At 41.5% G+C, this 60,948-nt stretch overlaps 5 protein-coding genes across 6 annotated transcripts; 4 read left to right on the top strand and 1 right to left on the bottom strand.

Annotated features, from left to right (window-relative positions):
* The first annotated feature begins 229 nt into the window (after window positions 1-229).
* Window positions 230-6,973, top strand: bloc1s4 (biogenesis of lysosomal organelles complex-1, subunit 4, cappuccino). Its single transcript, XM_080735739.1, has 5 exons — window positions 230-567; window positions 1,525-1,596; window positions 2,407-2,508; window positions 4,406-4,540; window positions 6,360-6,973. Exons 1-5 carry the CDS (start codon window positions 235-237, stop codon window positions 6,456-6,458), a joined length of 741 nt encoding a protein of 246 aa, XP_080591865.1. The 5' UTR covers window positions 230-234; the 3' UTR covers window positions 6,459-6,973.
* A 7,675-nt stretch (window positions 6,974-14,648) lies between these two features.
* On the bottom strand, window positions 14,649-16,133 carry LOC308293185 (tyrosine--tRNA ligase, cytoplasmic-like; the record flags this gene model as incomplete). Its single annotated transcript, XM_080735620.1, has 1 exon — window positions 14,649-16,133. The coding sequence occupies one exon, from the start codon at window positions 16,131-16,133 to the stop codon at window positions 14,649-14,651; it is 1,485 nt and encodes a 494-aa protein (XP_080591746.1).
* A 5,179-nt stretch (window positions 16,134-21,312) lies between these two features.
* Window positions 21,313-27,988, top strand: LOC308292256 (nuclear transport factor 2-like). Of its 2 annotated transcripts, none has more exons than XM_080734567.1 (5): window positions 21,313-21,381; window positions 22,258-22,370; window positions 24,148-24,219; window positions 24,638-24,736; window positions 27,209-27,988. In XM_080734567.1, the coding sequence occupies exons 2-5, from the start codon at window positions 22,266-22,268 to the stop codon at window positions 27,320-27,322; spliced, it is 390 nt and encodes a 129-aa protein (XP_080590693.1). In that variant the 5' UTR covers window positions 21,313-21,381; window positions 22,258-22,265; the 3' UTR covers window positions 27,323-27,988. The 2 variants fall into 2 exon arrangements, with proteins under 2 accessions (XP_080590693.1, XP_080590694.1); XM_080734568.1 differs by lacking the exon at window positions 21,313-21,381 and adding an exon at window positions 21,462-21,808.
* Window positions 27,989-29,012: 1,024 nt separating this feature from the next.
* rrm2b (ribonucleotide reductase M2 b) lies at window positions 29,013-36,577 on the top strand. Its single transcript, XM_080735139.1, has 9 exons — window positions 29,013-29,137; window positions 30,098-30,265; window positions 31,518-31,634; window positions 31,810-31,943; window positions 32,493-32,587; window positions 32,815-32,948; window positions 33,547-33,651; window positions 34,821-34,934; window positions 36,362-36,577. The coding sequence occupies exons 1-9, from the start codon at window positions 29,111-29,113 to the stop codon at window positions 36,512-36,514; spliced, it is 1,047 nt and encodes a 348-aa protein (XP_080591265.1). The 5' UTR covers window positions 29,013-29,110; the 3' UTR covers window positions 36,515-36,577.
* An 800-nt stretch (window positions 36,578-37,377) lies between these two features.
* Window positions 37,378-50,841, top strand: mtdha (metadherin a). Its single transcript, XM_080735741.1, has 12 exons — window positions 37,378-37,767; window positions 38,297-38,401; window positions 39,817-39,928; window positions 42,764-42,922; window positions 43,291-43,341; window positions 44,997-45,131; window positions 45,650-45,730; window positions 46,061-46,129; window positions 46,391-46,518; window positions 47,250-47,360; window positions 47,877-47,928; window positions 48,605-50,841. The coding sequence occupies exons 1-12, from the start codon at window positions 37,387-37,389 to the stop codon at window positions 48,670-48,672; spliced, it is 1,452 nt and encodes a 483-aa protein (XP_080591867.1). The 5' UTR covers window positions 37,378-37,386; the 3' UTR covers window positions 48,673-50,841.
* The last annotated feature ends 10,107 nt before the right edge of the window (window positions 50,842-60,948 follow it).

The following is a 60,948-nucleotide window of genomic DNA, read 5'->3' as shown; positions in this document are numbered from 1 at the left end:
TAAGTTAACTATAAATGAGCCAAATGAAATCATAATGTTCTGTGACTGTGTGTGCGTGTCGGTGTCTGCGCTTACGTCATCCAACAAGTATATCGCTTTTGACCCTCGCGCGCCACCATCCGCGGCACGGACCCACGTGATCGCTAGTCAGTTGACAAGCGAAATCATCAACACGGTAGTGTAAAGAAAAGAAGGACTCCCAGACCCGACAGACAGATCCATAAAGACCTAAAAATGGACCATCATCAACGGATGGACAGGGTGGGTTTCCTGTCCCCCTTGGAGGAGTCCAGTGCGGAGATCAGCAGAGACAGCGGCATCGTGTCGCAGAGTGCGAGCAGTCTGTCCATGGTGAGCGACATCCTCAGCAGCGGCGCCGTGTCGCAGAGTCCCAGCTTCGGCGGCGGGGCAGCGGGGGCGTCGGTCTCCCAGAGCCCCAGCTTCAGCGAAGCGGCGCCGGGGGGGACCGTGGACCACCAGGACCCCGCCGATCGAGACGACGACGAGGTCCTGAGACACACCGCCCTGGGTTATTCCTCTTACATAAGAGCGACTGCTGGAGAAGAGGTAGTTTAATGTCTACAGTACAAACGTTATGAACATAGAGCAGTGGTTCTCATACTTTCTAATTTATCATGTCAAGGACCCCCAAATTGACACTTATTAGCCTGCGGATCCCCATTTGAAAAGGTATGCCAAGGAGGACGCCCAAAAGAGAAGATTTTTACAGCTCTATAGCAGTGATTCTCAGCCATTTTAATTTCAAGGACCCCCAGTTAGACTACGGACCCGCATTTAATGTATTTCTTTCTCTGAGACCCCAATTTATATTGTAAAATCAATGTCAATTTAACTCAGAGTTTACAAATGTAACCAAATGGACCCATCAGGGTCAAACTATCATTTAGCTGGGGACCCCCTGGAACTCCCTCAATGACACCTAGGGGTCCCCGGACCCTATTTTAAGAACCAATGACATAGGGGACATAAGGGTGCAAAGGGCAAAAATGCCCTGTTTTAAGTCTACCAGTCCATACAAATTAGTTAAAATAACATTTTATTCATGAAATCAAGTTCCAGGTGGCCGCTTTTATTGTATTATGCTTGTTGTCACAAGTCTGTACACAATAGCTTGTTTACATTTTAATATATTATTTATATATATATTTTCTAAAAAAGTTCTGTATCGAAGCTTAAATTATACTTGTTTCAGAATTACTGCTGCTGCTAAAGCAGGTCTCTAGCTTGCTGCTTCTTGTTAACTGGGATATGCGTGGTAGCCAATTATAAGAGACTGAGCCAGCTGGCCTGCTCTGCCAGAATACAAAGGCTCCTTGTGTTTTGGTTCTGTATCCCTTATTGAAACACTTGAATGGCATCCCAATGCACTCCAGCAGAAGTGCGTGTGCGTGCGCCCTGCGTGCGTGTGCGACCTTGCAACACATCCTACTTAAACTGCAGCCAGTAAATCTACCGTAGTTATCACGTGTTTCATCACATTTTCTCAACTATTTCCTTCTCCAGATCCTTTGCCTGGAGAAGAGCTTGGAAGAAATGCTGACGAGAGTGGATGAGTTTGTCGGCATGCTTGATATGGTAGGTTTAAACTGGTCCAGAAGACTCCAGATGTGATCATATCTGTAAATGTTAGCTGCAAATTGCAACACTCGATTTTTTGGAAGATTGTATGGAAAGCTTGAAGGATCCTCTTTATATCTGCAAAGTGTTTGTTTCATAAAAACCCAGCGTAGACATGTTATGACTGAGTTATATCTGTCAATAAATCCGAGCAGTGTTGAACTTCAGAAGCGCTCATCTTCTATAACGCCATGTCCCGCTGCCTCCTGTATTAGGCTTTGTGACATTTAGATCTAGGTGGTACACAGGACCGTTGATTGACTTCCCACGAGCGCTTCCAAACTCCAGCACTTAGAAAGAAAAAATAATCACCTGAACTGAATTTCTTGATAGAAAGTAGCTCATAACATGCTCTATGCTGGGTTTTTAGGAAACAAACACTTTGCAGATAGAACGAGGATCCTTCAAGCTTTCCATAGAGCCCCAATATTGGTGAGTTTGATGTTGTTTAATACAATCAGATAGCAAAAGACTGTTTTGATGCATTGGCTGCCTATGGGAGGCATTGCATCCCTAGATTCAACCAATTCAAAAAAAATCTAGTGTTGCAATTTGCGGCTATGTAAATGTGTGCCTCATTGTGATACACAAACACACGTTATACTCTTTGGACACTTTCCATGCCAATGATGTGCAGCAGAGATTTGACTGTTCCACATGAAGATGTAACCCTTGTCTTATGCTTATTTATTACTGATAATAGCTGTTGCCATGTGCATGACATCCACTTGATGTCGTATGATGTATCAGTCTGTTCTCTCTTGTCAGATCCGTAATGATACCTCCCAGATAGTGAATGAGAGCCTACCTCAAATCCAGCGGAAATCTGATGAAATGAGACAAATATACAGAAGAATTGACAAGTTAGAAGTAAGTACCAATTGTGTCGTCTTAAAATACCAAATACTTTTCATTATTGGTAATAATGAATCCAATACACTATTGGTAATGGCATTACCAAAAATCAATACATTACCGTACTGTATTGATTTTTGCTTATTGTCTATTGCCTAGTTGTTGTTGTTTTCACAACACTGATGATAGTGCTGTCTCAAGGGCCATTTATAGTTACGTATGGTTGATTTTGTGTACGTTTTGGGTGAGGAACTACGTACGGTAATTACGTCGCCATGCATAGTAGACATGCACGTTATTTATGTGCCGAACCGCTCTCCGCTCCAATTCTGCTCCCGTTTGCATCCGCACGCCACATGGTGGTTCTCACACGTGTAAAAACCGAAGCATTTAGCCAAAATATGTAGAACCACAGATTTTTGACCCGCCGTGATGTTTGGTACAGTATAAATACGTGGTAACAGTCTGGACTGGATCTGCTGTCTGTCGGCAACATTATCGCGGTAAATGCAACTCTGCGAGGGTACAAATTTAACCACATGGATGCGGACCCGGAGTAGGCTAATTATAACAAAACACACGTACACACCCGCTCATATATTGAACATAATTCCCAAGTAATAAATGAGCCGCATCATCATCTCTTCTTGTGACTTGTGTGCCTCGCTGTCTGTGCTCAGCTGATGACTGTTGATGCGTGATGAGTGAGGAGTCGAGGCGTCCTCTTCAAGTGGTTGTGTAACAACCTTTTTTCCGTTTCTTGATCAAATATATTTATTATTGGGACACACAGTTTGAGAACCGCTGTTAGTGCAGATTAAACATCACTACTGCGCCTATGTTTTATAACGGTGGTCGTGGCTCGTGGGTACTTCTTGCTACGGATATACATCTTGTACGTTCAGTCCGTCCAGTTGGGTGCTGTCCGTAAGCGTCCGTATACGGATCTAAATCATCCGGAGTACGGAGGCTTGGGAGACAGACCAGATCAACCGGACGGAATTTGTCTCCCCCTCCGTTTCTTGTGTATTCCTGCGGTCTTTATGTACTACTATGCATGGTACTTAATTGTATGAAGCTATCTATGAAAAGGTTAATCTGCTTCATCTCTCTCAGCTAAGGGGTCTGTGGGTCAGGACCCCAATTGGGGTGCCCACATGAATTTTGAGGGGTCCCCGAGTCGACTCCCCAAATTACATTAAAGTCACTGCATCAAAAGTAATCAACAAACTTCGGAAAACAGCTGATCTACAAGCTCACAACGCCTTGCAAGGCATTTTGAGGTTGTAGATCGGCTATTTTCACAATATTGATCTGTGGGCTTTTTTTGGGCTTTTGGACAATAATGTATTTTGTTTCTGTTTTGTTAAGCGCCTTGGGTTTTTTGAAAGGCGCTATATAAATTCAAGTTATTATTATTATTATTATTAACAGAGTCAAACTAAATTCCAAGTGCTTGTCAGGGTAGCAGGTCCCCATTTCAAATATGATTATTTTGGGCGGTCACGGCCTGAAAAGGTTAAAGGAGAACTTTGTCTTTTTTACAACAAGGGTTCATATTTTAGATTGTAATTAGAGAAAAGAAAAGATGAGTGTTAAAATGTTTTCATTTACTGCTTTCTATCGTTTTAGCGATTTGAATGACTTTGATTTCAGTGGTTGGGGGCATGCATACAAGTGGCTAAATATGTCTTTTTAGACACAATAAGCCCATTCCCAAGATGATCCACAATCTTTCATGGGCAGATGTGACATAGGTGAATTGATCCCAGCGCAGCATGAAGGAGCATGATATCGCGATAAATTAAATCTCCACGATATGATTACCGTGAGTGTTTTTTATCGCGATAAACGATAATATCGCGTATCGTCCCTACTGACAGGTTGTCTTTGTTTGTGGTCTGACCTCTAGGCGCTGGTGAAGATAGTCGGTGCCAATGTGTGTGCCATGGAGGAGCAGGTCGCACAGGGAGAGAGTGAACTAGGAACGCTTCCAGGTGCTTTCAAGAAGATCCTGCGCACAATGACGGTCCCAAGTTTCCTAAATGTGAGGGCTCTCTTTAAATGCCTATAGATGAATAGCTTGCTTCCTCGATGGCTGTTACTGAGTTATATCCATCCATCCATCTTTACTTCGACCACTTATACGAAGTCGGGTCTTATAAATAGCAGATCTACATGCTCACAACGCCTCGCAATGCGAGGCGTTGTGAGCATGTAGATCTGCTATTTTCACAATAAAATTGTGTTATACAAAATTCCTCAACTCTTACTGCTGGTCAGGGTGCCGGGGTCCCCAGTTCAAATATGATTTCGGAGGTCACAGCCTGAAAAGGTTGAGAACCACTGGCATACACTACCTGTCTTTGGGCACTGCACATAGGAGTAAGTGACTCGTTATTGATCTGAATTATTGTTATATAGTCCTGGAAATTGGGTTAAATATTCTGGAAAAGTTTTGGAAAAGTTTTGGAAATAAATTGGTAAAAATGTGTGGGAACCCTGAATCCCGTCATCTGGTCCTTGGTCTGCCACGGGGTCTCCTCCCAGTGGGACGTGCAGCGAGTACCTCCCTGGGGTGACGCTCGGGAGGCATCCGTACTGGATGCCCGAACCACCTGGGCTCTACTCCGAGACTCTTGCGGGAGACCGAACTTCTCACACCATCTCTAAGGGAGATGCCGGCCACCTGTCTGAGAAAACTAATTTCAGCCGCTTATTACACAGTCAAATTGGGACTCCAATGCATCGATTGTCTTGAATGCGTTGCGTCTCTGATGTGTAAGCTTTTAGAGTGGCTGTTTTTGCCGCTCAACACTGTCATGACAGAGTATAAAATCAGGCTAAGACGAAACTCGTCATTGCAATACTATAAACAAAGATGGCTGCCAATATGCAAGGTGCTGCCTGCGTGCCCTGTGTGATGGACCTGTTATACAGAGAGCAGTGAAGTCTGACGTCATTTACCCATCCTACCTGGTTTACATTCTGAATTCCTATAGACTTTTTTCATGGGGACTTCCCACATCGTGTCATATAAGAACTTTGTTCCAAACATAAACAAATGATCTCAAACGGTTTGACTCATATGGATATGAAGAATCAACTGATGGTGAGAAAACGCTAATGTTACTGTTGCCGAATTAGTTAAATTTTCGCTAGAAACAGGCTTTATCAAATATGAGTGAATAACTATCATAAACCATACAGAGCCACCTCCCCGATAATATCGCGCAAACCGTTTGTTTATTTTTGGACCACAATGCTTATATGAGACTATTTTAAGATGACTCAATGTTATTCTCCATAGAGGATGAGCGAGTCACGTCATGACTTCACTGCTCTATTAGGAGTGGAGCTGAAGTCAACAACTCTGATATGGTGAAGAAGCTGTTTTAGTGGTCTAACATCATTGAATTTCTTTACAGGGTCTTTACATAGTTCGTATTTAACTACTATAAGATTTGTGAAGAGGACATTGTCATTCGCACGATTATTGTAAATGGAGGATGACATGTAATGAAAATCGAAAAAAGAAAATTCCTCAGTCCTAGCATCCCTATCTTATGTAATGAAAATAAAAATAAATTAATTCCTCAGACCTACTCTTGTCATACAACAGAACATTCTGCAAAAAACGCAGATGTACAAGTTCACAGTTGTGACAGGTTGTGAGTCTGTAGATGGCTATATTTGCTGCTTATACAATGAAGTATGTGAGCTGTTGCCCTTTTAAGTGGTTAAAGGACAAAACACTAAACCCAGCAAAGACTGAGCAGAATTATTATTCAAATGTGTATACATTTTAATTTCAAGCCTTGTTATTAAACCATTTAAAGTAATACTTTGTCCCTGTCCAATCCCAGAAACCGTCCAGCCCGAGAAGACCAGCTCCTCACCACCGCCAGGAGATTCCTGCTGTATTCCGAACGGACGACTATTTCCCATCGCAACCGGAACAATGACCTCGGTTCCCACAAAAAACACTTAACAAGGACAGGATTCTAACCTCAGAAGCCTGCTGGTTGGAACTGAAGAGACAGTTATACTGCCGTCCATCTACTGGTGCAACAGATCGACAAAGCAATATTAGCCTTTCTGAACAAGTCAGTGGAAATCAAAGTCAAGATTTCTCAGTGGCACTCACTGGGCAGCAATGACACGCACTGAACAGTAGCGAAATGATTTTTTTTTAAAAAGTGCCTAATAGGGTATTTTCTTTCTCTCGATTTCACAAATAGTGAAGGTAAAAATGCACAGAAAGCTGTACATTTTCTGTTAGTCAAAAGAACAATGTCATCCCTCTTGCCTGTAGGATACCTGACCAGGACTTGCACAATATAAATTATGGTGTATTTTGAAAGTCTTTAAGGATATATTACCTGAAGAATCAACCCAGCTTTTTTTATATGAATTCCTACTATTGAAGTTTGTATAGACCTGTATACTGTTATGAACTAAATTTCATTTCTTTATTGTATCATCGATTCACCTAACAAATCCTGGTCTCATCTAGCTCTTCGCTTAATACGGTATGTCTTCCATTAGGGTGTGTAAACTTGTTATGAAGAAAAAGCGCTGCCCAGCCCCAGAGTGCTTTTTTCTGCTGAAAATGAAAGGCGCAAAATCCTCCACGGTCAATAGCGGTACGGGACATCAAAACAGGGTTTCCACGGTCATGAAATTCCTGGAAATATTTTGAAATTAGAAAAATATTTTTCCAGTACTGGAAAGGTTTTGGAATTGAAGGGTCCTGGAAAAATAGCTATGCATTGTCTTTGGTTATTGATTTTGTTAATACCTCTGAAATGACAAATTCAACATTGGCCAAATTGTCAAATATTAGAGGCAGAAATAGTGAAAATAGCAGATCTACATGCTCACAACGCCTCGCAACGCGAGGCGTTGTGAGCATGTAGATCGGCTATTTTCACAATAAAACCGTGTTATACAAAGTTCCTCTACTCTTAGTGCTCGTCAGGGTGCCGGGGTCCCCAGTTCAAATATGATTATTTCGGGGGACACGGCCTGAAAAGGTTGAGAACCACTGGCATACACTACCTGTCTTTGGGCATTGCACATAGGAGTAAGCGACTCGTTATTGAGCTGAATTATTATTATATAGTCCTGGAAATTCATTGGGTTAAATATTCTGGGAAAAGTTTTGGAAATTAATTGGTAAAGATGTGTGGGAACCCTGTCAAAACCTTGTCCAGGAGTTCCCTCTGGATGAAGCTTGTTTTAAAGCTTACTCCGGGCTAAGCAAGGGGCTGAGGACCCGCTGAGGGTTGAACCAGCAGCCTGGAGACACATTTGTATCATGGTCAGCTCAGCTGCTGATGAAAAGCAGTCCCACATCATCAAAGTGTCCCTGAGCAAGACATCTTCCTTCCCCACTGCTCCTAATAGTTAGCATGGGTTAAATGTCCCTGAGCAAGACATCTTCCTTCCCCACTGCTCCTAATAGTTAGGATGGGTTAAATGCAGAGGACACGTTTCACAAATAGCCCTAAAACAATATGTGCATATTCTCAAAATAGTTGGAACTATTCTCAACATTCTTTTGGCCAAATTCAGATCTCTGCCAACACATTTTAAAAATCACACCCAATGTGAAGTGAGCGGTGGTCGTGCTTGCGTAACGTCTTCAGACTAGGATATAAGTCTAGGATGTACAGGCTACACACACACACACATTGCTATGGCAAAACGCTGAGGAGAAATGGCTACAGACACACGCACAGCCACTCTATGGAGCGGTTTACCACCGCTCAAAAATGGCACAGCTTTTGTGCTAAGCTAAGCGGTTGACCTTTTTGGTCTCTTATTTTATTTATTTTATTTAAGGACATTGTGAATATGCCTTTACATCATATTCACTGTTTTGCAGGCCTGGTGAACTTTCAAAGGTTAAATGTCAATTGACACCCACTGAAGTCGATCAATCATTTTCACATGCACATTTTTAAGCACGCTAGACTAGAGGATAGGAAGAGTATAACGCACTATAGCCTCACAAGCCAGACTATCTAACTGGGTCTTGATCCAAGGATCAAGTGGCTCTTTTCAACTAAAAAACTAAGTGAACAGTGCTGGATTTGTTCTGTACAAGCTGTTTCATAATGTTCTCACAACCTAATTTAGGCCCTTCTAAGGAGGATGTACTAAACCTGAGTTCTGCAAACCCATGGGAGAAGCACCAAGCAAGTTGCTCTGGATTGGTCAAGCTAATGTGACGAAACTGCAACCAAATGCTATAGCAACACTACACCGTCACCAGAAGAAATAACACCGATGCTCAATGCATCGCGTGCTTGATCTACATGTATATAAAACAGCCGATCTACACAATGAAAAGTCAATTTTAGCTATTTTTTAAATTGTTCTGAGATTGTGGTTATAATGGAATGAAAACAAAATAATTGTCACAGAACAATAGTCTCTGGAAAGTTTCATGTTATGGAATGTTCTGGGTTCCCCTGTTCATTCGAAAAGAGCAAGAGAGATGTAATTGAAGTGTTAAAATTACTTGGTAAGCAGGAACCTTGGATCTTATTTCATGCAAAAAACAATTTGTAAGATGTGCTATGGCCCCCTTACACCCCCTGAACAAAACTCATGACTCATTTACATGCCAAAATCCTCAATAAAGTTGTTATACTCAGAAGACAGAGGCACCTTATTGCCTGGTATGATGTTCATACAAGGAATCTGTTTGGTATTGTACAGACATGTTATTTGCATTATACTAATCATCCTTTTTAAGATTAGATACTTATTACTGTAACTCCAGGGGTCTATTTGGTACCCTCCTCTTTTCCGACTACACCAAATGTGTACACAATACATTTATCTGTATCGTATATATATAGACAAATCTATTCTAGATGGCTGACTCCTTCAGTGCCACACCGTAAAAAGCAAAAAACATGTCATCAATACAGTTCTGAGGCTGAGCCAGTCAAACTCCACTATTGTAAAACAAGAATGGGCCTAATGGCTTGCCTCCAAGGATCTTCGACATTGTGTTGATGTCAGTGATGTCAGTCATCTATGATGTACTGCAGTGCAGCTATGACATACCTATATGGTTCTAAATCTGGGGACGTTTCAGCCTGATCCAAGCCCCATTGACTTCCATTAAGATTACCTGTATTCAAGTCAAATATTACTTTATTTTTATTATTATTTTTACCCAGAGAGTAAACTTGTCTTTTGTGTCTTGACGTCCTGGAGCTCTTTCTCCATAATTTGTAGTTTCAAAGACAGCTCATCAACTTTATGTCCCATTCCAGGCCATGGCAGTATTTACTTGTCCATATCTGTGGACACCGTTGGCCCCATCTGGTGGACACAATAAGTAACTACACTGCCATGTTAATCCTGTAGCCCAGTTTCTCAAAGTGGATTCCAGGGACTCTGTGGGTTCCTTTGAGGGGTCTAAATTGTCCCATGCAAGTCTATAACTCTGACAGTGTATAAATGGAACGAAATGGACGGGTTCGTTTGGTTCCATTTGTACACTGTCAGAGTTAAGGAGAGACCTTGAATTGTAAAAGGTTTGAGAAACACTGTTGTTTACAAACATTGAGACTGAATGCACAGCTGACTGTATCATGTAATCAATTCCCAACAGATCCCCAAACCTGTTGTTTTGGGGAGCACTGGTTATTCAACCTCCTCTTGTGTGCTAGTGAGCCTGAGGTGCTCCCATGGGTGCGCCCTTATCGAGACATATAGGCCTATACTTCATTGCGCAACGGTGTTCCACGTCAAGAGTAGCTGATATACAAACTCACATCGCGTCACCAATGCAACCCTTCTGAGCTTGGAGGTCTGCGGCTCTGCGCGCGACACCGTCGCAGGACGGAGCATAATTAGGCTTCATGGACTGCAGCTGGGCGAGCATTAGACGCTCTGGTGATCCAGTGGATCGGGTGGGTGATCATGAGGAGCGCTCCCTCTGTTCTGATGACGGTGAATAGAGGTGGGGTTTGAAGGACAACTGTTTTGAATCGCTATTATTGTTTACAATCAACAGAAACTAAGGATTATATATTTCAAGAGTGAGAATTTACAGTAAAAATCCTACGCATTCTTCCTCCACACTGGGAGAAAAACGGCATCTGAAAGTTTGATGGAATGCATGTTGTGCCATCCATTGCATCCTATGAACGGTGGGGTTCATTTGGTGCCGACCGGCGTGCGCATACTGGTTTATATCAATGTGACGTGGACCATTAAGGCGGCATATCTGTGGACACCGTTGGCCCCATCTGGTGGACACAATAAGTAACTACACTGCCATGTTAATCCTGTAGCCCAGTTTCTCAAAGTGGATTCCAGGGACTCTGTGGGTTCCTTTGAGGGGTCTCTAAATTGTCCCATGCAAGTCTGTAACTCTGACAGTGTACAAATGGAACGAAATGGACGGGTTCATTTGGTTCCATTTGTACACTGTCAGAGTTAAAGGGATATTCCACTTTCAAAAAACTTTTTGTCATTGTATGGTCTTATCAGGCTTGTATGAACACCATGAACAGTTTTTAATTTTATTCATTCAGTATTTAGATATTTGATGTAAATGTTACCAGGCCCTCCAGGCCCAGGGCCTCTCCCCACACACACTCATTGTAACTTCAAACTCCATTTTAACCATGATAGATTCATTAAAAACACCCATTATTTTTTCTGGTGACTCATACTACACTCCTAATACGTGAGCAGGCCATGTTTTTTCCATAACAGTTTTCATTAATTTTTTATATATTTTTATTGTATTTAGTTTTTTCCATTTTCCCAAAGAATTATTAAAAATACATGAAAAACGTTATGGAAAAAACATGGCCTGCTCACGTATTAGGAGGGTATTATGAGACACCAGAAAAAATAATGGGTGTTTTTAATGAATCTATCATGGTTTAAATGGAGTTTGAAGTTACAATGAGTGTGTGTGGGGAGAGGGCCTGGGCGTGTCGGGCCTGGTAACATTTACATCAAATATCTAAATACTGAATGAAGCAAATTAAAAACTGTTCAGGGTGTTCATACAAGCCTGATTAGACCATACAATGACAAAAAGTTTTTTTGAAAGTGTAATATCCCTTTAAGGAGAGACCTTGAAATGTAAAAGGTTTGAGAAACACTGCTGTGGTCTATAATATGACAGTCAAGATCAGCTGTTGGCAAAGGGGTCAATCAATACTCAACCTATCCTAGCCAGATCGCCTATTAGATAGTCAGCTGTATCCCATGTTGTCATTAATCAGTCAGATATAAAGGCAGGTCAAATCCTGCTCTTATTTCTTTCTGTGCTGACCAACAGTTTGAAATTCAAAGTTCATAGGATAATCTTTGACAGCTGCTGAAGCTCAAGGGCTCACATTGACTTTCTAATTCTATACACTATACTAGACGCCTCAGGGCGACATGTCACGCCAATTCTTGGCCATCTGGCCAGTGATGTATATCGGACCAGTTAGGCTACCCATATATGGAGACCCCTGCATGATAGTCAACAATGTTATGTCAAAACATGCCCATATATGGGCATTCCAAGATATGTCCTATATCATAATTTTATTTAATTGTCCATACCGTTAACTTCATGTAATAACACTGCTTGTCTGCATTGTAGTTCGATTACCATTTTACGTCAGTAACGTCAAAGAGAGCACTGCCTGCGATCTTGACATTTTGTACTTTTATAGCCATAGTTTTTTTGGCTTGAAGCGAGCCCACAATTGTTTTGAAGGGACAATATTTTCTAGTTATATAATGATGATTCATTACTGTATATAATTAACATGGTTCTATACTAGTGTTTGAGCAGGTGAAGAGGGCTTGAAGGCCTCGGTGGTGGTTGAGCTGAACAAATTACTGGGCCCCACGGTGACAGTTAGTTCATCGCCATTCCCTTGTCACCACCTGTTCGCCTAACCTCTTTGTGTGTTACAGTAGTGTCATGGCAGTACAATGAAAATGGGTTGGAAATGAGCGATGCCTTAGCCTATACCATACCAGTCCAGTACACAGAATGACTTAAAACAGCGCCACTTGAAAGGTTTGACATCCAGCGGTATTGCAGCTTCTGAGGCCATACTGTTACGGACAGACAGAAATGCACACTCGCTCAAGTGTTGGAGCTGCTGGCACTGCTCAAGAACCTCATGTAGATTCAAGATTCAATAACTTTATTGCCATGTCGACATGGCATAATTGGGAAAACAAAATGTGTGTAATAACACATACAGCTCTTGCATAACATGTCGAACTTAAGCTTTCTGCCATTCAAACAAAACAAAAAATCCTTTCCAGTGGGAGTGAGCGGTGCCTTACTCAACAGTGCCACTTGAAGATAGGTCACCCAGCAGTACTGCAGCTTTTGAGGCTGTACTCATACATACAGAGACAGACAGACATACTCACTCACTCGGTCAAATGTTGAAGCGGTCGGCACCGCTCACATTTTCAGTTGTTTGTCTGTCATTCAATGTTATATGAGATACTTAAATGGTTTCCCGTGGAAATAAGCTTAGTCTTTTCATGGATCTCCTTTTAGTAGACCTTGTACCAGTGAACTGTACTGTCATGAAACTGTACCTTTTCCTATGCAAACTTCTAATAAAGTCTTCAATCAATCAATGTCCATTGAGGAATGCACTCCCTAGCCACAAAGAGACACCCCTCCCATCCTTTTAAACTGCCCTCAAAACCCACTTCTTCAGAATCGCTTTCACCTGCTTTGACTGTTTTGTATTTACTTCCGCCAGGAGAGCGCGCAAGTACTGCGTTCGGCTGTATGTCTGTCTGTGTGTGTTTAAGCCCGAAGCCCAATCAGGGACCAGCATTTCTGGCAACGTCATCATTGACAGCCAATGAGGGACCAGCATTCCTGGTGATGCCAGTGGTGAGCGCACCTCATGATGCACTCTCTCGTACATGGCCTACTTGTGCTCAAGGAGCAAGTTGGCACCTCGGCAGAGTGCAGTTCTAGTTCTTTCTTTTTTTGTTCCATCTAAGCAATATTTGTGGCACGTTTGGAGGCAATTGGACCAATGATCGGACTTGGGGCATAAGTTAGAGAAATGGATGTAATATGGTTGCTTTGGGGCCTGTGACAGACCCCAGTCTGTGTGGGCCTATATAAAGCAACCGTTTAACCAAAACATTATACATTTATTTCAAAAATAGACTCTGTGATACAACGCGTTGTGAAATTAGTTCTTTTCAAAATGTTTAGATTTTTTAAATGTATTTTCAATTTACCCCAAAAGCTAGGATGCCAGGTTTAAAGTGATTAAGAATATAATATTGGCAGTGGAAATTGAATAGGCATTTTGATTCATTTCTCAAGATGAACTTGAGAAACCACCAGTCTTATTTTCACATGCCAGTATTCCATGGCTCCGTCTTGATATTGCTAGTAATCTCCAAGCTAGGTTAGCTGACCCTGAGATTCACCGGTTTCAGAACATTTTCAGTTATACAGCCTAAAATACTTTTTATTGTAAAAGACAATAAACGGTTCCCCTCTACACAAATCTCAGACAAAGATTGCTTTGACAGTGGCATCTGTAACATCTTCTAAATTGAAGCTGATTAAGATATCTTAGGAGAGGGGTGTCCAAACCTTTTTCAAAGTGGGCCACATTGGAAAATATGAAAACACCCAAGGGCTGACTAAATCTCCTGACAAAATGTATTTTTGGAGGACCATAAAGTCACGTACATATGCATCACAATTACAATATTTTATTTAACTATCATCATCAATATTTAATATCAATGGTCTTTTGTCAAGTGTGTGCTCTGAACAAAACACAAATAACTCACATTACCAATGTAACCAGACAAGGTAAAATATATAACAAAATAGCCTTTCTTTGACCCCTTCAGAATGAGACAACAGGGAACAAGGAATCCTGACAAATTATACTATAAAATATTCTTGTTTGGCGGTGCTGGCGGGCCGTTTAAAGTACAATTTAGTAATGAAGCAGAGGGCCGCATAAATTGTGTCATCGGGCCGCATTTGGCCCCCAGGCCGCACTTTGGACACCCGTCTTAGGAGCTCAATGCTCAAAAGGACAGACTCCAAATGTCATGTACACGTTACCAGTAGGCCAAGGAAGGAAGTATACGTATAACCGATGTCATAAACTTGAGTCTTGAATTCCGAGACCCACATGAGACATGCTGCTATTATCCCCCGCCTTTTTCCCTTTCTCTCTCTTTGCTTTCCCACCTTTCCCTGCTGCCTTGCTCTTTAAGAGATCGGGGTAGGCTGCGTTGGTGAGTTTGAGGAGCTCAGGCGACTGAAACTTCTTCCTGATGGGGTCGAGTAATTTGTTCAGCGCAACCACCACTGAGGCCTTCAAGTCTTTCGGGTCAATCAACTTATCTTCAAAGTCCTTCTTCACCTGCTCAAACACGGTATAGGTTTTGTTTTCGCCCCACATGGGGTCTCTTTCCAGGAAAAACTGTTCGCTGAGTGGGAAGAGGACATGTTCGACAAAAGACAGCACCGGGTTGTTCTCGGTGTTACCTGGCTCACAGAAAGCCTTATTCAGCTTCTTCTTCACATCCTCGTTCTTGTCCAGGAGATCAATCTTTGACTCTTCAGAAGAAGAGCTCATCTTGGTGCACATCAGTCCGGGCACCATGGGGTTCATCAAATGGATGCGCTTGGCATAGCCCAGGGAGGGCAAGTACTTCTCTGCCATAGTGAAAATCTTCCTCTGGTCAACTCCTCCAAACTGAGCGTCCACATTCAGGTACTCCTCGTCCAGAGCCTGTAGTCCAGGGTAGAGCAAGCCACTCAGCAGAGGATGCTCCACCTGTTTGACCACCTCAGCTCCAGCTTTCTTTGCATCATGCTCAGTGACCATGGTTGAGAGACGGTACATGTCCAGATTGTACTTCTCTTGGAGCTGGTAGTCTGTTCCCCTGACAAACTTGAGTTTATGCAGCGGCACCCCGATGCTCTCCAGCATGGTCTTGATAATCTGTTCGTAGTACTGCACCCTGCGCTCCAGCAGGTCCCAGGGAGCCTTCATATTGTCCAGGTAGGCATGCAGGTCTGCAAGCAAGATGGTCACCTCACACCCAGCCTTGAGGAAGTCTGCAAGTTTTAACATGGGGACAAAGTAGGCAACATGAGGTTTGCCCGTGGTTGCTGTTCCCCAGTACACCTTCAACTCTCTCTCCTGGAGAATCTTATTAAGTTTCTCGTTACCTAGGACCTCCTGCAGGTTCCTTGTGATGAGGTGATACTTCTCCTCTGGACTTGGCTTCTTCCCTGGACTTTCTTCTGCCCTGCTCTCTTGATCCATATCTGTAACGCTCTCTCCTGTTTTTCGGACCTCTGTGGTCACAATCTTAACATCTTCGAATTGTCCAATCAATTGAATTCTTTCCTCCTCCACCCATTCCTTCCTTTCCTCCACCGTCTCTTCCTTCACGTCCTTGGTCTCGTCTTGCGATAGGAGCCTTTCAACCGGGTTGTCTTTAATCTCACACTCATTCTCCTCCTTGGTGGGCTGGTTCATTTCCTCCCAGTCCCTCAGGAGGGTGTCTGCCCGACTTTGTTTCTTTTTCTGCATGTAGAAGTAACCAAACATAAGTGTTCCTGCGGCCATCGCCGTGGCACCAACACCAAACACCTTCGGCATAAACATTACTGCAATTAATCTTCCTACCACAGATGAGACTCCACTAATGCATTAGTGGAAGGTTGACATGGTCATTATATATCCAAAAACGTCCAAGTTTGTGCGTCACAGTTGCTACGGTAACAGAGATCAAATGGACTCTTCCTTCTGTCTCACAAGACAATGGAGTATGTGCCAGGATTAGTCTGTTGTTGGGTTACAGTCCCATATATGGAGACATCTCCATATATGTGCATAAAAGGGACACAAGTCGACAGGCAAATACAGATATCTCCATATATGAGCACAAAATGGACCCAGATCGCCCCCAGAACCACGGTAGAAAATTGAAGCGGCCCATGGTCAAACCTAGGATAGCAGTTAAAATGCTACAGCGCATGGCCCGTGGTCAAACCTAGGATAGCAGTTAAAATGCTACAGCGCATGCGTATGCTAATGCTACTGCGTACCTTAGTCTGCGCCTGCTCGGTGCTCCAACTTGCACATTTGGGCATCAATATTTGGTCCTAAAATCAAGAAGAATGCTTGGAGACGACGTGAACGATGTGGAGCTTTGGCAACTTGCATTGAAATGAAAGTTGCTACAGTATAATTGCGACCGTAGGTCGCATTTACTACCAAAACCTCCACCGGCTGTCCGTCCGTCAGTCAGTGAGTGAGTCACACGTCACACGTCACACTTTTGCCCTGCTCATATCTCCACAACCGTTGCCCCCATCCATGCCACATTTTGCACACACACTCCTTACCTGCCAAACTACAACCTCCAAGGACCCCCGGAGCTCCAGGGACCCCCAGGTCCCTGGGGGACCCCCAGGTGTAAAAAATGACCAACTGTGCAAAAATGAACAAATGACCATCCCAACGGGGCTGCTCACGGGGAATTCCCGGGGACCACCCACTCCTGGTGCTCCAGAATGGATGCAAAAGTCGTGACGCCCCCAGTGGAGGACCCCCTCCACTGCAGCTCACATAAAATCCTGTAACTCGGGCTAGGAGCGTCCGGGAGAGCCGGGGCCGCTACCTATTTGTCCGCCAACGCAACGCGGACACCCCACCCCTCAGTTGTCACATGGCCCTCTTCTAGTGCCACCATTAGGCCGATTCTTGCTAAACACATTTTTGGACACTGCTCCTAAAATGACCAACTGTGCAAAAATGAACAAATGACCATCCCAACGGGGCTGCTCACGGGGAATTCCCGGGGACCACCCACTCCTGGTGCTCCAGAACGGATGCAAAAGTCTTGACGCCCCCAGTGGAGGACCCCCTCCACTGCAGCTCACATAAAATCCTGTAACTCGGGCTAGGAGCGTCCGGGAGAGCCGGGGCCGGTACCTATTTGTCCGCCAACGCAACGCGGACACCCCACCCCTCAGTTGTCACATGGCCCTCTTCTAGCGCCACCATTAGGCCGATTCTTGCTAAACACATTTTTGGACACTGCTCCTACAATTTTGGCCCTAAAATCACGCACATCGGTACACAGTTTGTCTATCTGCCCACATAAACGCAACCATGTCACAGCTAACCCCACATTTTTCAGCCAACCAAAACTATACATTGGCCACACAACTAGGAACCCTTGGCAGTTACAGCCCTCTTTGTGTATACATGTGACCTACGGTCGCTTATCTCCCAATTAGGGAGTCTTACTGGTAGTGTATATTAGGCTATACCTCTATAAGGGTACAACCGGGTACAACGGGTACTCTGACAAACGTATTTTGTCAGACGTATTGGTTGGTTCTGTGGTACGACGTAGGTGTGAGCCGGGCCGCATATTATTATTGTTATATACCCCTCCACAAAAACATATAGCCAATCTATAAGCTCACTAGGTGTCACGATGCTAAGTGTTTTGAGCTTGTACTATAGATCGGGTTGAATCTGGCCAAGTATGACTGCTTAAAATCAGAAATCACCCATCCTACAATGTTTGTTGTTGCACTTGTATTGTAAACCAGCAAAACGTTGATGTTCCAAATATCAGGCTTTAAAGTGGAGATACAGCACAGTCTGACACTGAGAACAATTGATGCACCAGATGTTGTAGCCTACCAAAGGAGGACGATGGACATGAGATGCTCACTGTCCAAAATAATGACGTAACAGGATGAATGACTTAATGCAAGAGGCTGAAGGTGCACAGGCCATGAAATATTGAGGAAGTTGCAAAAGAGGAAGTTGTAAAAGACAGAGAATTTGGCAAAAGAGGATGTAAATAAAGAAGAATGAAAGGAGGTAAAAACTGCAAAGGAAGATGCACCAGAGTTGGAACTTGGAAGCAGCACAAGAGATAGAAGACACCCAAGACATGAACGTTTTTCCAAAGGGAAAGGATGGAAAGCAACATGTGAAGGACTTTATACAATACAGAGGAAGGTTTAAAAGAGGAAGTCACACAACTACAAGGGTTGAAAAATGCCCAGACAGACATCGTTACACAGGCTAAACATACTCGGTTTCACAGTAGAATGCTTATATAGTATGATGGAGGACCTGAAGATGGAAGAGACACACACACGCACGCACGCACGCACGCACGCACGCACGCACACACACACACACACACACACACACACACACACACACACATACCATGCACCATACAGTCCATGTCTATATAGGCTGCTATATACAGTATGTGCAGCCTAAGCCTGCTGCTTGCTATGCATAATCATGCATTATAACTTTGCACGTGTGTGTGTGTGTGTGTGTGTGTGTGTGTGTGTGTGTGTGTGTGTGTGCGTGTGTGCGTGCGTGCGTGCGTGCGTGCGTGTGTGTGTGTGGAAACACCTGCCCAATCCCAATGGTTAATGCTCCCTCCATTGGCTCCCAGACCAGTAAACTGCCTGCACAGAAGTACAAAACACTGATGTTGGCCTAAAAAAGCAAGCACTTTCCCTATAGTCTTGACGACCATGCTGGCTTATGCAAAGAAAGGTTAAAATGTAATTTAGATTTTTTATTTTATTTTTTACATGGCATCCTATAGTTTTGTGGTTTCAATGTACAGATAGGTTCAACTGATGTGTTGACCTTGCTTACAGTAACTCGCTCTGGACTAAGAGCATCTGCTAAACATCTAACCTGTAAATTGTTGCAAGTTCAGATGGATTGGTCAACTGATCCCACTGAGGGAAAGAAATGGATGAGGACAGACGGACAGATGTTTCCTCATTTTATTGTAGGATAGTATAGTATATTCGGGGCCCCCAGGGCAATACAAGGACCGTTTGGTTCAGATTCTCGCAAATTCGCCAAATTTGGCACAGATGTTGTCCATAACATACTTAATCATTTTAAGATGGGTGCCAAGATGGGCACCCCATGGTACTGCCGTATTGTGCAATCCAATTGGGCTCCCATTGACTTTCTATACAGGAGGAAAATACCCAGAAAAAGATTTTTTTTCTGGGTATTTAAGGAGGATCTGAGGGGTCTAACTAGGGGTTTGTCATGATGCTGAATCCATTGCAGGCATTTGTTTTGCACAAAAAACATTCCGTGGGCTAGAAATGGTCTCAGAAAACAATACACGTACTATGGGTGAGTATTCATGTTAGTCGGAGGCCTTAGGTGCTCTACACACTACAGGCGGTTGCCGTCTGGGCTGCCGCTAGGATCAGCGGTGGCCGCACCACGGTGAGACACAAACACACTCGTTCAGTGATTAAACGCCGCGCGGTATTTCACAAAGATGAACGCAATCCATCTCTCACCGCCCGCGTACGCATGCACAAACGAGCACGCTCGTGGGGGATTTCACGGGGCCGCGCCCGCTCTCCTCGCCGCCCCAAAACTTCGCTGCGCGGCTGAAAAAGCCGCCCGCCTCCCGTTGAAAATGAATTGCTAGGAGGCGGTGACCGCGGCTAGTGTGTAACCCCCTTTAGGGTTTTTTTTTCTTGTGCTAATCAGTCTAAAAGTTCAACATTTTGCACAGATGTAGCTCAGGGCATGCTCTAATGATTAGGGCGCCCGAGTCTGCGACACTCGGGGTCGCCACAGCAGCACCCAAAAAACTCTGAAAAGTGATGACTCATCACTTTTCATCACTAAAGTCGATGGGAGCCCAGCTTGATTTGGCCGCTGTGGTGACCCCGAATGTCGCAGACTCGGGCGCCCTAGCTAAATCATTAGAGCATGCCCTGAGCTACATCTGTGCAAAATTTTGAACTTTTAGACTGATTAGCACGAGAAAAAAAACCCTAAGGCCTCCGACTAACATGAATACTCACCCATACGTGTATTGTTTTCTGAGACCATTTCTAGCCCACGGAATGTTTTTTGTGCAAAACAAATGCATGCAATGGATTCAGCATCATGACAAACCCCTAGTTAGACCCCTCAGATCCTCCTTAAATACCCAGAAAAAAATCTTTTTCTGGGTATTTTCCTCCTGTATAGAAAGTCAATGGGAGCCCAATTGGATTGCGCAATACGGCAGTACCATGGGGTGCCCATCTTGGCACCCATCTTAAAATGATTAAGTATGTTATGGACAACATCTGAGCCAAATTTGGCGAATTTGCGAGAATCTGAACCAAAATATCCCTGGCTTCCCCGACTAGTAGGGGTTTTCAGGGTTATAGGCTAAGTGATTCTCAACAGCTGTTGTCCAGCTGACAATTTCTCCAAGCCCACAAAATAAATGTTGAGTGTCATAAAACTGATGAGACACACACTGTCTGGGAATCCAAACAAAAATGTAAAAAAGAAAGGGGATTATAACTAAAGCTAAGTGAATTCAACAACAAATTTCCTTCCGGATTAATAAAGTAGGCCTATATATATATATATAGACCTATATATATATATATATATATATATACACACACACACACACACACACACACACACACACACACACACACACACACACACACATAGGCTACATATACATACACACATACACATACACAGGCTACATACATATTACATACATACAAACATACATGCACACACACACACACACACACACACACACACACACACACACACACACACACACACACACACACACACACACACAAAGCCATTACCAATCATATCGCACGTCGTTCCGTCGTGTTCTGTAATTGGTCAGTGCGTGTGTGACGCCAGGACGCTTTGGTAACCCGGATGACGCGGGAATCTTGTGGACGGAGCTTTGGACGAACCACGTTGATCTGAGTGTGGGCGGATTTTATTTTGTTATCTTTTACAGCACAAGGTAAATACTTTCTCTTTTGTCGACACAGCTTTGTCAGTCGAATTTGAGCTATGTGTCGCATAGCAGCAGTACAATTTCCTTTCAGGGCAGTTTATAAAGTAGTATTCCGACGGTGTAGGCGACTAGGCGTGTAGCGTTCAGAAAAAAGCCAGACTACAAGCTCACAACACTTCGTATTTGCGACTCGTTGTGAGCATGTAGATTGGCTATTTTCGGCGTTTTTCACCGCCGTTGGACGAAGATGAATCAGGCTAGTGAACTTGTTGTGGACATGCTTGCTTGGACATGTTTGAGTTTAGTTTAATGAGATCTCTATACTTGGTCTTGGATAAACTTTCATTGCGTTTTGTAGACACGCCGAAGTTTACACGTCTCTACTGCCTTTGGGTCAAAGTTCAGCCTCTGTTGTTGTGTAATGTTTAACAAGGTAAAAAAATATGTGCTGTATAAACATGACATAATTAACATACGGTATGTTTACACCGCTTTAAATTCAGAAATGTAGAATTAGAGCTGTTTCTATGCTTTACCATCTCTCTGAGAAATGGCCATAATAATCATTTTTGCCTCAGCCTTTTTAATAAAGCTGATATACACCTAAATGTCTTGAAAATGTAGTTGTTGTATTTATAGCAATTAGCAAATATATGCTTCATGATGTGAATACAATCTATGTGAATGATATTGAAATGCTGAGCAGCTGCTACCACTGTCAGCCAGATAAAGTCTACAAGCTTTATAATTAATGACAAACTTTACTTTACTTACTTTACTCAAGAACAGAGTCACAACGTGCTCATCAGAAGAAATAGCAACACAAGACAGAAATAAATACAATTTTAAATCCATTTCCATTTTCCACTTCTGAATCTGCAGCTGGAGCCATGGCTACCAAAGAAATGTGGGAACAGATTGGAGAAGGTTTTGTTGGAGAATATTACAGGCGATTTGACAAGAACGAATTGAGGCCGAGTCTTGGTGAATTGTATGTAAGTATATCCATTGTCTACTCAAATTATATGTAAGTATTTGTATATCCATTGTCTCTTCACAATATACACTGCTCAAAAAAATAAAGGGAACAGCCCAGTCCATGTGTACTCTGGCAAATGTCAATCGGGCTGCACAGTGTTGGGCTGTGAGCACTGGCCCCACTTGTGGACGTCGGGCCCTCATACCACCATCATGGAGTCTGTTTCTCACAGTTTGAGCAGAAACATTCACATTAGTGGCCTGCTGAAGGTCGTTTTGTAGGGCTCTGGCTGTGCTCCTCCTGTTCCTCCTTGCACAAAGGACCAGATAGCGGTCCTGCGGCTGGGTTGTTGTCCTCCTACGGCCCCCTCCACGTCTCCTGGTGTACTGGCCTGTCTCCTGGTATCGCCTCCATGCTCTGGACACTGTGCTGGGAGACACAGCAAACCTTCTTGCCACAGTGCGCATTGATGTGCGCCATCCTGGATGAGCTGCACTACCTGAGCAACTTCTGTGGGTTGCAGATACCGTCTCATGCTACCTATAGTGGTCAGGGCACTGGCAAAATCCAAAACTAACCAAAAATCTGCCAGAAAGGATGAGGACAGGCAAATGGTCTGTGGCCACCACCTGCAAAACCATTCCTTTTTTAGGGGTTGTCTTGCAAATTGCCTCATTTTCACCTGTTGTCTTTTCCATTTGCACAACAGCAGATGAAACTGATTCATAATCAGTGTTGCTTCCTAACTGGCCAGGTTGATATCCCAAAAGTGTGATTGACTTGGAGTTACATTGCAATGATTATGCGTTCCCTTTATTTTTTTGAGCAGTGTATGTATGGTATATCCATTGTACTCAACTTTTGCTAGTTAACATTATCGTGTCAAGGATCCCTAAATTGATATGTATTTGGTCGCGGACCCCATTTGAAATTATTTTATGCCAGAGACCCCCTTAAGCCATAAGATATGATGAGTTAACATTTGTCAAGGTTTTTGAACATTTATCAATAATAGCCAATATATGAGCTCACAGCCTAAGTTACGCAACACATCGCTATAAGATCAGCTATTTTCAAAGAGGAGAAAAATAAAATGGTTTTCAATTTAAATTGTTCCCCCTTGGACCCCCCTTGAACCCCTCAAGGACCCCTGGGGGACAGGTGTCCTCGGACCCCAAATAAAAAAAATACATTTATGGGTTGCAGCCATGTTGAGGACCAAGACACGGTTTTTCAATTTGTCTGATTGGCAAAAAACTTAATGTTCTACTCCAATCAGTACACCTGTGTTGGTCCTCAACATGGCTGGTGTAGGACTACAAATGCAAGCCATGAATATGATGCTGGTCAGCTCTGAAATGGGACTGCTCTGCTGTAGTTGCCTTTATGTTGTCAGGGCTAAATAATAAATCAATTCATCAATGCCTATTTTTGGCATGCCACTATAGGCAAAGTAAAAGAAAAAACAAGACTATAATTAATCAAAAAAGTTATCGATAGAATAGTCACTAAGAAAATAATCGATAGTTGTAGGCCTACTGCCCAAAAAATCGACAGTCGGTACTGTAGGCATGGCAGCTGCACACCCTCTGAACAACAACTCTTGCCTGATATTTCCTCCCTGCTCTATCCTCACTTGAGGAACTGGAAGTTCAAGTCGGTCTGCTGTTTTGACTTACATGTCAGGCTCTTATTCCTGCTCCAAATAACGAGGAGCAAGGATGAGGAGTGCATCCCTCATATCCCTAATTATTGGAGACCATTTTATTTTTTATGTGTTTTTTTCCCCCCAGGGCAATGACTCCTGCTTGACTTGGGAAGGAGAGCGCTTCCCAGGGAGGACTGGTATAATTGGCAAACTAACCGTAAGTGACTTCTCTGGCCAGGCTGGTTTTAGGTTGTTCAGTACTGTGTTATGACTGGGAATCTGTGACATATCAATCTGCCATTGGACCATCGATTAGCCTCTGTGGCCGAAAATCAGCTGTAGAATGTGTGGTGTCTACACCGCTATTGGTGGTAGTACTAGTAGTGAGGTGTCTGCACTCTGCATGGGTTGATCAACAAAATGTTGAATGGCGGGTGGAATGCTTCAATGAGAGAGAGGGGATGGTGGGGGGCTCTCTTTCACATTTGCCCAGCAAGAGAAAGATAGCAAGGCAGAGAGCATGTGTGTATGTGTGTGAGAGAGACGCACAGAATATACAGATTAAGTTATGGCATGCCATGCACTACATCCCCAGCCTTTAAGTACATCTGACTTGATGGTTCTCCCTTTCACAGAGTTTGCCTTTCGGAGCCATCCAGCATGTTATCACATCGCAAGACCACCAACCCACGCCTGATAATTGCATCGTTTCCATGGTGACAGGACAGCTGAAGGTAAGCAGGGAACAGCTCGCTGTTGACATAGTTTCTGCACACTTTTAACACTCAAGTGACAGCATTGCCACACAAGCTGACTTGAGATAATTCTTTTTTTATTTTTTTTAGATTTGTTTTGGGGCTTTTTTATGCCTTTATTGATAGGACAGTAGACTGACAGGAAATGGGGAGAGAGGGCAAAGGTGGCAAAGGTCATCCGGATCGGGAATCGAACCGGCGACGCCAGCAGGCATCATAGCCTATTATGTGGTATGCGCCTTGACCACCAGGCCAGCAGGCGCCCCTGGACTTGAGATAAAATTTACCTTTTTTTCCTTATGATTTCATGGCCCAGAATGGCCACTGTCTTCCCTCAGGGACTGGACTCCACATCCACACCTCCCCCACACAGCAGAGATATATATATTTTTTTTAAAATATCGATTAGTTTGCTTACACAACATTTCAATCCCACTCCTCACAGTTGTTTCATTTGGCTTAGATACAGAAACTGCTGTTAAAGCTGCACTGTCACTTTATTCTTCTACCCCGGAAATTCACCGTTTGTCAGCCTTCTGATTGGTCCCTGAGACTCCCTGAATGGCCAACCAGAAAAATCATTCACTTTTCTATCCGGGGTGGAGTTTGTGCAGTGGAGAATGTTGCTTTAGGCTTTCAACAACAGTCCGCTCTGCGCAACACGGCGTGCGTGCAGTACGGCCGCGCGAGGTGATAGCGATTTCGCTCATTATAATGAAATAAGCTTCAACAGACTAGTTCACATGGACCTTATCAATGTAACAAAGAGTTACGATTGGGTACATATATTTTAAATGGGCAGAATTACGAAAGCCAGCCTATTATGTGAGTAGAACTATAATCTGGTTGTCATTTTCCTACCCAAGATGCACTGCGCTTTCTCTTTCTATTTCTCTACTCTCTCTGATCCAGAGGATTAAACTAATTAAAACATATATTTTCGGGGGAAAACTGCTGTTTTGCTATGTAACTACTGTACTTTTTTCTTCCCTTTTTATTAATATCACGTAGATGTGTTTTTTTTGGGTACTTTATATAGCTGTAATGAGGCTATGAACAATCTTTTTTCCCCATCCACTTCCACTATAAAAGAATCTGCAATGGTGATTCTGTCCCACTGGGATTAAACAATTAAAACATATATTTTCGGGGGAAACCCCCTGTTTTGCAATGTAACTACTGTACCTTTGTCTTCCCTTTTTTTTTATATCACCTAGATGTTTTTCCTTTGGTACTTTAAATTGCAATAATGAGGCAATGAAAATACCCTCTCCCCCCATTCACTGCCACTATAAAAACAATCTGCCCAGGGTCATCTGTACCACCATAGTAACAGGGCAGAATGGGGCGGGATTTGCAAATGAGAGAATTGAACTTGGTTTCCTGCGCAAATGCTGAAAGTTTTACCATTGAGCAAATAGAGCCCTACCTGCTTGCTCAGGGGATGAATTCAATCTTGACCATCAGGTCAAAATTCGTCTCAGATCCTGTGTCTTGGTAAGACATGACTTTTGACACTTTAAATGTCTTAATAAAAGAGCAGGGACTGGGAGACAAAGTTATTTTGTATTAACATACTCTACCATACAGATTTGGATCAAATAAAATAAAAATGTTAATTTAAAAAAGTGACATTGCTGCTTTTAAGCAGAAACTGCTTAACGAATAATTCAAATTTGAATCAGATAAATGCGTGACAATTTACCATTTAGGTTTTACAGTCTTATCCAGAGGGACTTAAAAAAGCAAGAGGTATTGCTTAGGAAAAGAAACGGAACTGGTGGTCAAGAGGTCCAATTACGTCCATAAACTGTTGAGTAATTAACCCATTTAGGCCTAAGTCTGATTTGAAAAAAGCCTTAAAGGAGTAGTTCACCCCCAAAATGACTTTTTTTCTATTGATTACTCATGCCATGGAGAGTAGAGTTCAATAATATTTGTTGGTTTTTGTCACATTCCTGAGACAAAAATTTGATTTGAGTAAATTTACCCCCATTGATTCCGGATGGTGACCCGTTTCGAAACGGGTCACCATCCGAAATGAATGGGGGTACATTTATTGTTATCACATTTATGTCTTAGGAATGTGACAAAAAACTAAAAATATTATTGAACTCTACTCTCCATGGCATGAGTAATCAATAGAAAAAAAGTCATTTTGGGGGTGAACTACTCCTTTAATAAAGACCTACGTCCGATTTGAAAATAACCACTGTATTTTACTGGAAAATGTGTTACTCAGCCTCTGTAGCAGCTAGAAACAAAATTCCAAAACGATTTGATAGCTTACGCTTTTGGCTTTTCATAGAAAATGTTCAGCCAAAAAAAAAAAAAAGGTTTTTCTTCAAAAGAAATGTACTGTAATTCACAAAAATGTGTTCCCGGCCTGAGGGGGTAATACACTTTAATGTGTACCTGTCCATTATTATACCTCCTTTTTTCTCTCAACAGGCGGATAATGACCCAGTAATGGGCTTCCAGCAAATCTTTATGTTGAGGCTTCAAGATGGTGCATGGGTCTGCACCAATGACATCTTCCGGTTGGCGCTTCATAACTTTGCATAGTGTTTTGAATAGTTTTGTTTGTGACTTGCATTCCATTTGTTTTCAGATTGTGTTGTGCAGTTTGTGTATTTCTTTATTTTGGCTACACTACTTGGTGGCCCATTCACATACTGTATGTCATGTTTTCTAAGAGTATATGGTAGCTATCTGTAACAAGATGGTTTGGATCACATATAGGCCAATAAACAATTTCTATTTTTGAAATTTGTTTTCTAAATTACAGTTCAGTTGTTTGTTTTATATAGTTATTATTTTGTTGAACTCGGACAAAAACATATTGAGATGGTAGTATCTAGGGGGTGCAACAGTTGATCAAACTAATCCAAAATCATATTTGAATAAAACAATTGATTTTCAAAAATAGCGATAGCCAATCTACAAAATCACAAAATCGGACTAATCGATTTAGTAGATTTAATTTTCCATTCGATTTTTTTCATATCCAGTCATTATACATAAATGTTCTTCATTATTTGAAAAGGCAATTGGTAGAATAATCGTTCATAAGATAATGGGTAGCCCTATTGTGATCTAACCATTTGAAAATTGAGATTACTTATGCCAGTGTATTGTCCTAGGCTGTAACAGTTGCTTGCTTCCAAAGTTTTGACCCGGTTTTTGGGATTGACATTTAAAATGGAATGAACAGGTCTTTGAAGTTAATAAACAAATCTATTCACATCAAAATTAAAGATTGTTGCAGACAATATATCACTGATTACAATGCAGTCCTGTTTTGACAGCATCTGAAACTCGTGCACACTGGCCTGATAACAAGAACTAATCACTGTTGTGCTATGTGTAGGTCTGCAAACAGGAGCTATTGTAAATAACTACCAGTGAAGCATTGAGGTAGAGGCTTCTTTCTGAACTGTATAGGATAAGTGGTGGTACAATTATTTCAAACTATTAGAATATTCAGAAGTCATGCAACATAAAATATTGTAATATGCTATTAGCCTATTATGGATGAAACGTTTGGTTTAAGGTTGGTGCAAATGCAATATTTTCTTTCTTGGTCTATTCGTGGAATATGAATGGGTTTCACCTCCTTCAAATGTGATGGCCGCCTCTTATTGACGTTGCTATTCAGAAGTCCATAATAAACATGTTCTGCTGCATTTTAGATACCTTTTAAGGACCTTTGACTTCCCAGTTCCCAGATATAGACCCTTTCATGCTTGACATTGTAAGCATCCTAAATATGTCTAGGTTTGTTTTCTGTTGCAGACAGTGCTTGTGAATACAATCTGTAGCTGATAGGAAATAACTTGGACCTTTCCCACCTTTCCCCAAACAATGTGATTCCAGTTCACAGAATATTGACTTGTTTGTGGATGTTATGTTATGAACAGAGTGTGAATAGACTGTCCTGCCTAGACTAGAGAACCACTTTTCTTGAACATAATATTCCCATAAAATAATAATCCTAAGAATAAACCTAGTCCTAGCCTGAAACGGCACTGGAATATGTTTATTCAACATTCACAAATCTAAAATCGACCATAATTTAAGATAGTGGATTTTAGACAGACAGACAGTGCAGTTTTCAGGCTCTGCAAGCTTTTAAGATTGGCTGAGAGTTGTTCGTCAAAAACACAGCTAGGGGGCGATATATGTCATTTGGATGATACGCAGTTTAAAGACCCGCAATGACTGTCAGTGACTAGCAGTCCTTGCAACCTGATCATATTACTACGGTACTACTACTGTCTGAATGTGACTGCAACGACAACATTGGAAAGAAGCTGCTGCTGATCTGCCGGACATCTTCGTTATTAGGATACAATGGACGTAGAGTCCAGTAAACATAAGGTAATGTAATAAACGGTCAGTCGTTGCATCTATGTAACCTCAAAGAACCTTTGGTTGAACATTTTGGAGTATGTATGCTTAACTATTGACAGGTATAGGCCTATATGTAACCGTACACTTATGCTAAGAAATAAGAAGTTGATGTAGTAAAAGGAAATTGTGAAAAAGCAAGACATAACCATGTTTTGCCATAGATAATTTTGTCCTTTTGTTGAACGTTTATAACCGTCTTTCAGTGCGCAAGCGCGGTGGACTAATGTTACATCAGAGCATATATTTCGTCCCACGGTGGTGTCGCGGGCAAAAATGTAAATCTACAAGCTCTCACTGCGTCGCGATGCGCTTTGTGATGCGACGTGTAGTGGACTTGTATATCATTATATCGGAAAGGAGCCCGGAAAAAGTACTCAAATGTTTTACTCAAGTAAAAACAATACTGTGCATGTGCAATGTAGAAATACTCTGTTGCAAGTCTGGAATTCAAGATGTAGCCTATTTGAGTAATATATTATACACATATTTTTCTATTGCAAACTTCTAATACATTCTTCAATCAATCAAAAAATATTGGTACAACATGTACTTAAAGTACCAAAAGTAAAAGTACTCATTATGCAGAATGTCCCTTTTCAAGTTTTCAAATCTGTATAAAAAAATCTTTTGAAAATAGCAGATCTACAAGCTCACAATGTGTCACCAACCATGTATGTTTTGTAGTAATAATCTAAATCTACAAAGTAACTAGTAACTAATGTTTTAGTAGTGGAGTAAAAGTACAACATTTGTCATTTGAGATGTAGTGGTGTAAAAGTATTGGAGATTGAAAATACTCAAGCAAAGTTAAAATACGTTCTACCTAAGTACAGTACTCAAGTAAAAGTACTTAGCCTACTGTACAGCACTGGACAGGACTACTGTTAAACTGATGTTTATTCACAATTGATTTATCTCATATTGCAGAATGGTTATAAAGATAGAGATCAAGAAGACCATGAGAATGGCACCGATGTGGAGGACGAGCCTTTGCTCAGAGAGAACCCCAGACGTTTTGTTATCTTTCCAATCCAATACCATGACGTGTGGAAGATGTACAAACAAGCTCAAGCTTCCTTCTGGACCGTAGAAGAGGTGAGTGGTATTTTGTACAGTCACCCACCCACTCAGCCCTTATCAAATCATTAATACAAGTTAATGCAGCCTTTCAAATCACAACAAAGCCCTTACCCACCCAACAAGAAGGAATTGGCATTTTTATGAGTAAAAAAAAAACACTCAATTGAAACAAGTCATAGGCTTCTTTGGGTGTATCCTTTTATTTAGACCTTGTACCTGTGAACTGGGCTGTCATGAAACTACCTTTTCCTATGCAAATCAGTACAATCAAATCAAGCAATTGCAATTGGTATTTTAGCAGATGCTCTTATCTAGAGTGAGAGAAGTGTGAAATCGGAGTAAAGTCAATCAAGTCAATAAAGAGTCACATAGCCTACTGTAAATAAAGTGCAAAGAGTAGTAGGTATGACGTTTCTTTTATCAAGCGTTTAGACCAGTGGTTCTCAAACTTTGGGTCGGGACCCCAAATGGGGTCCCCAAATTAATTTGTGGGGTCCCCAGACGATTAGCTTAATATAAAGTGACAATTTAAGGATTTTCAAAACCGTTTTAATGGCCAAACTGGTCAAATATTAAGTAAGCAAGAGGCGGACATTGTGAAAATAGCAGATCTACATGCTCACAACGCCTCGCACTGCGAGGCGTTGTGAGCATGTAGATCTGCTATTTTCACTATATTTATCTGTGGAACCGAGTCACATTAAATGTAATACCTACAATTCAACGTTTTTGTCAGGGTCCCCAGTTCATATATGTTTATTTTGGGGGTCACGGCCTAAAAAGGTTTGAGAACCCCTGGTTCAGACTAATGAATAAGAACAATGAACTATAATGTACAGTACTGGCTCTCTGACACATACTGTACACATTGGTCCTTGAATGCCCAAATTTGATCTGTTTGGGCATTTGATATGAGTGCTCACTTTAACATATGATGACATCATAATGCAGATTGGCTATTTAAGTGTGGCTAATTAGCCTATTGTTAGACCCTGACGAAGACCTAGAAGGTCAGACCATGTTGGTCAACTTGTTGCCTTGCTCAGAAAACACACTCCTAAATGATGATTGTGTGTGTGTGTGTGTGTGTGTGTGTGTGTGTGTGTGTGTGTGTGTGTGTGTGTGTGTGTGTGTGTGTGTGTGTGTGTGTGTGTGTGTGTGTGTGCGCGCGCCGCGCCTCACAGTATAGGACTAATATATATGTTTTTAGGTGTGGCATTAAAGTGACCCATTGCCATAGATAATCATCCATGGGCCATATTTTCAGGTGGATCTATCCAAGGATCTGGCTCACTGGGACAGATTGAAGCCCGATGAGAAGCACTTCATCTCTCACGTCTTGGCATTCTTCGCTGCCAGTGACGGTATCGTCAACGAGAACCTGGTGAGAGACCACAGAAGCATGAATATATCACTGACAACAAGGAATTAATTGTCAATAAGGACTAAATTGGGGGTAAAAGAAGATGATCGTATTTAAATGATGTACATGCTGCTCTTGGACATTAAATGATTCATTCAACGATTTAATACATTTGTGCATCTGTCTTCTTTAACAGGTGCAGAGATTCAGCCAGGAGGTGCAGATCCCAGAAGCACGTTCCTTTTACGGATTCCAGATCCTAATTGAGAATGTCCACTCTGAGATGTATGGCATGCTCATCAACACATACATCAGGGACCTGAAGGAGAGGTGAGTCTCTCTTCAGTCAATTAGGAAGCGTTCCATTGAGTGTTGAGATGCAAAGGTTTGGAAGTAGAAACTATAACGTTTGTGTTCACAGCAGATGTCATTTTGATAAGTTGCTCCAAAAAAATGTTTCCTGTATCGTTCAGCGAAATTGGCTGATCTACAAGCTCACACCATCAGCAAAGGCATCAGCTATTGTAAGAAAAAACATTTGTTTTAGAGGCGGATAGATCTCCGGGGGACTCCAGTCAATAGTGGTTTAGGTGGTTAAACTGGTTAGATGTCTGCATAACAGCCCAATCCCACCTGCATCATATTTATTTTGAAAACCACAGTTACTAAATGATGATAAACAAACTGTAAACCATGCACCTGTCTTTCATATCAACATGTGTCTGACTCTGCACCGCAAGTAGCAAGTTCAGTTACTTCCCAGTAGGTTTTGAAGTGGTTCCAAGCTAGGTTTGTTTTTTTATTTGACATTTTGTCGACCAAAACACGCACATGCACACATACCATAGCTTTATTAGACTTTGTTTCTTGTCTTTGTAGGGACTATTTATTTAACGCCATTCAGACCATGCCATGTGTGAGACGAAAAGCAGACTGGGCTCTCCAGTGGATCAATGACAGCAAATCCACTTTTGGTAAGTAACAATCTCATCTAATCTGAAACACGAGGTTACACTTTGAATTCTGAAATGGCACGGTGGCACATGTATCGACACTTTCTATTCAGTATTGACTTTACTTTTGGTTCTCTAGGAGTTTTACCAGTGGGAACACATGGACACTTTTCAAGCCAGTCCCATCAAATGGACGATTATAAATGATTACGTTATGTGATAAAATATGATGCGTTATTTGTTTGCAGGAGAACGATTAGTGGCATTTGCCGCAGTAGAAGGCATCTTCTTCTCTGGTTCATTTGCTGCCATCTACTGGCTGAAGAAGAGAGGCCTGATGCCTGGTCTCACCTACTCCAATGAGCTCATCAGCAGGGACGAGGTCAGATTCACATGATGACAGTCTGCAAAACTGTTCAGTGACCCTTAGACTGTAGTTATACATTTCATCAACCTTTTAATATGCCTTATTCTCTCTCAAATGTAAATAACTGCAGTCTAAATAAAACTCCAGAAATACCCTTCCGTTTACAACAGCATTGATATACTGTGTGTGTGTGTGTGTGTGTGTGTGTGTGTGTGTGTGTGTGTGTGTGTGTGTGTGCGTGTGCGTGTGCGTGTGTGTGTGTATGCAAAAGTGTACGACGTGTAGGAACATTTTAATAATCATTGTCAGTAAGAGTTTGACTCTTGCTCACCTAAATGTGTAATGTGCTGTAAACACTGTGGATAAGAGTGTTGTGGAATTTAAATGTTAAGCGCTAATTGATTTTTGATTGATCAAACTTAATCTCTGTCCCAACTCCAATCGCTGTCCCCTCCTTTTGCTTTCATAAGTATGTGTGGTAAAAACAGAAAAGAAGAAATGGTAGTAATAGTAGAAAGACAGTAAACTGTGGGCAGAGAGAAACCATGGATGTTGTAATTACTATCTGGTTACTGATACGCCCAACTTACTGTGTGTATTTGGTGTATCTCAGGGCCTGCACTGCAATTTTGCCTGCTTGTTGTACAGCTACTTGGTGAAGAAGCCGTTACAGGACAGAGTGAGGGACATCATCACCAAAGCAGTCAGCATCGAACAGGTCAGTCATTGGTCAGGGAGATGCACTCTACCTCCCCAGTGGCTCTATTTTAACAGACCCAAAGTTTGATAGGCCTATGCGTTAGGCCATGGGGTTACATCCCGCCACTCGTGACATGTCTCCTTTCCGACACTAACCCTATCTCTAACCCTAACCCTAAACTTAACCCCTATGGGAGTGTCGCCACTCCGACAATTAGAAGTCAATTTCGGAGTGGCGACATGTCGGAATTTAGAGAGACTCCCAGGCCATGGACCCCATTTGATACAATGTTTATCTCTGGTACCCCAAACTACTTTTTCCCCCTTTTTTCTATTGATTACTCACCCAATGGAGAAACCAGCAGTGGTTTCCTATGGAGACACAAACAATCTCCTTTGTGTCTCCATAGGAAACCACTGGTCATCAAATTATTGGCTCAGGAATGTGACAAAAACGAAAATATACTCTCCATGGGGTGGGTAATCGATAGGAAGAAAGTCATTTTGGGGGTGAACTATACCTTTAATTCAACTCTGAGAGTGTACAAATGGAAATGGTGTCCATTTGGTTCCATCTTGTACACTCTCTGAGTTATAGAATCATAAGGGTCCATTTTGTTCCTCGCTAGCCATCATTTAGATGTCCTTCCCCTGGGGGTCCCTGAACCCCACTATGAAAACCACTGCTATAACCCACAGTCCCACACATCTGATTATTAAATATCCTCTTTAAAGGGGAAGACCACCCATTTTCAATATTGAAATATGTCATTAATATACCTTAGAGGAGTTGTGTGGAAATAGAAAAAAAGTTCCCCCCCTTCTGTGTTGCCTAGAACTGGAGGATTGATTTTGGGGTTTGTATTGTAAGTTACAATGTGTGATGTCATCAAGTTGTAATTTACAATACAAACCACAAAATCAATCCTCCAGTTCTAGGCAACACAGAAGGGGGGAACTTTTTTTCTATTTCCACACAACTCCTCTAAGGTATATTAATGACATATTTCAATATTGAAAATGGGTGGTCTTCCCCTTTAACTTGACTGCTTTGTTCACTGTGGCTCCATCGTGTCACATTGCATAGATTGTCCATTCTGTTATTCAAAAGTCTGTCCTATCCATAAATATCCATAACCTTCATAGACATATGACCATATTGAAAAGGAACGACATTTGTTGTTGCAGGAGTTTTCGACAGAAGCCTTGCCAGTCGATCTCATTGGGATGAACTGTAACCTCATGAAGCAATACATTGAGTTTGTGGCTGACCGCTTACTCGCTGACCTTGGACTGGCCAAGGTAATTACTTTTTTTTTAAATGAATTGTTAATATGTAATGATAATTAAAGGACAACTCCTCCCTAAATCACTTCTAGGCTCATATTCCTACTAATATTGACCCAAAATGACTGTCCATGGGGCCTATTAGGCAGAAATGTCCCTGTTGTCCAGTTTTTCCAGCAGCTCTCATAGCAAGCCTATCACTTATACACTATTTGTTGCGGTCAAAGGTGTTTTTATTTTTCATGAATGTGTTACTAGTTGTCATTACAAACACATCCATGCCACCATTGTCCCACAAAAGCCAACACACTCTGCTAAACAGATGTTATGCTTGTATATGTTTTACTAAGTCCCGGAAAAGATGCCCTGTGATTGGCCAGTACAGTCACTTTGATTGGCAGTTGTGCCAAATGCTCACCCCAAAACATGATTTATGAGATTTTGGTGGCTTGTGTGGGACAACCAAGGCATGGATGTGTTTGTAATGACAAATAGTAACAGATTCATGAAAAAAATTAATCACTTTTGACCGCAACAAATAGTGTAAAAGCTTATAGGCTCCACTCTATGCTATGAGAGCTGCTGGGGAAACTGGACAACAGGGCTATTTCTGCCTAATGGACCCCATGGACAGTCATTTTGGATCAATATAAGTAGGAAAATTAGCCTAGAAGTGATTTAGGGAGGGGTTGTCCTTTAAGAGGTCATTTAAAGTGATAACACTGTAACATTGACGACCTACCCAGGATTTGAACCCTGGTCTCACGTGACATTTCTACTGCTCAGCTAAGATGGAATGCCCGCTTTGCCCAGGGGACATATTGCATTTTGAGCTTCATATTATAACACTTGTCAACCAGTAGTGTTCCTACTTCCTACCCAAACACACGTTTCTTTACGTTTCTCAATGTAATAGGGAGAACACCTCCAAAGACACAGTAGTTGTTAGTTATCTATTGTATATTGCAGTGTTTCTCAAACTTTCAAATTTCGCTCTTAGGCCGTAACTCGGCCTAAGAGCGACCCCTTAACTCTGACAGTGTACAAATGGAACCAAATGAACCTGTTAGCGTCCCTTTGGTTCCAGTTGTACACTGTCAAAGTTACAGACTTGTATGGGTCAATTTAGACCCCTATAAAGGAACCCACCTGGAATCCACTGTGAGAACCACTGGTATATTGCATTAACATACTACAATATAGATTGGTCAAAATATGGGTTTATTATTTACAACAAAAAAAAAACAGATTTAAGTCACTCCTCCGTTGAAAGTCTACCTTTATAAATTAGCTTTTGAATTCACTTGAGTGATATGGTTGACCTATGTACCACAGAGGAATGCACAGGACTTATGAGAGATGCTATTTGCAACATATAATTAATTTAATCTTATGTTATAATGAACTAATGTTTTCTTTTTTTAAATGATTATTATTCCAAGGTTTACGATGCTGAGAATCCGTTCGACTTCATGGAGTCCATTTCATTAGAGGGGAAAACCAACTTTTTCGAGAAACGAGTTGGCGAATATCAGAGATTTGGAGTCATGTCAAATACGATGGACTGTGAATTCACTCTTGATGCTGACTTTTAAGACGTTTTACTTGTGATATTTTGTTACATAATTATGTTTGTTACATTCAAGATGTTTATTTAATTCACATGTTTGCCTGTTGTTCAACTCAAACAAAGGAAGATTTGAGTATTTGCAGTCTTTGATTGCCATAACTATTTCAGTCAGCTGCAGTGTGTTCAGCTATATTATACTTTTGTAATAAAGTCATTTTACCAACATTTGTGGAGTTATTTTTAATTTATACATAGCTCAGCATGAAGTTATTTTAAAATACATTTATTTTTCATACTGGAAATGTATCCACATCTATTCACTAGTCACGGCAAAGTCATAACAACGGATTGTGGTTTTACTGAGATTGCTTCAACCACCAGATTACTGTAACCTAACCACAATAGTCAGATGGTAGATCCCATAGGCCAGAGGAATGGTCACGCTGTTATTGGTTGTCATGCACTGTATTAATTAAAGAGGTTGTCTCATGCATCCGCAAGTTTAATCTAATTTAAAATGTACAGAACAATTATTTATTTATGACCTATAAAATGGATATAGGCAGAGGTATAGCAGCCCTAGATTGTAATTTTATTTGCGATCATTAAAGGTGTTGTGTTTTTTAAAAAAAAGAAAAAATCTAATATAGCTACGAGATCAGATAATATCTCGCACACAAATTAATATAACACATCGCTCATGGGTGGATTGGCCCTGACTTGGAAAGTCTGATGATGCGAGGTAAAGGCCCTGACAACCAACCTGTCACACAGCCATAGTGACCCACAGACAGTACAGTACCTCTGGGCTATAGGATTGTAAGCATACGGTGGCTGACAGGCAGGCAGCACTAGGCCATAGCAACGTTTATTGTTCAGCGATATTTGAAAGGAAAGATGGCAGCGGCCGACCTGCGAGCCCTAGTGTTGGAAAAAGCCGAATTCCTGTCGGGCCGCCTGAAAGAGCTCGTGTCGTCCGGCCAGGGCTACATCCGAGCTCAGTTCGGGCTCGATCTGGGTCTGAAACCCGAGCTGTACCCCGGCTGGATGGTGCTGTCCACGGCGGCGGTGGGTCTGCTGCTGCTCGTCGTGGTGTCTTGGGCCGCGCTGTGCGGCGGACTGCTGACTGGGAAACAGCGGGGATCCCCGGTCAGTCACGCCGGAGGAGGAGGAGGAGGAGGCGGCGGCGGTGAGCCTATTGTAAAACCTCCTCACTTCATCAAAACTGTCAAACCAGAGGAACAGAAAAAGAAGAATAAAAAGAAATCCACCGATAAGGTAGTGTACTGCACTGGAGTCTGGCTTACTGGACCGTGGAACTGAGATAAATAACCATTGATAACAATAGGTTTATTCAGAGATTACTTCTTATTGTTTTTGCCACCAAATCAGCTGCCATGGGGCATTGCCATCGTTTTTAACTGATACTGTACTCATACGTTTCCATTTGGTTACGTGTGTACGCTGTCAGCGTTACACATGGATTAATAAACACTGAGGATTTGTACTGTTTACATTCTGTCTGGTATCTATCGTAGTCAGCTGCCTCTCTGAGAGTCTGAACCCTATCTCATGTGAACTCCAAACATTTCACATGAATGGACCAAAACTAGCTTTCTTTTGGATCAAGACTGTCATAAATGTATTGAGTCTTAGATTTGTCTATCTATGACAGAAGTGCAAATGTCAGACTTTGTATAAAAAATAATCTGAGTCTTGATCCAAGACTAGACCAAAACGTGTGTATCCACAGATTGATCATCATTAATTTACTTTATTCATTAATCTAAAATCTTTTCACATTCAGAACAAGGTTCAGTCTAATGGAGGAGTGGTGGTTGCATCTCAAGAGGAAGTTAACATCAGTGAGCCAGCTGTGTCCAAGCCATCTCCAGAGATGAAAACAGAGAAGGTGTGTGTTTTGTGCAGCTATCGCTCAGATGTCTTCTGCAGGGGTCTTCAACAGGGGATCCGGGACCCCTAGGGGGTCTTCCAAATCTTCCAATCCTTTTCATATAATAACTTGAACCCTAGTGTCCATAATGTTCAACAGGGGATCCAGGACCCCTCAGAGTTACTACAGGGGGTCCTCCAAATCTTCCAATCCTTTTTATATGAACAACTTTGAACCCTAGTGTCCATATTCTACTATAGCCAAAAATAGCTGCAAGGCGTTGTGAGCTTGTAGATCGGCTATTTTCGGCAAAGAGGCTTGGTGTAGAGGGGGAAAAGAGCAGACTACTTTTTCCAAGTACAGAGTAAAAGGTCAAGTGACTCAAGTGGTTAAATATCTGAAGACACAAATTGACATGAATCCAAAATACATAGATGATCGTGCTGTCAAAAGATGAAACTATATGGAATCTAAGAAAAGGTCGTTGGGGTCCCTGCTTCATCTCTCTCAACTAAGAGGTCCTTGGCCGGAAAACGTTGAAGACCCCTGGTCTACTGTACAAAATGTGGCATAATGTAACGCACATATGGATGGCAAAGAGACTTGTTAACACATCCCCATTTGAAAGAACGTATAACTAACTAGCCCTTACCCGTTCAAAGATATGAGCTCCGAAATGATGTGCAGTGTGTGGGTTATGGGATGTGCACTGTGCACACAGTATATGAGGGATGGAAAGTAACTTTAACTGGTGCTTGCATGCTAATATGTAGGAGCATCAATGTAAGAAATACCCGTTCCATTTAACGGCTACAGAGATACTGTGTACCGATCTGCATGATTTTTGGACAACATCTGTAACAGGGCCAGAACCCCCCCCCCCCCCCCCCCCGCCCGCCGTGTGTGTGTGTGTGTGTGTGTGTGTGTGTGTGTGTGTGTGTGTGTGTGTGTGTGTGTGTGTGTGTGTGTGTGTGTGTGTGTGTGTGTGTGTGTGTGTGTGTGTGTGTGTGTGTGTGTGTGTGTGTGTGTGTGTGTGTGTGTGGGTTTGTGTGTGATTGTGCATGGCCTGAACAACAGCGCCCCTCCCTTAACATGTGTGGTCACAAAAGGTACTGTAGGCTAAATAGATATAGATACACCATAAAAATGCAAATATACAGCATACGATTTGCGAAAGTGACAAACGGGCTTCACAGTTATGTCAGGTGTGTTCATATGCTTATGGTGATGCGATTTCAGATCAATTGCTCCAGCCACTGATGAGAAACGCGGTTTCAGACAGACAGACAGACACTCAGACAGACAGACATTCCGAAAATTATATGTTAGATAGTGGAGTGGGCCTTTGTCTGTTCTGATTGTCTGATTGTGAGCCTGTTTCATGGACAATAAATCTACAGTGGATTCCATCTACTGATTGTTTCCTGCTGCAGGTACCTGTAGAACAAGCAGCCACAACACAGGCCAAAAAGAACAAGAGGAAAGCCAAAGCGGAAGCAAAACCAACCCAGAATATTCATACCACTGACGGAAAGGAAGATGACGGTAAGACCTAGCTCCAGGGTTGCTTAATAACACATGTTTAATACATAGCTCTGAATACTTAATCGTCAGGGACTTGTCATATTAGATCAAGAAGTTTCAACTTCCTCTCGAGTCCTCAAAATGTTTTTCTTTTCTTTTTCTTTTTTTTTCTTTTTTTTGGAGCAAGCTGTGCCGTTCTCTTTCAACATGGAATGACAGTTAGTTGCTGCTCTGACAAGTAATGTTAGGGAATGTTACAAACATTGAGTTGTCTCTCTCAGCATGACACACTTACGAAAAATAACCAATGAATTGACCTCCATTACTTTGTTGTATTTGTTTCTACTTGTTTGAAACATGCATATGTATTTGACTTTTTATTTGTTGTTAATTAAGCAGACTGGTTTTCATCAAATCGCTCTGACTGTGATGTCAATTGTATTGTTTGCTACTACTATTGTTGTCGTTATAGTTGTGGTGTGGCCACCCACTTCAGTTAGAAGGATATTTAAAACAATATATTTATAATGGGGTGGACAGCCCTTGACCACTTGAACACTTCAATGAGTCTGATATACAGTAGCTGGCTAACTTAATCAGGCAAAAGGCTTTTCCATAGACGGTATGACAAATAGTGGCAAACAACACTGTCAAACTGCAGAGTATAAATTTAGGCGAGAATTTAGGCGAGTGCTGTGAGAGAGAATCTGCACACAGCCACAAGGCCTCAGTTCATCAGAGATTCATTTAACCTCAGCTGAGTGAAGCTGTGTTCCAACAAGGATTTTATTTTTGGTCACAGATTGAAATGTATCCTATACAGCCACATACAGGTATGTTTTAGGGGTGCAGGAAAAAATCGATTTGAATTCGAATCGTGTTTCTAACATGGTAAGATTCAGAATCGATTCTCATTTTCCAAAAATCGATTTTGTATTAACACCTTGACGTCCGAAATAGAATGGTGGTTGGTAGATTAGCCGTGACATTTCTATTATTGTATTGTGATCTGAGACATAATATTATGTTTATAAACATGACCCCGCAGCCCCTCCATCTTGAACAGCGCCGCTGTTTTTTCTTTTTTTTTTTTTTCCAGGCCAGTAACTCACCATGATTTTCTCGATTTCCGTTGGGATAGAATGGGGGTTTTGGCCGATCGTCGATGTCCCCGTGCGTTTCGCGTGCGCGATCCTTTCACGTAAATGTCCCCGCAAATAGTCCATGTGTGACTGAAGAACAGAACTGAAAAGTTTCGCTAGCATAGCCCCAAGCATGGCTGCTGTAGGAGCTCGAGTGTGCAGACAGCAAACGGATGGCTGGGAGTAGCCTTGGAGAAGGAGAGGCGCTGACGTCACCTCTGCTTCATGCACGGTCTGCATGAGCTATCAGTGCACGAGTGGTGACTAGGGAAGGTTAGACGATCGCCGATTTTCGGATCAAAAGCTTTTATTCCGGTTTTAAAGACAAAGTCCGGGAATGTACGGCGTGGCTGAGAGTCCCTGGGGGGATGTGCGATATAGTACGGTTTTAACATTAAGGGGCTCCCCGTGGCTTAGAAGGTGTTAATTATTATTAGATATTATGATTTTTATTTTATGGTTTTTTATTCTGATTTTTTTTATTACGATACTTTATTAGATATTATGTTGTGTTTGTACAAGTTAAAAGAATGTGTGCAAGCATGAATAAATCAAACATGTTGTCTTGGATTTACCTTTGTTTGTTTACATTATTGCAATAAGTTGATAAAACTTTTACAATTATAAAAGCTACGTAAATGTACTCTGCTGTCATGCCAGCAGACTGGAGTAGATCCTGATATATGAATTGAATAGAGAATCGTTTTGAATAGAGAATCGTTTTGAATCGAGAATTGTTTTTAAATCGGAAAATAATCGTTTCTGAATTCGAATCGTTTGAAAGAATCGAAAGAAAATCGTGAATCGTGACCCCAAGAATCGATTGTGAATCGAATCGTGGGATCATACCCAAAGATTCGCAGCCTTTTTTTAGTTGTTGACAGGTCAGCTCAAACTTGCTGCAATTACAATAGGACAAAAAGCTAGAATGAGGCCAGGGTTGTCATGTACATAAGTGGGTCGTATTTCACAAGTCTGTGTCAGGTTGCTCAAGCGTCAACTGACTGAAGATGCTTTTAACAGTTTGATTGATTGAAGACTTTATTAGAAGTTTGCATTTGAATAGGTACAGTTTCATGACAGTACAGTTCACTGGTACTAGGTCAACTAAAAGGAGATCCTAGTAAGCTTTTCGGCTTATTTACACAGGAAACCTTTATGTATCTGCTCATATTACACTGAATGGCAGACGGATATAACACAGTACAGTAACATACAGTAAGGCTGTCACGATTATGACATTTTACATGCCGATTAATTGTCACTCAAACAATTGCGATTAATTGAGTTTTTGTCATTGACAATCACATTTCTGTTTGGGTTGTAGGCTTTGAAGTTACAGATGACGGATATGATACATAACCTAAATATACAAAGAAATGAACATTGATAGTGGAAATAGATGATATACAAGCTCACAACGCGTCGCGAGCTTGTAGATCTGCTATTTCCACCAGTTTTGAAAATGTTTGAAAATATATGAAACATTTTCAACATGGAAACGAATCAACGATTATGACGATTATGACAAAATAATTGCGATAATATCAAATAATTGCGATTAGACGATTATGTAATAATTGTGCCAGCCCTGCTATGCAGAGGATAACATCGATAGCAAAAGGAAAAAGAAGAAAAATAAATAAAAGATATTTACAGTATGGGAAAAAACTAATTGGTAACCAACAAAACAATCCCCTCCTCTCAACTCCAGGTGCATGGGAGACCAAGGTCAGCAGTCGAGAGAAGAGGCAGCAGCGTAGAAAGGACAAGGGCCCAGAGGATTCTGGGAGCCCAGGAACAGTGGAGGCCCCCGCGGGACACGTGGAGCCACCTGCAGCGCCAGCAGCTGCAAACAGCAGAAAGCACAGAGGTAATCAAACCTTGTGAGCTTATAGATCTGATATGTTGTGGGTGACGGGGCACATTTTCGTCAGACACAAGCAGGCTCGCGTTCACGCGCGCCCACCGCTCCAATACGCCACTGTTCTATTTATACGCGTTGTCGCGCAGTGAAAAATGTCCGCAGCCAGTGTGTGTACCCCATTAGTAAGCATAAAATTGGCTTAATTGATGAATTGAATTGATTATATAGGATTAATGGCTATAGCTTGCATTCCAAAGAAATCATGATTGAAATATAGTTTCAATTAACTAAATATAGTACTATACATACAGTTTAATTGTGTAATTAATGGATTATCCAGTGAAAATAGTTTTTCTTTTGCTACTGTATTTCAGAGTCTCAGCATACAAGAAGCAGCGGAAAGGGTGATGCAGGCAGTGCACCTGGTAAGAGATGTAATGAACCATTATTTTCTGATCAACGAGATTCAGAACATCAGGCAAGCTTTCCTTCTTGCATAACCACTTAAAAACATCCTTTGGGATCAATAAAGTATCAATCTGTCTGTCTGGCTGCAATTAAAAACTATTGGGAAATAATGTTTTGGTACACAGGTACATCAGAGATAGCCTGATGAAGGTCTGTGCACTGAAACTTTGTTTCCCCCCAAATCGTTTTTAATTGCAAGTCAAGAGGACAGTTTGCGCAAGTATCTTCTTGTACTTTCTTGCATAACCACATAACTGCAATCATAATGACGAAACTCCCGCATGTAGAAACACATGACAAGTTGTGTTCAATATCACAGTTCAATCACAGTTCAATGTCACAAATATTAATTCCAATACTAACCATCTTCTATCTTTTTTTTCATATAATATTACCTTTATGACACTTTCTCCACACAATTCTCGCGTAAGAACTGGGATTAGCAATTAATAAATTGTTATTCCAAACAAATGTATCACAAATAAATAATAGATTTAAACATATAAAACAGCCTCCTCTGGATCTAACTCATATTAACACATTGACCGCCATTTTAACATACCTCCGTACTCCCACCTGCCATTCGTCTCCATAGACTTCCATGTAATTGGGTGTGCATGGATCATGCACACCCATGCCTAGATAATGCACCACGTGTGTCCACATTGCTCACAGCTTTCAAACAAAAAAATCCGAATGGAAATCCGTTCAGGCATTCATGAGATAACAGCCACTATGTTTAACAAAGATGGCTGCCAAAATGGCTGCCATGCTTGAAAGATGGGGTTGCTATGGGGGTTAAACATGCAATTTCGCGATTGCTATCATGCCTACTCCATTTTTTGGGGTCCAAAATTTTTTTTGAAAAAAAATTTTTTTTGAAAAAAAAAAAAAAAAAAAAAAAAATTCTTTTTTTTTTATTCTCGGGACTATCGGGCCTGGCGGGGAAAGACATTGGAATAATCTCGGGACTATCGGGCCTGGCAGGGAATGAGTTAAGCTAGCAATGACATAATAAAATCTGTGTATAAATAATAATGGAAGTCCGCACAACAACCTTGTACTTTTAACATAATCAAATCTGTGATCTCACAGTACAGACATAATATAACCAGCACCACTATGTGAACAAGATACGTAATATAAACATAAAGAAACAAGTTTATTCTATATTTAGCACATTTTATTAAACTAAATGTATCACTCACCTTCTGTTTGATGGACAGATTGGACAGAAGTAATTACTTGTGTTGGTCGGCTTAATTATGAAATAAAAAGCAATACCCTTATATCATCACTGTCGGGCTGAAATCTCGTATCTACAAGTTTCAAATGTTTAAATGTTTTCGCAAAGCATAGCCCTGCTTCATCATACAAGGCCGTCGCACAAAGGTAGTGAAAACAGGCGATCTACAAGCACACAACGCCTCGCGGTGTGAGGCGTTCTGTGCTTGTATATCGGCTGTTTTCACTAGTTTAACTCATTTTTAAAATGATAAATACAAAACAAACAGTTTTCGACCCGACAACGACGATATTTATTGTTGTTGCATCAATTGTGGTATGGATAAAGACTCAGATTGTCTATTGTTCCTGCTGTCCACCTCTCCAGCATCTTCTGGTTGGAGAGAGGAGCCCTCGGTCAACGGTGGAGGGTGGACCGAAGGGGAGAAGTGGAGCGCTGGGTCCGCAGCATCGCGTCACAGAGCCCAGCCTGAGAGCCAGTGCTGGGGACAGGAGACACAAGGTATTGCCCACATCAGGACTTGTTTTTGCTCGATATGTTGTTTATATGTTACTCTGGTTCTATCTGTGATCATACAGTCACTGTCGGGCAGAAACCTTGTATCTCCAAGTTTCATATTTGTAAACCTTTTCGCAAAGTAAAGCACTGCTTCATCATACAAGGCCATCGCACAAAAGTAGTGAAAACAGCTGATCTACAAGCACTCAACACCTCGCGGTGCTATGAAAGGTACACAAATACATAAAGTCAGACAAAGTTTATCACCATTTTCCTCCATTGGTTTTTGTTGTACTCATTAGGTATTACTCTTTCAGGGTTGCACATTGTTTTAAACAAATACAGGCCTTCAAAACAAATACAGGCCTTCAAAACAATTCAGAGTTGAGTTCTTAAATCGAAACTTTCATCAAATATACGTTTTTCAAATAGATTCGAACATTTTGAACTTTTTGACACATTGTGAAAACACAGATCTTGTGTGCAAACCAAACAATGACCCTGTTGTCCTCTTTGCACAGGGACGTGGAGTGGGGTTGATGGCAGGATGAAGGCTGATCTCAACCCTGTGTCCTTCTCCATGCTGGGGTTGAACGCTACAGGTAGGAAATAGTGATTTCATTATCAGGTGGTGTGTGATTCAAAACTATTTTTGCTTGTTGCATTTCTTTGATATTTTATCTGTCTTTTAGGCTACAGACACTGTTTTGCTGTTTATGAAAATGCACCAATCTTACCTGTTCAAATTCCTAGTGTAAACATGACAGCTGAAGTGGTTGTTGAACAACACCCCCTCAGATGCAATATATTTTATTGCTTAAATATACTTGGTGAAATACAGATTTAAGTCGCTGATAGCTTCTCTCTCTCTCTCTCTCCCCCTCTCTCTCTCTCTCTCTCTCTCTCTCTCTCTCTCTCTCTCTCTCTCTCAGAGCCCATGTCTCACCCTGACCTTCAGTGGGACAGATATCCTGATGTTAGTGATGAATGGTCTGGTTTCAGTAAGTGTTCAACCATCAGTTGAATATTCGTATGTAAAATTATACTGAACAAGCATTCTGTCAGACACTGGTTGGTTATGATCGCTAAATAGAACCATGTACACTGTTTAGTGAGACAATTAGGAGGAAAAACAAGAACTCAAAGTTAAATATCAATATGAGACACGGCAGGCTTGGAAGTAGTACATTTTGGAGGATGTCGATAAGAGGTAATATCCATTGTCTGTATTATACTAATATGCTGCTGATGTGGCGTTCCAGATGGGATGGCAGCTGTGGACCCCAGTTCAGACTGGAACTCCCCAGCAGAGCACTGGGGCAATTATGAAGAGCCTCCTGTATTGGTGACGCCAGCCGCACCACCCAAGGAGCAGGCTGCCCCTCTCAAGGTCTGGCTGGCACTCTTTGCTATGTTTATCGCTCGCTTTTTAGGGCAGTGTTTCTCAAACGTTCAAATTTCAAGGTCTCCCCTTACTCAAAAAATTGTACAAAATCGAACCAAATGAACCCTAACAGGTTCATTTGGTTCCATTTGTACACGAGTTACAGACTTGTAGGGAACTTTGTTACTGTCAATTGGAGCTGCTCAGTGGCAGCATAGTGAATCAGCATGTTTTTAAATGTATTTATTTCTCCAAAAAATATGTTTTAGCTAATTCAACATAAAAAAGGCGGAACCAGGGCGGGACAAGGCAGATAGAGCCTGCTGGTTGGTCAGTCAGGGACCAACCAGGAGGCTAACAAAGGGTGAAATAGACCCCCCTAAAAGAACCCACAGAGTCCCTGGAATCAACTTTGAGAACCACTGTTTTAGGGGATTCAGTGTGTCCTCCTTAACCATGTGAACGTCTTTAAAATAACAAGGGCATCTACCATCATTATTAAATAGCTGATGTTGGTTCTGGCCGCTAACTGATTTTAGATCTTGTTAGTGATACTACTTAAACTCTGTTGCCAAATATTGATCCTGTCATTCATTTATTAAGTAATTTAACTACTTACGTTAAAATACACACTATGGCCCATGGTTGTTCAATAACAGAGGTCTCCTCATCTCTCCAGATCTTTGTGGGCTTCTGTCTTCTGATTGGGTTATTTTGTTGTTCTCGTTGTGGCCCAGGTGTCAGAGGATGAGAAGGAGGTTGACGATCCTTCGGAGGGGACAGCCAAATCCAAGAAGAAGAAGAAAAAGAAGAAGAAGGCAGAAGAAGATGTTGCTGCTGTTACTCAGGCAAGAAAAAGGCCCAAATTCCATATCCATTTGAACCTTAGCATCCCTGTTCTGGGACTAACATTTGGTCAAACATAGCAGATCTACAAGCTTGCAACGAGTCAAGTTTTGACTGTAGATTGGCTATTTTCTGTCAAGATATTTAGTGTAGAATGAAAAGCAGGAGGCGGGCCTAGAATAGAGCCCCTGGTATTCCGCTCAACTAAGAAAACGATTTAACAATGTCCCTGTGAGATAAGGGTAATTTTTGTGGATAAAAATGTACAGAGTTAAGCTGTTTGCACACTGCTGCGTTTTTTCGTTGTGAAATGTGTTTTTCAGGACAAGGAGAGAGAGAGAAAGATAGAGAGAGCAAGGGACCCAGTGGTCTGAAAATAAATATGAAACGGGTGGCAGTGTGAGGTTGATTTCTTTATTGACGTGCTCCGAAATTCGCTCCTATATTCGGACAAAAGAAACGCAGCATTGTGCAACGACCTTTACTGTTAACGAATTGTTGTGTCTGTTTTTTTTTAGACTGTAAGTGAGGTGTCCCACGAAGCTCCTCCCATCATGCCCTCCTCTCAGAGTAAGTATCCATCGATTTATATACTCTTCGTTGAGACGATACAATGTCTCCACAATATCATCTCCCGATTTAGAGAGTCTTACTGGTGATACAATGAGTAAGCCTTGAGTAAGAATTGTTCGTTCAGAGATTCATTACGGTATTCAATTTAAACCTGCAATTTCTAAATTAGTAGTTCTCAAACCTTAAAATGTCATGGTCTCCCCTTACTGTCAGATTTGTACTTGTAAGGGTCAATTTAGACCTCCCAAAAGGAATCCAGAGAGTCCCTGGACCCCACTTTGAGGACCACTGGTCTAAAACTCCTTTTTCTTTTAGTTTTTGTTACCTTGTATATTTGGTTGTTCTGTAAATAACCATAAAAGCCAACATGAAAAAGAATCGCGATAAGATCGTGTATTGTGATACCGCTTGGAAACATATTGTGATATTGTATTTTTCCATATCGCCCACCCCTATGCCAACCCCTATTTCTTTCTGAAAATACATCTCTGAATACAACTTTGATGTCCTTTTGTCCTGTTTCCCTTTCCTCATTCTTCCCATCCTTCCATTTCCCTTCCTTCATTCCCTCCTTTCTGTCTTTCTTCACTTCCTCCTTTACTTCCTATGTTCCTTCTCTCTAATTTGTTCCTTTACTTCCTTCACTGATCCTTCCCTTCCCTCGTCTTTGTAGAGAAATCAGAGCACACAGCGGACTCTTCAAAGTCGTCTCAGAAGAAGAAAGCGCGAAGGGAAACATGAATTCACACGACCGGTCCGTATGAATCATATGCAAATGATTGTCCTGTGTGTAAAATGCAATAATTACCAGGTACGGGAGTTTTTGTTCTGTTTTTCTTTTTTTCTTTTTTTGCTGTGGGATAAATTGACTGTACTCTATTCAATTTAAGAAAAAGAGAGAGAAATTAAAAGAAAACAAGCAGCATATACCAAGTGCTTGGCTCATCAGAGTGAACAAGTGAGGTCCTATGGACTGAGATCTTAACTGATTTGCACTATACTGCTACACTGCAAACAGAGCACAGTTCACTTGCAGTGAGAGGTACACGTTTTTAAACCTATTCTTTTTTTCAATGGCAACAAAAGTGTTTTTTTAAAGTGAGTATGTTAAATATCGTTAATGAAAATGAAGTTTTAATTAAGGAATGGAAAATGTATAAATGAGTTTACTTTGGTTCGTTTTATTTGGTCCGTCTCCCTGTTCTGTGGCACTTTTTACTCATGCGCAGGCAACAGCGTCGTCACAGTTACTGAAAGGTAGAAATCTCTTTCATCCATTTGCTGATCTTGAACCAGTTTAACCACATTTACAGATTTTGAGGTGGTGAACTTGATCCGGGATTCATTGTGCTGGTGGGCTTGCTGACGCTTTACTTTGTAGCAGTTACTACAACTTTCAGCCACAAGGAGGCACTGTAACTAATGTTAAATACTGAAAGTGTCAGTCTTAAGCAAGGTTGTGAGACACTGCTATTTTCTGTCAGTAGTACAGTTATTATTATGGAGTATCTCTCTTTAGTGTGCATTGATATTTTTGGAGACATTAACACTCTCTTTTGCACTCTAAAATACCTGTCAGATGGTTTTTTAAATCCTTGTCTTTCCTTCCGACCTCTGTGCTAGAAAAAGCCATGCCATATGTACAGATTGTAAGGGCTTTTTCCAATTCTCTGTGATTGCACTGTGCAAAAGGCTGTACTGAATTATTTTGATGTTATTGTGACTTTTTTTTAAGGATCCTTTTGCAGAATGTGAAACGTGTAAATCCCAGTTTGTAATTGACCTTCTCTGAGCTTTGTGACAAGGGGAAAGTCCTTTGTGATGTTAAAAATATAATACATAAATTACATTTAAAAAGAGAGTTGGGGAGGGGGCTGGTGCAGCTTTAATTCCATGTCAAAGGTTTTTTTTTTTAAACAAATGATAATATACATCAGGAACTGAATTCTATTGCCTTAACCTGTTAGTTGTATGTAATGTGCGTTGACATCCTTTCGTTTTAGGTTCCTTCCAATTGCAAGTTTCAATTGATGTCAAAAGTAAAAATGTATCTTGCATGACTTCGACAAAGCCTGATTTATGCTTCAGTGTTGTGCGACATGTTGCTCAACAACAACAATGTATCTTCAACTTAACCACTGGCATCTATGGGCATATCATTATCCCATTTAGGACCGAGGCTGATTCTAAAAAACGCCTTTTCAGTCCTCCTGACCTAAGTTTTCTGAAAAACTTAAAATATTTATTCAAAAATTACAAAAAAATAAATAAATGTTGTTACATACTGTACAAAGCCACAACAACAACCCCAAATGGGTTAATGTCATGAAAGATAAAGTTACAAAATGGGGTTCCCGAACTTCCCGTACTAAGAGAGGGGGGCGGTGGTGACACTGTTGCCGAAGCATAAATCAGGCAAACAATACTTGTGTACATAAATTAAATGGGCAGATAATTGTGCTGTATTTTTTGGCCCTGCTGCTGTAGTACCACTTGGTGTACATAGGGGGTTAAATGTGGGGCTTGAGCGTTTTCATAGACCTACCGTATGTATGCTTTAGAGGGGATTAAAACCGCGGTGTTTTGCTAGGTTTTGACTGTGCGTTCAAAGAGCCGTCGTGCATCAAGCTGTTGTTGGGTGGTGGTGATATACAGTATTTTTATTTTTGCCCATAAATCTTTGTAGACTTGATGGGTCGTCAGTGAGAAAGGTTTGGTGTAGCTATAGCTACTGGCACTTCTTTTATTTTATTCTTTTTTTTTATACTGATGAATGAAATGATCAATTCAGTCAATGTATTTATATACTTGTCCTTAGGATATGATTTTGAGAATGATTTTGTTTTATCGCATAAACAATATTTCTATGTTTGTTAAAGTTGAAAAAGTAATAAATGAAATGAAATGCTTGATATTACTGTCTTATATGCCTGCATGTTTTTTTGTTGTCTCAATGGCAAATAGAGCTCTAAAACAACTCACTTTTTAGCACTGGTTTATATCTTCAAACGTCATAATAAACCAGTGACAGCTGACCTCTGAGGTTGCATGGCACACGTGCAGCGGCTGACCTGACCTTCCCCTTCTAATAAAATGCACCCCCCAGGCCCAATTCCCCCATTCAGTTAGGATTTACCAGCATTTAATCTGTAGAAATCTCTTATCTCTCCATTCATTCACATGATCCAAGGGATCACGTGTCGTGTCGTCATGCTTCGCTGGTGGTTTCTGCTCTGATGAGATAGCTTTGTGTGAATGAGTGTATTCTATACTCTGAAGGGATGATAACCTTGGAAATCTGTCTGGGTGGGCTGGAGCTGGACAGGCTACTATGTCATCAATTTAAAGAATAAATCATTCAATACTACGGTATTTCATAATACCGTAATAAAAAAGGTTTATACATACAGTACATTTAGTTCTATTCGTAAAAAAACATTTGTCATAGCATATGTCATCCATATTAGACAATTGTATTTTGTGCCTCAAAATGAGGCCACCTCAGCCGTTTTTTATAATGAATAATATGCACGTTTCACCCCTTAAAGGTCAGGCCCTTTCACACACAAATGTGTATATAGAATTGTATTGTAATGAATGTCTTTGATGCAAATATAGATTGTTTCTAACATGGTTTTATCATTCCTATCAGAAATATTATCAACTTTACAATCATATTTAGTGGATGGTAAGCACAAAATAACTAACTACCAGGCACTCATATAGGTGTGAAAAAAACAGACCTTTACATGGGATAAGTTTTACAAAACTATAAATGTGGATATATAAACCCACCTTTAACAGATCAACATATTAATAGTTTCTCAAATCATCAATTTTATATAATAATATCCTGTGTGACAGGACTGATTTTACGGATTACATTAAGTAATGTTTTGTATCCTTCATGTTTTATTAAGCATTCCTATTTCAAATTATAATTTCAGAATCATTGTCTTTATTGTCAATCACAGGTTTACAAGTGTACTGTAAATATTGTGAAAATAACTGATCTATAATATCGGCTATTTAATAATACCGGTAAATAACATAATATTTGACAATTTGGTCAAGGTTTGTCCATAGTTTGTTGATTACTTTTGATACAGTACTGGTTATTTTGTTCTTCTTTTTATAGGCATTAAGCATTACAAGTTCTTAAATTGTTATAAAGCCCCTCTTCCCCCCAAAAAAATAAATCATGTAGGGTCCCGAGTCTCCCAACCACAAGTTGAGAACCACTGAGCTAGAGCTCCTCAAATCAGAGTCTATGCCCAAATATGGAAATGAATGACATCATGTCACTACATCATCTGCCGCCGGGCCAGCCCGTCCTCCCTAAAGCGGCCGAGCGTCTAGTCGGCGACCTGGCCAACTCGGGAACAATGTAAATAGGGAATGAATACCCCACCCTTTAATTGATCATCTGTTTGCGTGTGTCCATCTATGCCCATATATGGAGATATCTGTCTGTCTATGTCCATTTTATGCCCATATATAGAGATCTCTGTAGGACCCGTTTTGACCATCTGTTTGCCTGTGTCCATTTATGCCCATATATGGAGTTATCTGTCTGTCTGCGTCCATTTTATGCCCATACATGGAGATCTTTGTAGGACCCGTATTGACCATCTGTTTGCCTGTGTCCATTTATGCTCATATATGGAGATATCTGTATCTTTCTGCATACATTTTGCCCATATATGGAGATCTCTGTATCTGTTTGTCTGTGTCCCCGTATGCCCATTATGGAGATCTCTGTATCTGTCTGTGCCTCCGACTATGTTGCAGACACAGTGCCGGTTCCCCCTTTAATGCAAACCCCATTATACCTGTTGTCATAGGACCCGTTTTGACCATCTGTTTGTATCCATTTATACCCATATATGGAGATATTTGTATCTGTCTGTCTGCATCCATTTTATGCCCATATATGGACATCTCAAATATTTTTGTTGACTCATGTGGCGTACATGATGTCAGAGCCTTTTATGAAGTGATGTCACAATGAGTCAGCGCTTGCGCCGATTTCCTCCGGAACAGCCTGATGTCAACAATCAGCTCCGCATAAGGAGATTCCGAACGCTTTGCGCCGGTTTCGGAAAACCGCACATCGGGTCAGCTCTTCCGCCATTTCTAGAACCTACCGGAAGTCATATCTTGCCCAGGGTGGGGGCCCAGCATGTCCCTGAGTCATCATGGCTTCCAGTTCCCATCTGATGTTGCGTGGGAGATCCGACTGCGGCAGATTGTACTGAATAACTGCTAGCTTGCATAATGCTCTAAGACTACTAAGTCCAGGACATAAGATGTACATGTCGTCACGCCAGTTTCCTCCTTTCTTTCTGCTTCTTCCTCCAAAGAAGATGATCTGATCTCCCACAACGCAACAGCACATATGATACAATTGAGGTGGGCATTTCCCCATGGGCCCAAGCTTCTCCCAGGAGAAGGTATCTGGGTTGAATTTCCACAGACGATTCCACCCACCATATATGAACAGCTCTCCATCGTAGACAAAGGCTGAATGAGAACGGCATGTTTGTGGAGTAAGCTGTGCAGAAGGTGTGCTCAGCCAACAGTTGGTCTCTGTGTCAAACACTCTGATGTTGTTGTTACGTTTCTGTCCCATGCAGCCCCCAAATACAAACATCTTTGTCCCTATGATGGTGGCAGAGTGAAATGAGGATGCAGGTGGTTGCGGAGTGCCTCTTCCGGTCCGAATTAAAGACCAGACCATTGTGTTGGTGTCCAAACTGTTGGTGTCATTTGTGTGATTTGTGTGTTGATCCATCCCTCCGCACCATCCTCCATGTACATACATGACCTGGTCCAAGACACAGGCTGAGTGATAGCTCCTCCCATGTGGAACAGCTCCTGAAACCGTGGGTTTGGACCATTTGTGGGTGTCCACGTCTTAATGTATAAAGATTGCTAATATCCCCTGGTAGGAGTCCCCATTTGCCTCCCCAGATGTAGACAGTCTTGCCTATTAGCACAGATGTGTGGCCACAGCGCCTCAAGGGAACCTCAAGGGCAGTTTCTCCTCTTCCAATTGTCACTGGAGGCAATACCATCCAGCTTAAAGTCACTGTGTTGAAGATGTGCACTTTCATCTTCTCTCCGCTTTTTCTCCCTTGCCCGTAAAGGTACCCTTCAAAGGAGTACAACTTGTGTCCAACTGCAATGGCATTAGCAGAGGATGTCGCTGGTGTTCCTTTCAGATGTGCCGTCCAGTGAAACATGTTATACACTAGCACCTGTTGACAACTACTGCTGAATGCTGCCCTGTTGTTGCTCTAGACAGGGTCTACCACAGTATGTTCTTATGGATGGAAGTGCTTCAGCAGTGCTTCAGCAGTACGTTCCAAATGTCTAATCTCCGCCGATGCTAAGACGATATTATTCCTGCCTGGTCCAACTCACAAACCCAACTCAACTCTGCACCTTGTGTCGTCTTATACATCTTCGACCGACAACCACGTTGTCACACTTATGTCACCATGACTCAGCCATAACCAGTTCCCAATGCAGCTACACCCAAATATGGATTGTGTTGTCTAACCCCAATGTGTCGTCATGGCATCAGGCGCAAACAAAATAGCCCATGTAAGGGCATATGCTGACAATATTTTGCCAACTTACATAATCGGTCTAGAGAGATCGGCTATTTTTAAATGGACGAAATGTATATAGGCTGAATTGGTAAATGTATGTAAATCTAATAATAATCCAAATCTTCAAAGTAACTAGCTAACGGTTTAAAATACTTGTAGTGGAGTAAAAGCACAATATTTGACTCTGAGGGGTAGCTTGCTAAGTCAGCAAATACCAGTCTGAAAAAGCTTAGCATGGGACCTGTGGTCCTACGGGGGCCTTCTACAGAGACACCACTGAGAGCATCTTATCTGGTTGCATCACTGCCTGTTATTGTGACCTTAGGTCGCAAGTTTATGAAAACCGGCACATCTTGTCCGTGTATCTCTGTCTGTATGTCAGTCCTTGACACTGTGGTTCCCCTGACACATCACTGTGACATCACAGGTGACATCACCTATGTAAAAATCCATGGGTAATCCCCAGAATCCTATGCCCATATATGAAGATCCCAGATGTCATCGATATACATCACTGACCAGATGGCAAAGACATGGCCCATATCTGTGTGGCTGGTTCAGATAGGGATCTCCATGTATGGGCATAAAGGGGTTGTATGTTGTGATGTCATGGGAACCACTCAGAATCCCTTTTATGCCCATATATGAAGATCCCTGATGTCATCAATATTAAGCCCATATCTAAGAGGACTTCAAATGGGAATGCCCATATGGAGGAAGACAGGCTGTGTGGCTGGTTCAGACAGGGATCTCCATGTATGAGCATAAAATGGATGTACCATACAGTTCATGGATCTCTATGGGTACCAGGGGTCTCCATACAGTATATGGGTAACTGGTCCGATATACATCACTGGCCAGATGGCCAAGAATTGGCATGACCTCGACCTTTAGGGCGAGGTCGCATGTCGCCCTGAGGTTTCTTACTAGCATATATATGTCACGTTTTTTTTGCGTCTCAGAGAATTAGAGAAACGGAGCACTCGCCGTGCAGCACGGGGCGGAACAAGCGGTCGCCCACAACAACGTTCTCCAGGCGGAGCCTCTCGATTGTCCACGACATTGCAAGCGGCGCGAAGGCCAGCGGACCTTGGTCCTGCTCTCCGCCCCCGAGCGCCGCAGGCGCGAGTGGCCGCGAAGATCATCACCCCCCCCTGCTGGTGGGTGGTTTGGTGTTGAGATGTCGGACGCTAGCAGTCAGGCAACTTCAACAGGGGGTCCTCAGAGTTACTACAGGGGGTCCTCCAAATCTTTGTGTGATAGAAACTATAGGAGGAACAAATCCTCCTATTTTATATTAACCACTTGAACCCTAAAATCCATATTCTGAGAACTTTAGCCAAAAATAGCAGATCTACAAGCTCACAACGCCTCGCGCTGCGAGGCGTTGTGAGCTTGTAGATCGGCTATTTTCGGCAAAGAGGTGTGGTGTAGAGGGGAAAAAGAGTAGACTAAGTACAGAGTGAAAGGTCAAGTTTATTAGGTAATGACAGCTCAAGTGGTTAAATATCTGAAAACACAAATTGACATGAATCCAAAATACACTGATTATTGTGCTGTCAAACGATGAAACTATTGAAATAAGGTTGTGTGGGGGTCCCTGGTTCATTTCTCTCTCAACTAAGGGGTCCTTAGCCTTGCAGTAGATTAGAGTTTATCATGATTGATTATGTATGACGTTATAGAGTAGATCATGTATTCATTGATTATATTAATATCTAGGTCTGTACATTATGATGATACTAATACTTGATAGTTAGGAGTCGAGAGGCAACTATTGTTTTGATAAAGCCTATCTTGTTATGGTACACTTCCCCCCTCCACAGACCTAGATATTAATATAATCAATGAATACATGATCTACTCTATAACGTCATACATAATCAATCATGATAAACTCTAATCTACTGCAGCCTGAAAACGTTGAAGACCCCTGCCCTATAGTATTTGTTCCCTGCTGCCATAGCGACTGTGATGTTCTCTGAACTACACCAATTTGGGAGAGTTTGGGGATATAAATACATTTGTCAGAACTGCTGAGTTTAGAGTTAGTATTTAGACCTTTGTAGACTTGGTTCTGTAGTGGGAATGGAAGCACTGCAGAAATGTTTAATGTTGTATTAGGCATTGGTGTTGTGTTCACTGTTGGTGTGGTGGTACTGGCAGCAGCAGCACTTATCAACCAGAGTTACTCTTACATGAACAAAAATACTAAAAGAGAAGACCTGATGGGAATGGAGGAACTTTATCCAGTCTTCACGAAGAAGAATGAATGGGAGTCGAAAAGGAAAATTGAGTGAAAGGCTCCTCACCTCTCCGTCTGAGAACAGAAAGGTGACACGTGATCAGTCATATCATCATGTGTTGAATGTCGAGCTGTAGTCTACGACAGTGGTTCCTACACTTTTTTGGTTCAGGGAACCCCATAAATAAATATATATATATATATTTTTCTTTTTTCATCCGAGGCACCCCTATATTATATTCATAATTTTCACTCCTTTAGCGCCACATTTGAGCGATTATGTTATGCGGAAAACATTGAGATAATAGCCATTTTGGTTAGAACTGACTGAAAATTACTTTGTACTTCAAGTTTAAAATGATGCGAAATACTTTTTTTTAAGTGTCCAAATAAATTCCAAATATTATAAAATTATCTTGCGGCACCCCTGGATTGCCCTGGTCTACGAACAACATCCAGATAGATCTGACTGCTTGGAAACAGGTTCTATGTAGACGGTCTGAATGGATGCTGTTACTGGGAGGTAGAGTGGATAGGTTTCTGTAGCGCTGACATACAAGAGGATGTAATGACAGTCTGTTTGGAAAGAATAAATGTCCTGGAGTATGTATGGAATGCATTTTTTGTGTGCCAATTGCCTATGTAAGCCTGGGCTCTGCTCTCCCTCTGCCGCGCCTGGGGAGACAACGGACTGACCTCATGCTTCCTTCAATGCATGATAGTCCAAGTTGTTTCTTTTCACCTGACAGGCAAGGGGGAGGCATTATTGAGACCAGGATTACTGCATGTTTTTGTGAGGGTATCAACCCTAGGTGACACAGGGAGAACATGCAGTCCCTTTGATTCCAACAGAGTAGGATGTATCTAGACTGTCCTCCTGGCACTTTCTTTCTAGAGAGTCAATGTCTCATTGAAACAGCTGTACACCTTCCAGTCCATATTCACGGAACTCCTCACCACCAGATCTGGATTGGTTCTGTGTCAGAGAGAGGAGGTAGCCTACTGTGGAATCGAGCCACTGATTGTTTTAAAAGAGCCAACCATTGTTTTAAAAGATTTTCCTTTCTTTTTGTATGACCAAGTTGAGGTCCTTCTCACTGAACTTGAAGTACAATAGGCTAGGCACCAAGTTATTTCAAGCCGGTCACAGTTATGAGGAGTGTCTCTTGTGTTGTGTGGCAGATTGCAAATGGTTACATCACTTGTTTCTTTGTTTCTGTTGTTATTTCTGAGCGGTGCTAACCGCTCCTACGTCTGGCTTTGTTTGTGGGTCCCTATGTCGGTTTGAGTGTCCGTATGAGCACGGAACTCCATGTATGGAGATAACTAACGTCACAGACAGAAAGGCCCATACAAGGAGATATGCACGTGTATTGTGTTTGACAGTCTATTCACCATGGGGTGAATAGTTGATAGAAAAATCGCACCCGTGCGAAGTGAGCGGTGCAAAAATATTTAGGGAGTATGATATACTGTGGACTTTGATTTTCAAGCCTTTTCTTTAAATAATCATAAATGTTTTTCCCTTTTAAATTGAAGATATTAAATAATATCTTTATCTTTTACTCTAGAATTGTATCATAAGGATATGATATCTTGTAGAGAACAGTTCAAGAAGGATTGAAAAGGAAAAGAAAAAAGGGAGAATGGTAAAAGAAAAAGATTTAAAAAAAAGAAACAGAAAAAAAGCTATATATATATATATATATATATATATATATATATATATAATATATAGGAACACATTTATTATTTATAGTTCTTTTGTGTTTTTAGTTATTGTTATTAATAGGGTATCATGGTCTTTTGCTGTGTAGTATGAACTATATAGACAACATTGTGCATTGCTGTCGTTTTTATTAAGGAAGTAGGCGTGGTCTGTGTCCTCCGCTGAAATGGGTTGGTTTTTGTACAATTTCAGTGAATCCAATGTTTTTTATTGCATGTGAAATGTTGTTGTTGGGCTTATCAGCTGAGCATATGTTGAAGTCACCACAAATCAAAGTTGATTTGAGAGGGTTGATTAATGTTATTAATTTGTTGAACAAGGTGTTATTTGTTTTGCTTCTATAGACACTAATTACATCTAGTTCTTCAGAGACCATCATGGTGATTTGCATGGTGTCATCGATTACATCTGTTTTATGTTTAAACCTTTGGTGTTTGTAGTAAGTAGCTAATCCTTTTCCTGGTCCTTTGGAGTTTAAATGAAGTCTAAGTTCATTTATATGCAAATCTTTGTCTAGGTTGTTGTGTTTCAGCCATGTCTCACTGAAGCATAAAAGGTCAGCATAAGTTAAAATGGGATCTTCTCTGATCTCACGTAGTTTTGGCAACAGGGAATTAATGTTTAGACTTGCTATATTTATTGACCATTCAGCAGAAAGGGACACATATTTACGAGGATTAGATATGTGTGCGAAGTGAGCGGTGCAAACTAATTCGTGTAAGGCCACCTGCGCAAATCAGTGTTGATAGGCATGCATGGCAATATTCTTTGTGTTGTGTATGATGTCAGTCTAGAGGTCTGCTCAGACAATATAAGGTTTTCATGTGTCCTGACCTTTACACCATACAGAGGACGGAACCATCTCTGGACAGAACCAGCTCTGCCACCAGAGCCTGATGACTCTGGTGGTCGTCAGTTAGGGAACCAGTGATCTTATTTGCCTCTAGATTTTTGTTTATGACCCTATACTAATTATTTCGGCAAAGCCGGTGACATGCGGTGTTCAGGCCTTGTTCAACAGTCTGAGGCGGGAGGAAGCTGTTCAGAAAGCTGGTGCTCTTGCATTTGATACTAGACCTCCTTAGGTTGAGTAGAAGTGAGATGAAGATCCATAGCCACTGTAGAAGTGAGATGAAGAGGTTGTGACTGGGGTGGTGACTGTCCTGTTCAGTGAGCTTTGACTACACACTGCTCATCGTACGGCTCATGGAGTGAGGAGAGCCCACCAGCCATTATGTACTTGGCCCAACGCACCACAACATACAGTAGGCTTTTCCGTTTTTTAATGGTGCAGATGCCATACCAGGCTGTGACAGAGCAGCCTGACAGAATGCTTTCAATGGAGTTGTTGTAATACAGCCTGAGGATGCGGGGGCTCACTCCGAACTCCTTCAGGTAATGAAACTAGTATATATTTGCTGACCCTTTCCGCTGCAATTCCATCAATGAAGCACCATGGTCTTGACATTGTGGGCAAGGTTGAGTACCAGCAATCCCTGTAGACAGACTCATCATATCTGGCATATCACTGTCATGTTGTGTCCTGTCTTGATTCTGTCATGCAGGTGGCTCTTTATTGTTTATACTATTTAGTTATAATCTATACAGTCTGTTTTTGGAGAAAAGTTAATACAACTTGTGGCAGGAAAAGTACAGTAGGAAATCACGTGATTCACTGTCTTCAGAAGCACATCACGTTCCGTCAGAACATTACTGAGATGAGATTCATTCGGTTTTGTGAAATCTGTTATCAGTGTGTTTGCCAGACCCATGAAATGGGTAGGCCTACATAAGCAAATGTCGGTCTGTCTGTCTGTCCTGGTTTTCTATATAAAGGGTATATATGATGATGACATGATGATGACATGCCTATAAAAGGCATGATGTCATAAATGATGATGACAGACAGGGGGTCTGGCACAACCAGGTTGACCTGGTCTAGTTTTATTATACATTTTGTTTCATGAAACCTCAGAGAACTGACATTGCTGATTGTATGCGTCATGTATTTATCTATAATACATGAAAACAAACCACACTTTTAGACAGGGCCCTGTGATTAAAGCGCTCTGTCTAAAAGTGTGGTTTGTTTTCATGTATTATAGATAATAATACATGACTCATACAATTGAGAAATTCAAGGTTAGCACCGCTCAATAATTTTTTATGACGTATTTAGGCGGCCTAAACGCGTTCTAAATCAGAGTTAACCAATCGGGTGCCTATGTGACTATGACATCATGGACAGATCAACAGAATCGAAGTGTTTCATTGGTCTAGCGGACTCATGTCATCATCATTTGTGACATCATGGTTTTGGTAGAAAAACGGTCTATAGGAGCGGTTAGCACCGCTCAATTAGAATACATGAGGATAGTGCATTCTAATGACCCTGAAAGGTCATGTTCAGATACTTTGAAGACAAA

This window comes from Nannobrachium achirus, assembly GCF_963921795.1.
Source record: "Nannobrachium achirus genome assembly, chromosome: 10".
Taxonomy (NCBI): Eukaryota; Metazoa; Chordata; class Actinopteri; order Myctophiformes; family Myctophidae; genus Nannobrachium; species Nannobrachium achirus.
The sequence above is the reverse complement of the archived record's forward strand: the minus strand, read 5'-3'. Positions and strand labels throughout refer to the sequence as shown.

Excerpts from the sequence above, each read along its gene's own strand:
- bloc1s4 (XM_080735739.1), top strand. The coding sequence starts at position 235 with ATGGACCATCATCAACGGATGGACAGGGTGGGTTTCCTGTCCCCCTTG. Across the intron at positions 568-1,524 it reads GAGCGACTGCTGGAGAAGAG|ATCCTTTGCCTGGAGAAGAG; the intron begins GTAGTTTAATGT and ends TTCCTTCTCCAG. Across the intron at positions 1,597-2,406 it reads TTGTCGGCATGCTTGATATG|ATCCGTAATGATACCTCCCA; the intron begins GTAGGTTTAAAC and ends CTCTCTTGTCAG.
- LOC308292256 (XM_080734567.1), top strand. The coding sequence starts at position 22,266 with ATGGCTACCAAAGAAATGTGGGAACAGATTGGAGAAGGTTTTGTTGGA. Across the intron at positions 22,371-24,147 it reads CGAGTCTTGGTGAATTGTAT|GGCAATGACTCCTGCTTGAC; the intron begins GTAAGTATATCC and ends TTTTCCCCCCAG. Across the intron at positions 24,737-27,208 it reads TGGTGACAGGACAGCTGAAG|GCGGATAATGACCCAGTAAT; the intron begins GTAAGCAGGGAA and ends TTCTCTCAACAG.
- rrm2b (XM_080735139.1), top strand. The coding sequence starts at position 29,111 with ATGGACGTAGAGTCCAGTAAACATAAG. Across the intron at positions 30,266-31,517 it reads CCTTCTGGACCGTAGAAGAG|GTGGATCTATCCAAGGATCT; the intron begins GTGAGTGGTATT and ends CCATATTTTCAG. Across the intron at positions 33,652-34,820 it reads AAGCAGTCAGCATCGAACAG|GAGTTTTCGACAGAAGCCTT; the intron begins GTCAGTCATTGG and ends TTGTTGTTGCAG.
- mtdha (XM_080735741.1), top strand. The coding sequence starts at position 37,387 with ATGGCAGCGGCCGACCTGCGAGCCCTAGTGTTGGAAAAAGCCGAATTC. Across the intron at positions 47,361-47,876 it reads ATGTTGCTGCTGTTACTCAG|ACTGTAAGTGAGGTGTCCCA; the intron begins GCAAGAAAAAGG and ends GTTTTTTTTTAG. Across the intron at positions 47,929-48,604 it reads CATCATGCCCTCCTCTCAGA|AGAAATCAGAGCACACAGCG; the intron begins GTAAGTATCCAT and ends TCGTCTTTGTAG.